The sequence below is a fragment of the Diadema setosum genome, chromosome 20 (genome assembly GCF_964275005.1).
Source record: "Diadema setosum chromosome 20, eeDiaSeto1, whole genome shotgun sequence".
NCBI lineage: Eukaryota > Metazoa > Echinodermata > Echinoidea > Diadematoida > Diadematidae > Diadema > Diadema setosum.
In genome coordinates, this window is record NC_092704.1 from 10446372 (window position 1) to 10518460 (window position 72089).

The 72089-nt window shown below is 38.1% G+C and overlaps 3 protein-coding genes across 3 annotated transcripts in view; 2 read left to right on the forward strand and 1 right to left on the reverse strand.

The window, feature by feature from the left end:
• Positions 1–10123: 10123 nt before the first annotated feature.
• On the reverse strand, positions 10124–35282 carry LOC140243914 (S-acyl fatty acid synthase thioesterase, medium chain-like). The gene is made up of 7 exons (XM_072323583.1): positions 35112–35282; positions 25814–26018; positions 22990–23128; positions 18257–18356; positions 14105–14277; positions 13364–13446; positions 10124–10393 (listed from the first exon to the last, which is right to left on the reverse strand). The coding sequence occupies exons 2-7, from the start codon at positions 25950–25952 to the stop codon at positions 10260–10262; spliced, it is 768 nt and encodes a 255-aa protein (XP_072179684.1). The 5' UTR covers positions 25953–26018; positions 35112–35282; the 3' UTR covers positions 10124–10259.
• A 27798-nt stretch (positions 35283–63080) lies between these two features.
• LOC140243804 (uncharacterized) lies at positions 63081–65151 on the forward strand. The gene has a single exon (XM_072323471.1). It carries the CDS (start codon positions 63081–63083, stop codon positions 65133–65135), a length of 2055 nt encoding a protein of 684 aa, XP_072179572.1. The 3' UTR covers positions 65136–65151.
• Positions 65152–71273: 6122 nt separating this feature from the next.
• The window catches only part of LOC140243384 (MOB-like protein phocein), a 10924-nt gene continuing 10108 nt past the window's right edge, over positions 71274–72089 (forward strand). Inside the window, exon 1 of the mRNA XM_072323062.1 lies at positions 71274–71331. Coding sequence (XP_072179163.1) covers positions 71275–71331 — 57 coding nt within the window. The 5' untranslated portion in view covers position 71274. The remainder of the gene's footprint in view (positions 71332–72089) is intronic.

Genomic DNA, 72089 nt, shown 5'->3' on the forward strand with positions numbered 1-72089 from the left:
CCTCTGAAATTCAGTTGTACAATGTACTCTGCCAGATAATGTAAAATCTGTAGTTTCCTTCATCCATGAGGCGCCGTGTGTTATCTGCCACCAGATGTCACAACACTGGACTGGGACCTTCATAGTTTTGGAATACTTTAATATCCCCCCCCCCCCCCCCCAAGAAAAGAGTGCACATGGGTATTTTCATGCCTACTTGTGTGGAATCAATTTTGTCAGCTTTTCCTGGGCTCCTATAACGAGAAAAAAATACCATTATGCTGTGTTTTCGATTTGATTTTAATTGCACATCGCTTGCAAATGTTTAAGAGGATGATTCCTTCAAATGCACTGAGAATGAAATATTGAAAATTGAAAATTAATTTCAGTCCAACAGAAAGACAGAGTGGTTTTGAATGTGTTACCTGACACTGACACTTGAGAGACTGTTGAAGTTAGCAGAATCATATTTTTTTTCTTTTTTAGTGAAGATCTTAATCCGAAAAAAAGAAAGAAAAAAAAGAGAAAAACACCTGAACAGCCTTAATCTCCCCATATTATTCATCCTACGAGTGTAGCTACCACCTGCCTCATCTATAACTTACTCTGTAATAGTACTTTTCACAAACAACAAACAGTAATTACTACTAAATATTCATTTTGCAGAGCGGAAGCGGCGCTCCAGGAATGTTTTTGTATTATGTACAATGTACAACCTGTATGTATGTGTGTCCGTTTGATAGCATATTTGGTTTGTACTTTTCCAAAGGGTGCTCCTTCTTTTGCACTGTGTGGTGTACACTGATGCTTCATGCGTGAATAAGGACTGATCATAATAGGAGGAAAAGGGGGGGGGGGGGAATGAGGGGAGGAGGGGCAGGGTTGGTTTCCATGGCATTGCCCATATACATGTATATGATGTTCAATCTGTTTGCTTTTTGGAAGGCTGTTTTGCAATTTGTTTTCAAGGACCCCTGCCCACTCTTGTGTGCGCTCCAGCGTGTAAGGCCTCACCTGCAATGTGTAAAGTCACTGCCAACATCTCCAGGCCGTTGGCATCCTGCCATATTTAGACAGTGGCTAGCATTGTGAGGCTATCATTTGTGAGGTCTTGGAATTGCTGCAGTATTTGTTCCTCCCAGAGTCTGGTGGTTTCAGCAGGTGGATCTTACTGTATGATTCCCAAAGTCTGTTTGTTTGCTTCATTTTGTTTTGTTTTGTTTGTTTTTGTGTGTTTGTTTTTGTTTTTTGTTTTTTTAAAGGGAAAAGGGGGGGGGGGTTCTGCCACATCTTGGTAAAGGTAACCTGTATGAGACAATCGGGGAAAATTCCTCCGTACGAGGGTTTCGTGTATGTCGTACAAAAATCTGCCATAAAACTTGAGTCTGTGTGTGTTTGTGCATGTGTGCATGTGTGCGTGTGCAAGCAATTAAAAAAAAAAATCATTTATTTATAAACTAGTACAGTAGTATCTTCCAGAGTCCCGTAGGCCAACAGGGCTATAATTTTGGCTGTAGCGTGTAGTACACAAGGCTCTTTCTTGAAGGTGTACATTGTAGTACTGCAGAATCAGGCTATACTACTGCAAACTCAAGCGCTAACCAGTGGTACGACGTGTACTACATTTCCATGGATTGTTTGCCATATGTTTCGGGTTCATATCTTTCATGATATGAGGATAAGTTACTGGAATAAGCAATCATGTGATAACATTGCTTTGATGGTATACTAAGGGTCATGTCACTGTGGTGCAAGCTGATTACTTAAATGACACTAACTCTTGGATAATTCTGAGTTGCTTGTGTTTTCAACTGATAATTACCACGCTGTCCTGTTTTCGTTAGACCATCTCTTTCAAGAAATTGCTTCATCAAGCCATAATCATCCATCTCCATGATTTTCCAACATTCAACTCCTCCTTCTTTTCCCTTCTATTTCATCTTTCTCCTCCTGGTGATGTCTGAACATCTTGCTTGATTGTCACTCTATTCTTCCTTACCACTCTATCTGTTCCCTTCTCTACCATCTCCACTCGTGCACCTTCAACTTCTAGCCCTCAACTTCCAGCCCATTACTGTCTCCACTCTTCACTTTTTGCCCTCCTTACAACCCCCATATGTCGCTTCCCTCTTCAGTTCTCCTCTTTCTAGGCTCTTCTTCTGCCAGGCAATGATCTGGTTAAGGATTACATACACATGGTGTCACCGCAAACCTTTCTCACTCATAATCATCTTCCTTTCTTGTTTTTTCTTTCATCATTATCAATATTGTGCCCATCATCAGTTTCATGGTGATTTCAACTTTATTAACTTTAAAGTGAAGGAGCTAATCATTAAAAAAAAAAGTGTTTTTGTTTTTTTTCAATGAAAATGATGAATGCTTTTTTTTTAATGAAAAATGACCAGACACCTTCAAAGTACAGTATGACATCGATAAGTCCTGTGCAGTCACTCTCTGCTATGCCAGCACTGAATGTTTAAATGACATTAATCATGTTACACCCACTACTCTTTAAACATGTCATTGATGTGCATTGCGAATACATTGCGAGTTTCAGTGTTGCATGAAGTGGCTTTTCCTTGCCTTGCCAATACGTACCCTCGACATGCCATTTGGGCAATGTCATTGGAATTGTACTGATGGACTTTTCTTACGTTCTTTTCTTGCTTCTATTTTTTTTTTTTGGGGGGGGGGGTTGGTGGGGGTGGATGGGGTTGGATGGGGGTGTGCTTGCAGAAATATTAATCTGATATGGGGCAGATCCAGGAATTCCATAAAAAGGGGCACCTTTACAAAATTATTATTTTTTCTTTTTTTTCTTTTGTTTTGACAAAAATAAAGGGGGGGGGGGGGCGGATTCGACCCCGCCTGGATCCGCCACTGGTGCTGGATCTGCTCGTACAATTATGAGACTAGTATTTCAACATCTTTTCCACTTTTACCCCTGACGGTGAGGCTCATTTTTGTTAAAATCTTCTGTGCCACCACCACCACTTGAGTGTTCTGTAGAAACCACTTATGAATAGGTACTACTTGGGCATAACGTTTTTGTTTTTGTCATGTTTGTTTTGTTTATTCGTGCGCACCAGCATTATCGTCACTGAAAGTGCATTTTGGCACGGTATCTCCCGGTTCATAGCATAGTTTGAACTCAGGCCATGGGGAAAACCCCCAGTTTTGTTGTTGGCAGCGAGAACCCAAAGTAGAAAGAAGCCGTGAAGGATGCCAGATTTATTTTCTCAATGAAAGTTGGGCAGCTATGAACAGGAAATTCTTACACATTATGGCTTTGTTGGCTACCTGTAACATTAAAAAAAAAAATCAGAAACAAAAACAAAAAAACTCTACAACTTCCCTTCAGCTTCTTCAAGAAATTTCATTATCTTAAATCTCCTTTACGGGTATGAGTGCTTGGTATGAGATGATGGTAAGAGGGTTTTTTTTTGTTTCTTGAATACCATGTTTTGCCCGTATGATTGCCAAACTTTGTTCCAATATGCAGGTTTATCTAACTCCGAACCCTTCTACACATTGGGCGTCTTTTTGATTACTGTGAAAGAAGTGTGAAAATTGCCCAAACTGCACGCGGGCTCAAGATTCGGACTGTCGGCCAACTTTCTTTTTCTGTATTTTAAAAAAAAAAAAGTCAAATAGGCTGATGTTTATGAAGAATCCAAACCTATATTTGGATTAACCAATAAAAAGAGAAAATAATATTAGGAAGGCAAGTGATGCTGTGGGTGAAGTGTTACGTTTTACCAGTGGACTTTGGGATCCCTAGTCCAACGACAGAAAATATCGCTATTCTAGAAAACACATGTCATGTAGTGACTGAAATGGAACTCCTTGGGCTGTCTGCGCAGATATTTGTGCACCATTACTGCTCAAATTCCAACAGAATGGCTTCAAACTGTTCCTGGGGTAGACTACTAGGTAAAAAAAAAGATGAATAAAAAGAGAAACAAAAGAGATCAAAATACAAGAGGTAAACATCATAGTGCATTCATGACACTGACTTGGTGTCCCTTGATAAAATCATTGTATGGTCCTTTCAACTCTAGCCTGGTGAAAGAGATAATAAGGCTGTCAAGTAAACATTAAACCAATTCTACCATACCTCAACAGTTTCTATGAGACACTATCCAAGGCCACTGATCAATTTTTGACCCTGTCAGTGAGGAGCGAGTTTGGATTATAGCTGCAGTAAACTTACAGGTGATGGTGGTAGCTGGATGGTTGTGTACAGTATTACCAGTGCAGACCAAGGAATTCAACCCTTTACCTCCGATGTAATGTGATTCTCATTGGGATACCACATGTTGCACCAGGTTCCTCCAGTGAGTAGGGGTTAATTGCTTCAAGTCAGAGCTAGTGATTGGTCATCGTTTGTGTCGTTGGTGTCTTTTTTTTTTTCATATCTGAAGTACACTGTCACTGGTGCCACCGAAATTATGCAGAGTACAACAAATTTTGTGCCATTTTATGACGTAACTTTGCGAGGGGGATGTTCATTGTACATGTGAAAACATGCTTGTCAAACGACTAACTGTAAACCTGTACATGTTTTGTATAGAGGAACGCCATTTTTTCCCCCCTTGCTAAACAAGAGGTGAGGTGGGCGTACTGCTTATAGTCAGATATGCCCTGTTATTGATACAGTCTAGGACATACTAGATAGATCTACGTGTACAACAATGATTTTTTGTTTTTGTTTTTGTTTTCAGAGTATGGGCCCTGTATAAAGATGATTCGGGGTTTATACAGATTATATGAAATGACACAATAAAGAATACACATTGTTACAAAAATATCTGTGCGTACGTTTACATGATTTTCTCTTTGATTTGAAAGAAAGACCTGACTCAGTGTATGTGCTTTCATGTGATGGCTGCATTTTGTCATCGCACTATTAGGTTGACATATGTGATGATTTCTACATGTTCACTCCCTCCCCCCCCCCCCAAAAAAAAAAATGATAAAAAAAAAAGAAGTGAGGAAGAAAATGAGAGAGAGAGAGAGAGAGTGTGTGTGTGTGTGTGTGTATGCGTGTGTGTATGTGTGTGTGTGTGTGTTTGTGTTTGTGTTTGTGTTTGTGATGGGGTGGGGGGGGGTGGGGGAGGAGATGGAGGGGGGGGGGGGCTTGGACAAAGAAAAAGAGGAAATATTGACAGAGGGGCACAAAATCTTACAGTGATAATATGCAAGGGAGAGGTCGGTTTTGATAGCAACATCTTATGCAAAATGAAAGTCCGCTTTTAACAAGGGAAATTGTTGAATCCCAATTAAAGCTTGATGGGGATTTGAAGATTTTATACTGCAAGAGAAATAATTTCTGGTCAAAAGAAAGAAAGAAAGAAAAAAAAAGAGAAGCAAAAAACGTTTTGAGCGGATATAAGGAGGAATGTTTTTGGTCCCGAACCAAACTGAACAAAATCAACGTAAGGAAATTCCTGCTTGACTAACCACTGTATGTACCTGTCTGCATTATGGCTGCGTGCTTGTGCCACAGTGACTGGTACCTTCTAGTAACGAGTGCCACATATTACAGGTACGTATGCTCCGTTTTATCAGAACTCTGATTGGGTATGTGGATGAGAATAATGCTGGCCTGTCAGTTGCTAATATGATATGTCACTGCTTGTAAAAGCATGAGCGACTTGGTACTGCCTTACTTGACACTGGTTGTTTGATTGAAAAGAATGGGGGGGGGGGTGCCTTCAATATGTACATAGGCCTCTTCTCGCTTTCTTGATTTTGTTTTGTTTTGTTTTTGTTTTTGTTTTTATTTTGTTTTTGTTTTTTCATTTGGGATTGACGAACCTTCGGAATAACGAACATCCCGGGGACATTACATGATACTTCTCCCATACTCTGTCACAGGAATTGATGGTCATGAAGAAAGAAAGAAAAAAAATAAAGATGTATGCTCCTGTTGGTGACGAGATACGAAGAACAGAGGCGACCTTATCACATCACTACAATGTATTACGACTATTCCGACTCAACGTAAAACCGTCAGTGAGAACAGAAACATGAATCTAACATGCCTAGCGTCCTAAGGACCTTTCGACTACTTTCGGGATTATTTCGAGATACTAAACTCGTTCTTATACAGGTAAATCAAGAAATAATCATTACTCATTTATTAACTATGTTTTAAGCACACAACATAGTTTCCTTCAATGTACAGTGTATAGTGATGGAAGGCTGACTAATTTCATGTCCATTAAGCTCAAAACATACTGTTTTGGACAATTGACACACACACACACACACACACACACACACACACACACACACACACACACACACACACACACACACACACACACACACACACACACACACAAAAGCCCCCAATCAAACAAAGCAAACACACAAAACAAAACAAAACAAACACAACAACAGAACCCCCAAAACCAACCTGTACAGGGATCTTCCATTAAATTGCGGTTACAATTCCATATACATGTACCTTCCTATGCCATGCGTACTATATTATATATAGCGATTCAAGGAAGCAGGAACGCTATCCATGACAACATAATATCTCCACAATACAACACCAAAGCGGTGTCCAATTAACTGTGGTATCAAAAGCCAAAAAAAAAAAGAAAGAAAAAAAGGGGGATATTATTTCATTCAAGAAGTGAAACCACGCACAGATGATCGATGGATGCGGTTTACGGTATCAATGATTTAATAGCCTTATTCAGCTGGTAAGAGAGAGTCACAGTTGCATTGAAATGATTTTTATTCCATTTCCGTGATAGGGCATCCTATTAATACACGAGACACAGCCAGTCAAAACATCTCATTCTTGCTTTAAAGGGATGATATATAGTATTGGTTGAAGTGAGGATTCGGTTTTTAACTTTTTGAAAACCACTTTATGAAATATTAAAGAGCATACAATTCTAAGAGGAATTCAAAATTTACTCGATGAAAACTGGTATTGTTAACAATGGCTGAGATATCCAAAATCACGGTTTAAAAAAAAACCCAAAGCGATCTTAAAAGGTGGGTCCCATCTTTTGTTTTGATCAAATAAACTTTGAATTCCTCATAGAATCATTTTGCTCTTTCATATTTTATTAGATGTTTCTCATTATCTGGAAAAAAAAAATCTTCAAAAGAAGTTTGAAACCTGAAGTCCCATCTCAACCGAAACTGTATCGTCCAATTAATGCGAAACTAATCATGATTTCCCCATTGATGGTAACACTACATTACAACCAACACAAAAATCTACGCCCATCAGCAAGATCATAGCTCTCCTATTACGACCATTAAATTATCCTATTTTCTTGGTGCTGAGCCAAAGCGTACAGAGTAAATCTGCTCCAAATCTATTTTGACTTTGATTAACGCAGAGGACTAAAATCGAACACGAACATAATCTTGGTAGAAATATCTTTATCTTGGGATTTATTTCAGTGAACGTTTAAAGGTACTATTTACCTTTGGGAGTGCAATTTTATAAATGTTCAAGATATCACATTTAATGCAATAGTGCAGGTCATGTGTATCACAAAACATCCTACCACGTAGAATTTTGCAATAAAGCCTAAAACATAAGGAGGCATCACCATTTTCTCAACTAACCGTAACTGTAGACGGTTTAGTCTAGAAACATTTTTATTATACTTATTGTTCACATTTTGTATGTTTAACAATACTTAACATTGATTATACTGATTAAACTTTTATACATTGGTTGTTTCCATCCCTAACTCACATTTTAGAACTATCTTGAAGCACTAAAGCTGGGCTCTTGTGTCATCTGCAAATGGTAAATTATGCCTTTAAGGGGAGACTTGAGGAGTATTGGTATTGCAGCTTCTCATGATTTGCATGTTTTGGGGGGACTTCACCATTCCGTAATTTTCTTCTGCTTCCGATTTTGAAGAAACTTTCACCGTCTTCTTTACTCGAGTATTACAGGATTTATCATAGTCAATTCAAGCATAGAGTTGAATTTCCACTCTGTATTTATCATTAGAAATCACGAAATCCCCAACTGTGACATAATTGAAATCAAGACTTAAAAAATCACTTTTGTTTAAGCTTATCAGGAGCTCTTGCAGTGCAGAAGAATAAATGAACATCGGTTCTGTGCTTCATAGATTATTGAAGAATAATATGAATATGTCTGGCACCCCTCCCCTCACGTCGTTGGAGAGCTAGAAGGCCATTACTCTACAGTGTATGAAAGATGCCTAGTGTTCTTGTCTGCAGCGTATCTCATAGATAAGCTCATGGTATATTTATTCAGTCAGCCATCTTCCATCATTAGGTTCGTGATAGACATTACGTATAGAGCCCATTCAATTCAATTCAATTCAATTCAATTCAATTCAATTCAATTCAATTCAATTCAATTCAATTCAATTCAATTCAATTCAATTCAATTCAATTCAGTTCAATTCAATTCAATTCAATTTGATTTTATTGTCTATTTCTGGAAATTTGTTTTACTTGCATGCAAACGATAGAACACACCGGTAAAATCGTAGAATGCAAGCGTACAAGACACACCAGATGTGCGATAAACATAGATACATATATGACAATACAATGGGTATACATGCAATATCAATATCATTGTGTGTTCGTGCGATGATCTTCAGGTACCGGGCCCATTTTACCACCAGGAAACTGTAAGAGCTACACGGTGAAACGATAACGGAGTTCACTGACATGATGCCCGGACAGGATGTGAATACGCGTGTATTACAAGAAATGTTTTCAGCTGCCATCGAATGAAATCATTCTGCCATATTTCTGACCACCTTCAATTTGCAATGAAATATGCGTTCAACTTCAGCATATAAATGTTTGCTTGTTTTAAATCAGAGAAACATGCAGTTGCTTTTTATAACACAGTTCAATTTCTATAGTACAACCGCAAGTTCAGCACAAATGCCAGTTTTATTTTCCGACGGCAAACATTTTTCTGTTTCGAGTACAACAATAGCTCATTGGGTATTCACAGTCGCAAGCGGCTCGCCCACACAAGCACTAAACGCCATTCATATTTTCTCATGGAAAGCATTTCCCCTTACAGTATAGTATGACTGTGGTGTTATCTTGAGAACCGAACTGGTCAAGCTATTCGACGTTGTGGTTTTGACAAGTCAAATATGCCACCCACGATAGGTGATTGTACTTACACACATCGCATATAATATGACTGTGTCCCAGCAGTCTCTCAAGAGTAATGTTGAGACGATATTTCTCTGACAATATGAATAAAATAATTTCATATATTTAAAAAAAAAGACTATTTTCTTGATTACTGTAGAAAGGCCGACAGCTTGTTACATTCAGGGTAAAAAAAAGTTTGATTTACTAATCTACTTAAGTTCATTCTCCCCTCCCCCCCCCCCCCCCGAATTCGTTGTACGAGCCATCCGAGTCATTATGTTCCCACTTAACACACCTCATTTTGGGGGACCCATTTACATCTTTATAAGTTGTCGGTATGTTGAGCAAGCCTGAATAAACTTTCTTGTCAATAACAACTTTTTTTTTTCTGTGAAGGTATGCGTATGATTATCTATGATAATAATAATAATAATAATAATTGTTATTATTATTATTATTATTATTATTATTATTATTATTATTATTATTATTATTATTATTATTATTATTATTATTATTATTATTATTATTATCTATGAAACCAAAATCTACATATTTGTTGACCTATTTGGCAGTGTCCTTTTTTCAAGTCAACCACTGATTACTTTTTTGCCAATCAATAAAATAATTATAATAATGCAACAAAGTTCTTATACACGATTTATAACTTATAAGCAACATATCAAAACATAATAGATTTAGCATCATAATCTTTAATAATATGATACATGATATTAAGATTAAAAAAACTAATTATTTAGCAGTCATACGAACTGAAAAACAAAAATTATTTAGATAAAATAATAGAGAAATCTATTTCAAAGCAGAGCTTATATTAATGTGGATCACTCCCATCTCCACGACCTGAAAGACCCATCCCCTTGTCTGCAGTGAACAGCAGACAAGGACTACGCAGTAATGGAAAGTACAGCCCCAGTCTGTTGACAGTCTGCAGACCGATGACTTTCGGATAGAGACGTGTTATGAAATTAAAACTGAAACAAAGGAAAATAGAATGTATCGATCTCCAACAAACAACGCGTGATCGATTTGACTGCAGTTCAACGATCAATGATTGCGCCATCGATAATTCCTTGCTTGGACATCAGCGACAACGTGACCCCGGAAGTTCTTCATTGCTTCTTGGGGAGGATGTCAGCTATTCGAGCACAAATGCGGCGAGTGTTTTCAGCCTGCATAAGGTAGAAGTGTCCTCCCGGTAGAAGCTCGGAGTGGAAGGACTTGCTCGTCGTAACTGCAGTCCACTCTGGAAAATTGTTACAGAAAATAAAACACAACTTTTATCAAATCTGTATATTTAAACAAAGAGAGGTGGTTACATTCCCCGCACCCCGTATTTCATTGCTTTCAATGGAAAGCAAAATAAGTTACATCGGTATGAACACATATTGCTGTAAATCGATACTTTTCTCATGCACGGAGATCCTTTTGAAACTGTGTGAGGATTACACCATTTAAATGAGAAGGGGCTATCATAGTGGGAGTATTAGAGCAATTAAAGGGATGGTATAGTTCCGCTTAAGATGGGCCTTCAGGTTTCCAATTTTTTTTAGTGAGATATCGAAAAACCTCTAATGAAATATGAAATATCTTGTAGTTCTTTGACGAATTCAAAGTTTATTTGATAAAAAATGGTTTTAAAATAGCTGAGATATCCAACAAAAAGTGATCCTAATAAAAGGTTGGACCCACATTTTATTAGGATCGTTTTGTTTTACTTTGTTTTTTGGATATTTCAGCTTTTTCAAACCGATTTTCATTAAATAACATTTGAATTCCTAGTAGAATTGTTTGCTCTTTAACACTTCATGTGGTAGTTTCTAAGTATCTTGCCAAAAGTTAAATGCTAAATCCTCATCTCAACCAACACCATATATATATATATATATATATATATATATATATATATATATATATATATATATACACACTTGGTGGTTCTATCCTTCTATGAAGAGTGCTCGATATCCTCAAAGGAAGAGCTTTAGACAGAAGTATTGGAACAAGTTCACTCGGTTGACATCAGGTTCATCGGTGTTTTATTGCTACTCGGAGTTTCATGCCACCTTCATTTAGGGGCAATCACCGAGAAGCTTCTTATCATGAACGCATGTAAGCAAACGCTACTAAACAAGAGACCAGAACTTGTGTCGAAGTGCCGCCATGAAAATAAATTCTACATCTGTAATTTCAAGTCTTAGATTGAAATCGTCGTGTCCTCCTGTTTACTGAAGGATTTCTGCAATAATCCATCCTTCAGTATTCTGCATCTAAGTGTGAACTATCTTCATCGCAATTTATTTGTTTAATAACTCTTAACAATTTTGTTTAATAATTCATCGCATATTTGTTTAATTTGATGCATGTATACACCTGGGCTTTCTTTACATCAATGCAAATTTCCAGATGCTATTACTCATACGTAATAATGAATGTGATTCAGCACGCACTGGCTTCTATTGTTACTTTGTTACCTTGTTATAGTGTCACGCGCTATAAAGCGCGTCAAGTCTATCCGATGCATTGAACAATTGTAATTATCATTATTGCGTAATAATGAATGTGATCCAGTACGCGCTGGTAACTACGGTCATAGCGCACAAGCTTATGGTGTCGATGCATATTGTCCAACGGTTTAATCATTGCCTGATATACGTAATAATGGATATGATTAAGCGCGCACTGGTCACTATGGCCCAGGCGCGTATAGTTTGTTTTGTTTTGTTTTTGTTTTGGTATCACGCGCTTAAAATGCGTTAATTCAATCCAAATGCATTTCTGGGATGTATTTAATCATTGCCTGATGATTGCCCCTAAATGAAGGTGGCATGAAACTCCGAGTAGCAATAAAACACCGATGAACCTGATGTCAACCGAGTGAACTTGTTCCAATACTTCTATATATATATATATATATATATATATATATATATATATATATATATATATACATACATATACCGTCCCTTTATCAAGTTAATATTTAGCGTTAGATTTTGGATTTTGATGAGTATACTGAAGTGCTCTTTCTGAGATAATGATAATTTAACAATTAAACAAATTTGTGTAGCGAAGCTACTGTAGAAATAGACTTTACTGCTCTGTGATGTAACATAGCTCCTAACATTGCTACTGATTAGACACACAAAAGATAAATAACAAATTATCAACGGCTTCTGAAAAATGGTAAGTCTTCAACAAAGATTTGAAGACAGTAAGTGATGGGGTCTTCCTCATTTTCTCAGTTGATTTATTCTAAAGTTTTGGAGCAGCACAACTGAAGGCACAACCCCCCAAAGTTACTTTTGTTTTTAAGTAAGGTTGCTTTAGAAACAACTTATCATTTCAAGAAAAGACTTGAATATCTGGGAGTGTGGTGATGTTTCCCGATGACATCATACATGATGCATTAGTTCAACCGTATTAAAGGTCCAGTTTACTTCGGGAGCAGTGATTTTAAAAAAATGTTCAAGATATCACATTTGATACTTATGTGTAGATCTGTTGTATCACAGAATACCCTACCATATAAGATTTTTGCAATAAAGCCTAAAATACAAGGAGATATCAGTATTTTTTCTCAAATAACCATAACTGTAGACGGTTTAGTTTCATTATTATAACTATTGTTCACATTTTGTGTATTTAACAATACTTAAAGGGACTGTACAGTACTGGTTGAAGTAGGGATTCATGTTTTGAACATTCCCAAGTGAGATAATGAAAAGCCTCTTATGAAATATGCAAGAGCATGTAATTTTAAGAAGGATTCAACGTTTATTTGATGAAAATTGGTTTTCAAATGGCTGAGATATAAAAAAAAGTGCTAATAATAAAAGGCGATATGCCCCAACTTTATTAGTATCTCTTTGTTTCACTTTGTTTTTGGATATCTCAGCCATTTCAAAACCGATTTTCATCGAATAAACTTTTGATACCCCTTAGAACTGCATGCTCTTTGACATCTCATAGAGTGGTTTCTGAATATCTCACAAAACGTTAAAAGCTAAATCCCCACCTCGACCACAACTGTACACACCCTTTAATATCGATAACACGGATTCAAATTTTTATAGTGGTTGTTTCTATCCCTAACTCACATTTCTGAACTATTTTTAAAGCACTAATGCTGGTTTTTTTGTTTCATCTGCAAATGGTAAATTATGTCTATAAGGTAATCATACAATCAGAGATAGAAGAATGCGACATAGCATACCATCTTGAGGCACTGCAAAGTCCTCAGTTCCATGAAAAAACGTTAGCGGGCATGACAGGTATGGTTTTGCTGGGGGCGGGTCACTGCACGACGGAGAAGAAGAGGAAGAGGAGGAGGAGAAGGAGGAGAAAGAGGAGGAGGAGGAAGAGGAGGAGGAGGAAGAGGAGGAGGAAGAGGAGGAGGAGGAAGAGGAGGAGGAGGAGGAGGGAGAGGAGGAAAGGGAGAAGAGGAAGACATCCAAATTTAATGATGGTTTGAAGGTTAATGTTTTCGCTGATTATTCTGCATTGTGTCTACAAAATGTTCCGTTTTTGTAATTTTGTGGGCGCTCTGAGCCTCATTAGAAGAGGTTATTATTCCTTAATTGCATTATTTCGATTTTATTGTAGGCTCTATTGTATTGTAATGTAGTGTATTGTAACATACGCACACACTGTTACCTCCCTCTTTTGCTCTCTCTCTCTCTCCCTCCCCCCTCTCTCTCCATTTATCTTCTTTTCTCTCGAACACAAGACATGACCTGCATGTTAAAAATAATAACAAAACAAAAAACAAACAAAACAAACAAACTTTGGATGAACACTGCAGAAACCTCACAACTTGAATTACAAAATTTAAAAGTGTTATATATTATACATAACCAAAAAAAAAAAGATAATTAGAAAAAGACCCAAAGATGGTGCTCTGTTGTTCAAGATGAGTATTTATACATCAAAATCAGTAATGGTCAAGTTGACTTACTCGTATTCTTCAACGATTTTGAACTCCGACCTTATGCAGGGCAAGAACAGCTTCATTAGTCCCTCGTTCGCCATGACTTCGGGCGGAGTGCCGCCCAGCTTCCGTAGGTTGTCCAAGAACTGCGACTCACTCATTTTAGCCCATCCCTTGCGGTGCTTTTGTCTAAGAGGCGACTTTTGGGAAAACAGGAAGAAAAAAGAAAGAAAGAAGAGCATGCAAAAAACAGCTTTAAATGCTTATGCTGTACTACCTCGCTTTGTTTCACGAAAAAGATTTGATATAGAATGTTTGCTTATTTTCCACTCTAAATGTACCTACAAAACAAATACATCATATACTTTTATAACAGCATTACGAGAATATTTAAGTCCACAGCAAAGTAGGCTTACCCATCTCAGAATCACTAGTCATACAGACACTTAGAACAAAGATTTGTCAAGAGAATTTGCTGATAAGAATAGGCAAGGGAGATAAACAAACAACCATTTTCCGCTATCAAAGTGTTATAATGGCATCCATATTCATACCAGATAAAACTTCTGAAAATGCTCAACTTTTTTTTTTTTCGCCCGCGTTCCCTTAATGCCTGTTGATATTAAAAATTTCCAATTTTTTAGTTCATTAATAAGTTCAGTAAAATTTAACCAATTATGAAAGTGTAATCACCTGAAGTTAAAAGAAAATACTTTACAAGACTCACTTTACAGTTTACATCATGGTCATCATAATGACAAAACGACACCAGACAATATAGTATACATGAGAATGCGTTATATCGCAAGAATGACGTCACAAACACACGAGTGAAACTATATCTTACGTAATTATTGTATATAATCAGCGGGGAAAATAATAAGTAAGTAACGAGGAATAAAGTAAGCGACGTTATAAGGAGAAACTTATATCTGATAGATACACCTGAAAAAAAAAAATCATAATTCAACAGGGTTAACACAGCATAACGGATCACTATAAACATTGCTACAAATCGTACCTTCTAGGTATGTAAACATGTCTTAGCACTCGAGTTTGTACATGACGTTGAAGCAATATTGTGTCTATGCTGAGAAACATAGGCCTATAATTATAGATATTCACTTCACACTGTAACTTGCATATGCATCAAAGACAAGTTATTTCTGTTTTATCAGCTTTGAAGCAAAACTGTGTTTTGTTAATCATGTACAGCTGTAGCAGGAACATCACGCATAAACAAAAGCGTATAAGCTGTATATACATCCGGAAAGTGAAAAGAAGAAGAAGAAGAAGAAGACGATGACGACGAAGAAAAGGAAGATACCGATTGTATGCAGCAGGTAAAAAAAGAAGTCTTTGCTTCATAGCATTCATGACCATTGTTTCATTATATATATATATATATATATATATATATATATATATATATATGTTTCAAAACACATGTATAGACATGGAAAGTGTGTATAGGTGATACCCACTTGAAAAGTTAAGAACAAAACAGGAAAACGGCGGACGCATTCTTGGATAGTGAAAAATGACCGAGGATTCATGAGGACTTTCAGTATGTTATTTTAGACATATTTCTGGACTTATCCTTTAAAAAAAAATCAGCTTGTTACCAAGCAGATTAAATGTACATGTACATCCAAGTTCAAGCCTACTTTAACTGAATGCTGTTGACCTGACGGCCCATCCTGATTTCTTGGAAAAAGGTAGCGAATTGCGTTGATTTGTTTACGCTTCAATGATGATAAGAGTTCAGTAACAAGGAAGCGCTTCCAACATTCTTGTTGTCTGGAAAGTACGCGAAAGGACAATGCTCTTGTACAGACGCTTTCGATGCGGAGAACGACTTCCTTTTTATTATCCACCGTGTGATATTAAAGGGATGATATAGTTTTGGTTGAAATGGGGCTTCAGGTTTCTATCTTTTCGATGAGATAATGAAAAACCTCTTAGAGCATACGATTCCAAAAGAAACTCAAAGTTTTGATGAAAATTGTTTCGAAATAGCTGAAATATTAAAAAAACAAAGAGGTCCTGATAAAAGGTGGGACCTTTTATCAGAACCACTTTGCTTTACTTTTTTTTATTATCTCAGCCATTTTAAAACGGAGATTAAAATAGCCATTTAAAACGGATATTCACTACTAAATTTTGAAAACCTTTTACAGTTGTATTCTCTCTGATATTTTCATAAGTGGTTTCTAATTATCTCAAATTTAAAATCTACATCCGCCATCTCAACCAAAACTATACATGTCTTTAAGCAATGTAGCGAAAGCACTTGATACTAGCAGTAATGTGAGCAACCCGTACATTAGTGACGGACAAAACCCGGATTCTATAGTAACAATAGGTGTGTGTGTGTTTATGAGTTTTCACCTGATGTGTTTTGTGTCTTGTGTTTATTGACATGTACTGTATAGGCTTTCAACGACATTGTATAGCTATCAACAGGGTTCGACACTAAATTTTTGTTTTCGTTGGTGGCCCGTTCGGACCACTAAAATCTTTGGAGTTGAAATATTTGTGGTCCGAGAAAGAAGCGCAGTGACCCTATTTCGAAGGAAACGTAAAAATTCATTCTGAATTTTTGGTGCCCGATCGAACCACCAAAAGATAACCTTTTCGGAATTTTGGTGAACGTAAAAATTAATTGTGAATTTTAGGTGCCCGATCGGACCACAAAAAGATAGCCTTTTCGGAACTTTGGTGATCCGACATCAATTTGATTGTTTGCTTGTTTGTTTGTTTGTTTGTTTGTTTTTTGTTTGTTTGTTTGTTTGTTTGTTTGTTTGTTTTTTTTTTTTTTTTTTTTGGGGGGGGGGGGGGGCCTCGGGCCACTGGGCCACGCGGCTAATGTCGAGTCCTAGATCATCTGTGCATGCGCATTAATTTTCTGTACTTTTGCCCCACTCGTCAGGTGAAATGATGGAGTCTGTATACATTCAGACATTGAAAGGTCAACTTTTATAGGTCATGTCTCGTGACCCCGATACTTAAAAGATCAATGTTTGCATCACAGACAAAAAAAAAGAAGGGGGTGGGGTGGGGAAGGAATCTATTTCGCCGCTTTTGTCACATTGTACGAGAGCTATACAGGGGAAGACCAGTCTCATTGAGGAAGTGAGTGCGGAGAAATCAGTAATCCAACAAGTTTCCGGACAGATTGACAATCCCATGTAGATGGATCTTTGAGTAGCATAGTAACATTGTTTTAGACGCGTGCATGCTTTTATGGAGTGGATAGCTTTGAAACCGCGTTATGGCAAGTCACGTGCACTGAGAAGATCAATATGCATTCCTTGTATCTATCTGTTTTTTGTTTTGTTTTGTTTTTGTTTTTGTTTTTTGCTAGTATATCAAAATGCATGAACGTTTATCATGATGCATATAAGGCTTCGTGAAGGGAAAAATGTGTGCGTCTGAATGAGAACATACTCCCCGGAAAGTGTGTCGATATCAAGAAGTACTATATATGTGTGTGTGTGTGTGTGTGTGTGTGTGTGTGTGTGTGTGTGTGTGTGTGTTTGTTTCAGTTCCCGGAAACCATGGTGACCATATGGTGGTGGTGGTGTTGAGTGCGGGGATGCGGGATGATTACTCTTAAAACCCGTTTAGGACGAGTCCCGAGTATACTCGGGCAGCTGTCTATGGGAAATGCGTGTTGTAGCAAAATCAAACCGTCCTCAACGATGGTCTTAGATATTAGAGCTAATAGTAATATGTCGGAGGTGAAAATACCAGCATTTGATGGCATCCTTGGACCGATTCGATATCTGTGTTTAATTTCCATTAAAATATATATATATATATATATATATATATATATATATATATATATATATATAGATATATATATCTGACACTCTTTAATATTAAGACTTATACTAAAGACATTCTTCCTGACATTTTTACCACTAATTATACATACTGATTTTATCACTGACATTTTTAGGTCTGGCATTCTTGTCTGTGACATCGTCGCCTCCGACATTTTTACCTGGCACTGGTATCTTGAAGTGTCGATCGCAAGAGAATTAACCATTTGTGTGCTTTGAGTACTGATCGGCGCAAAAACTCCCTTAGCATTGCACACAATAGTCCAAAGTCCCTGGCACGGAAGTGGTTAGGCGGACCCAAAACAGGAAAGGAGAACATAACACTCACGTGTGGACCTAACGCTCCCGACGCGAACAGGTGCTCAGGTTGCATGCTGTGATTTCGGACGAGACTCCGCGCCACCTCGTAGCAGAGAAGGGCGCCTAAACTAAAAAAAAAAAAAAAGAAGAAGAAACCAAACAAACAAATAAACAAACAAACAAATAAACAAACAAACAAAACACAAATAAAAAAAATCATGCAATAGTCAACGACTGATCATGAGAGTTATCATTCCAATGGTAGATGATAATTATTTCCTTTTAAAGATAATCCAACCCTGCATCAATTTTCACATCATAATTAAAGAAATGTATGGCTACTTCTCTTCTTGTACCATCACGATCGATAATCAATTGTCGATTAAAGAGAATTCGATAGTTCGTGGAAGTGATCTACGGAAATGTCGGAATCTCGCAGGAAAGGAGTTTACAATTACAAGGGGAAATCGAGAGAGTCTTTCTTCATTTCTATTCTTGGCACACATGCAGACAATCCCAAACCTATATAGCTTTTGCTGCATTGGACAGGCCTCGATGAAACGTGAGGCAAGATATTGCGAAAGGAATCCTTAGAAGGTAAAATACGCCTGACTTCCCCCGACACTCATCGACACCCTCTGGATGGGAATCTCTCGGGGACTTCTACTAATGTTAAGGTTGCCTCTAAACTTAGGTAATTATCTCGATTAAGGAGACTTTAACGATTTCCATGCACTTATTAAAGAACGACGTGTCCCCCCCCCCCCCATGAGTTTACAAACACCCACCGCTCTCCTCCGCCGGTCATCTAGATTCGCTCACTTTATTGTATTCCAACAAAGAGCAACATTTCAAGACATAAACAGAATAATTGTCCTGTCAACAGTGGACTGCCTCATCCACCCACTTCCCCCGGCCAATAATCTGTTATGTCATGAGATCTCCGAAGAAGCAACAATGTGGTCACATTGTTTTGACTGTTACTATAGCCACCGCTATGTGGTGAACATTATACCCATGGACATGATGGATTGCAATCTGAGTCTTCCGTGCTAGCACTTATATGCAAGAGCCACCCCCCTGCTTCTTTTGGCGATAAAGCAGTGCAGAAGCACTAAAATTATCATGTGTTTAAACTCGGTTATGATTTCAGACGAAACCGATTCCATATCGATCAATACATCAATACTGCCAGGTACACACATTTTGTGCATCTGGGATCAAGAAGGGAAAGTAGTATAAACACCACCTTGTTAAAGGGTCTATGCGCATCGGGCTGAACTCGAACTCATGATCTTCAGCTAGAAAAGCTCCGGGCCTTATCCGCTATGCCACAGTGATCCTTCCGAGACTATGATCTTGTAAAGGTCAAGTCACCCAAATAAGGTGAAAGTTTGAGGAAAATCGGACAATCCGTGCAAAAGTTATGATTTGTTCGTTTTTTATCTTAAAGTTTCTATGCAGCCATTGCTGGATGAGAAGACGACGAAGAGTTTGTGATGTCACGTATATTCCACGATATAAAGAAAATATAAATCGAATTCAATATATTTTCATATTTCTAGCAAAATGAAAGAGCACTTGACTTACTTCTTTCAGAAAGCAGTGGGAACATAATCACCCTTAAAATATACCAGCTACAAGTCGACATGTGGTTGATGGGATGTTTGCTTTTCTTAAAAAAAAAGAAGAAATTCTGTGGAATTGTCTTCGTAATAAATTCTTTTCGTATTGAGTAATAGTTGTACATCCGTAACATCACAACTGCAATAGTCTTCTCATCTGGTGATGGCATGCACAGAAACTTAGAAAAATTCATATTAACTTCAAAACGGATTGTCTGTTTTTTCTTGAACTTTCACTGGGTAATTGTGTGTTCTACTAATATGGCTGCAGTCACTCAATCGACACAAATAGTTGGGTGAAGTCGTTTGTGTCTTTTTTGAGGGTGTGTATAACGCATCGGGCAGAATTCGAACTCGGGATCTTGTGCTAGAAAAGCCCCAGAGCTTTATCCACTAATCTTTCCTATACTTCGTATCAGAATTTATGATCCTGACTTCTATAGTTCTATACCACGGTACTTCTCATCACAGCCTGTTCAGCAACTGAATGAGGTTTGTGGTGTGGTGTTTCTAACAGATGATGCAATTTGGGGTGCACGTCACGGGTCCGATACCCACCGATCATATACGAGTCATACAGCACACGACTAGTTATATAAAGCCCACGAGTAACACAGCCTACGAGTTATAAAGTCCACGAGTTATACATCCTACGAGTCATACAGCCCATGAATTCAACACTAGGCAAATAAGGCCAATGAGTCCGGCACTAGGCAAACAAGGCCCGAGAGTTCGACACTATAATGATAATAATAATTGATATGATTTATATAGCGCCAAATCCACTCTGTAGAGTGCTCTAGGCGCGGAAGGAAGAGAAAGTGAAGGAGGTAAAGAACATACAAAATTCAAAAATAATAATTATTCAAAAGGAGACATTAAACAGGTAAGTTTTTAGACTGCTTTTAAAGGAGTCTGATGAAGAACAATTTCTTTTTATGGCTGGAGGTAAGTTATTCCATAAGGTGGGAGCAGCATGGGCAAAGGTACGTGTGCCCCGTATTGTAGAGAATCTTGGAAGTATAAGAGAACCGGAGTTGGATGAGCGTAGAGATCTAGCAGGGATGTAATTATGGAGTAAGTCAATGTTATACTGAGGAGCAGTGCCCTGAATACAATGGAAAGTCAGAAGTAAAATCTTAAAAATAATGCGATCTTCGACTTGAAGTGATCTCAAAATAGGGTTGATGTGAGTGTGCTTCTTGGGCAGTGTAATGATGCGTGCTGTCGCATTTTGAAGCCTCTGTAGCATGGAGAGCTGAGTTTGTGGTAAGTTAAATAAGACGGAGTTTCCAAAATCAAACCTAGAGGATGTCAAAGCATGGACTATTTTTTCGGTAGAAGATCGGTTCAAATATTTTCTAATGAAGCCGATATTTCGAAGTTGGTATCTTACAGATCTACAAATGCTAGAAACTTGATGAGACATAGTCATATTACAATCTACCTTTACACCAAGCATTGCCCAGGTTGCGACAGGTTTGGGACATGCCGGAAAAGGAGATGGAATTTATGTCAATTTTACCTACAATTGTGTCTTCGAACCAAACATTAAAAACTCATATTTAACCGTATTCAATAAGGAAACAATGCCAACGAGACTGACACATTAAAGGGAACGTAAACCCAAACAGCAATGTGGATTGAGTGAAAGCAGTAACATCAGTAGAACACACCAGTGAAAGTTTGAGGAAAATCGGACAATCGATGCAAAAGTTATGAATTTTTAAATTTTGGTGTTGGAACAGCTGGATGAGGAGACTACTAGAGGTTATGACGTATGAGAGGACAACAATTCAAAGAAAATATAAAGAAAATTCAACAAAAATTCACTTTTTTTAGCATTATGAAAGAGCACTTGACTAACCGCTTTCAGAAAGCAATGGGGATAATTGCTTCCCTTAACATATGTCAGTATCAAGTTGATGGGATTTGTAATTTTCATGAAAAATGAATTCTTGTGGAATTTTCTTTATATTTTCTTTATATTGTTGTCCACTCATACGTCATAACCTCTAGTATTCTCCTCAGCCAGCGGTTCCAACACCAAAACTTTAAAAATGCATAACTTTTGCATCGATTGTCCGAGTTTCCTCAAACTTCCACTGATATGTTCTACCAATGTTGCTGCTTTCACTCAATCCACATTGCTCTTTGGGTTTCGACCTCGTGCGCGTTTTTGCTTACCTTCTGATTGTATCACATTGATTTTGTAGTAATTGTGTATCTGGGAGAATTTGTGACATTGAAAAGAAGATTTGATTTGACTATATTGAACTGAATATCACTCCTTGCGTTATTCTGCGGAAAGGCTGGACCCACGTAATGCTTATCTATCGTCCTTATCGCCCCTTTCCATCAACACGACGTAAAAAGGGAATTTCTCCCTGCGTGCTGGATCATATATATATACATACATACATACATAATGTATGTAGTTTTTTGTTTTGTTTTGGGTTTTTTGAGTGTGTTTTTTTTTTTTTTTTTTTTTTTTTTTTTTTTTTGGCTAAGCAACAGATTCAAACCACACAGGAAATAGCATTATGAGGCCGTCTAACTATGAAAAATAGGACAGAGAGGACAAGGGCGAGAGATTTTTTACTCAGGATAATACTCACTGTTTAACATGATTTCCTTATATTGATATTAGAGATAGGTTGACATGGACAGTTTCCGGTCGGAGATTATCTCTCGTGCAATATAAACATGACTCTCAGCTATATATTTCCTGAGATTTACTGACCTTTTGCAAGCGAATTTTGATGGCCTTATTAAGAATAGATTGCACAGACGGAAGGTTCGTGCGAATTTGAACGTTTCATGCGACACCTGAATTCATTTTTTCACTTAGGGCCCATTTATTCATTCATCTATTTAACTGATTGATTGATTGATTGATTGATTGATTGATTGATTGATTGATTGATTGATCGATTGGGTTCATTCATTCATTCATTCATTCATTCATTCATTCATTCATTCATTCATTCATTCATTCATTAAAAATCACTTTAATTTGCCATGAAAAAAAAATCAGACCTCTCACAATAGTGTCTGTTTCATTTTTGTGGCAGGTATCCATTTTGGCAAAACTACTTTCCTGTTCTTCGAAACATAAATACGCCTATGTATTTACCTGTGTCCAAAAAACATGAATGGTCGCTCTCGGAGCTTAGGCAAGAGAATGGTGACAATATCTTGGACCATGGACGACAAATCCCTGTAGAGCGGTTCCCTGAGTCGTGATTCGCGACCAGGCAGGCGTATACCGTGCACTGAAATTTGAATACAAAAGGAAAGGCATAATGTCTCACGCATTGCTCTGTATCAAAACAGACAATAATCATCCTTTCAAATCCCCATCCTTACATATCCAACATATAAAGAGTTTGGTCGCAAAACGACTTAACTCCATTTCTGTCAACTTGAGATATTTGCGATTAAACCAATACTATAAAAAAGAAAAAGAAAATATGGGATATTCATGAACATAACTTGACAAATATTTTTGTTATATGCAACAAGTGAGGTATCACTGGGAAGATTTTATCTTGGTATTTGCAATTGAACCTACTAAAACATTAATAATAAATCATGGGATATTCATTAACATAACTTGAAGATATCCTTGTTATGCAACTTTAGTGAGGTATCATTGGAAAGGTTTTATTTTGCTCTGACGACGGACTTATTTCAAAATGTTCGCCAATGGCGCTTAACCTGTTTTGGCATCAAACTCTTCATGATTATTAGTTCATATAGCAAGGTCTGTGTAACGGGGAGGGGTAAGGTCCAATCCACATTTTAGGTTTATAAAAAAAGGAAAAGTATAATATTCAATTCTAATTTAACTGGTCTGTAGCATCCCTTTTGGGATTTGAATGATTAATTGATTAAACAACAACAGCAACAACAAACACACTGACGACCATACCATAAGACTTTGTGTGTGTGTCTGTGTGTGTGTGTGTGTGTGTGTGTGTGTGTGTGTGTGTGGGTGTGGGTGTGTGTGTGCGTGTGTGTGTGTGTGTGTGTGTGTGTGTGTGTGTGTGTGTGTGTGTGTGTGTTGTTACTGCCCATGCTCGGGGAGACAATTATTGATACAATATGCAAACCTAGAACAATACATCATTGGTTATAATTATCACGGGCGGCCATGATGATCGTATGACTTCAACACTTGAAAAAAAAAACCCACAACAACTCGAAATAACCTCAATTCCAAAAAGCGGGGGAGGAAGAGAGATTAAAAGAGAGGGAAAAAGAGAGGAAGAGATAGAGAGAGAGATTGAGATGGAGAGAAAGAGAGGGTGATTAAGGAGAGACACGGAGATTATCTTACATTTTGCTGGCATCACCCAGGCAACGACATTAATGCATACCGACTTGGGGTAAAATGTCTTGATAATGGAAAAGTGCCGGATAACATGCCATAAACAGTTTACATCCCGTCTTTGAGTCCCGGAAGAAGATGTGATAAGGATATGAAGACACATTATAGAGGCAAGAACGCAGGTGCAACACTTTCTCGTTAAAGAGGTGTTAAATCCACCCAAGTCAGTGCGCTGATGTTTTTTTTATCGGTCAAGTTACAAGACTTTCAGTGCCTGAGAGATGCAGTACTTCACGACTATACGCATCGAAAGGTTGCGATATTATATATAATATTTCGTCATTCGTACACGTGTAATAGATATGATTTTCCACTTTCGGACGAGAAGCCGGAAGGCAAATTAATCTATTGTGACACCACATGATGCTCTCAGCTCGACGAAATAACATTAGTTGTGCGTCCGTGTGAATTCATGTGACCCGATTAAAAACGGTCAAAATATTTTTGAAGGGAAGTGTGCCTCGACGACAGCGCCGAGATAGAATGGAAACCAAATGGAAACCCAAACCCAAAGAGCAATGTGAATTGTGTGAAAGCAGCAGCATTAGTAGAACACATCAGTGAAAGTTTGAGGAAAATCGGACAATCGATGCAAAAATTATGAATTTTAAAATTTTTGGTGTTGTAATGACTGGATAAGGAAATTTCTTCAGTTTATGACATCATGACTGTGCGGACAACAATATAAAGAAAATATAACGAAAATTCAACATATTTTCACTTTTCTACCTTAATGAAAGAGCACTTGACTTACCTCTTTCAGAAAGCAGGGGGAATGATATTACCCATGATACATATAACAGGTTGATGGAATGTGTAATTTTCATGAAAAATGAATTTCCGTTGAATTATTTTTATTTTCTTTATATTGTTGTCCACACATGACGTCATAAACTCTAGTAGTCTCCTTATCTAGTCATTACAACACCAAATTTTAAAAATTCATAACTTTTGCATTTTTTTTTCTCAAACTTTCACTGATGTATTCCACTAATGTTGCTGCTTTAACTCAATCCACACTGCTCTTTGGGCTTTGGTTTCCTTTAAAGGAACAAATGAATTGAGCATTTGGAGCACTATATTTTTTTTTTTGTTAGCCTTCAAATATGGAGTCCGATGGAGACATCGAAATAGGTTCCATGATCACGTGATCAGGGCCCCTTTTCATTAAAGGTGTTATAGTAAAAAGTTGTGATAGTTGTTACAAGTTACTGAAATCATTGCATCTGATTGGCTAAGAGCATATTGGTCATAAAAGTTTTTGTCACAGTTTATTTGATGAAAATTGGTCTTGAGATATACAAAATAAAAGCGATCCTAACAAAATGCGACAGACCACGACTTTAATTAGGATCTCTTTTGTTTTAACATGTTTTTGAATATCTCAGTCATTTCAAAAGCGATTTTCATCAAATAAAATTTAATTTCCCCTTAGAATTGATGCTCTTTAACATTTCATGAAGTGGTTTCTAAATATCTTGCGAAACGTTAAACGCTGAATCCTCATCTCAACCAAAACTACTAGAATCCATCCCTTTAAGCCATACTTTGTCAAGTCTTTCTTTACCTTCGATGTGATTAGGTAGGTACTGGCACCAACCGGCGTAGAATCCGGACCCTCCCCCGGCCCACGGGAAGCAGAAGACGTTGTACTGGGCGGAGTCTCGCTTTTGTCGGCAATTCGTCAATTTCTCCAACATCGCCATGGTAACCAGTTGCTATGATAGCCTCGGCTGATACAAACACAGAGTCGACGCTCTCACCTTGGGCTCCTTTTATTTTCATGAAGAGAAGACGATTACGACAATGTACACGGATCAATATTATTGTAATATATGTTTTCCGGTTGTTGTCCTGATGTTGATACTGCTTTGGGGTGATAAATAGACTTAAAGGGCAGGTCCGTTTGGAGTTCCAGTTGACTTTGATATAGACGTGGGTCATGCAAGGCAATGATATTCATAACAAACGTCGGAATATAAAAAAAATATGCCATTTTATAGCTTTACAGGTTTCGAGTGACATCCATCACAAAAACGACTATGTGTAGATAAATTGATAGGCATACTCTCTCGGTAGTTTGTACACAGATAATGAAAACAAGATATTTGATTAAAAAAATGATTGTATCTCCCCCTTTAATACAACATTATACATGTATTCACATACACTGCTCATCATGTTTGTCTCTTCCCCTCCCACTCGAGACAAAATGAAGGGTAAACACGAAGTGCAGAGTTACACGTTGCAACATCATCCTATGCAGACGGAGGCATACACACGGTGCCCTCTCCCATGGCCAAAATCAATTTACTTAGTGCAGAATATAAACAAAAAACTCCGGCAGAGCAAATCGTTAGGGGAAATTCCCCTCCCGAAAATTAAATACTTGTCCCCTTGTTATACGTGAATACGTGTAAGGAGGGAAAGAATCGAATATAGACTTCGCGCTTAGTGCATTGACAACTCTAACAAACGCCGTTTCCTGTATTGTATTCAGTATGGTTTTCATCTTGACTGAAAAAAAAAAATAAATGTAAGCTCATCTTGTTCCTCGGTGAAGAAGGAGGAGGCAAGGCGGGGATGAAGGCTGTGAAATTATTCCTCCTTAAGTCTTATGAGGTATAACAGAAAGAAACTAAGTTTGGTTTATTTGTTTATTTTTTATTTTTTGGAAGTATGTAGGTTTTATTTTGTAAGCACGATGCTATCGATTCTTCTTAGGCATGTTAAAGGGACTGTACAGTACTGGTTTAGGTAGGGATTCATGTTTTGAACATTCCTAAGTGAGATAATGAAAAGCCTCTTATGAAATATGAAAGAGCATGTAATTTTAAGAAGGATTCAACGTTTATTTGATGAAAATTGGTTTTCAAATGGCTGAGATATCCAAAAAAGTGCTAATAATAAAAGGCGACATGCCCCAACTTTATTAGTATCTCTTTGTTTCACCTTGTTTTTGGATATCTCAGCCACTTTAAAACCGATTTTCATCGAATAAACTTTCGATACCCCTTAGAATTGCATGCTCTTTGACATCTCATGGAGTGGTTTCTGAATATCTCGCAAGACGTTAAAAGCTAAATCCTCACCTCAACCAGAACTGTACACACCCTTTAAGTAGGTCGCGTCTTTCGCGGCATTCCACATCACATCCCACGCTTATTTTATTGCGAATTTGTATACTTTTATTCGTGCCTTCACAGAACAGATGATACGTTCCGCTATCAGCAATTACATATGTCACTTTCTAGGTCGCTTTCAACGCTCTATACACTTCTACAATGTCTAATTGTCTCTGTGGGTTTGATATTTAATGTGTCGATTGATTTAGGCTTTTTGTTTTTAGTTGTAGTGTTAAGCTATTCACCTATTTTTTCCCTGTGAGGTGCCCACATAGTACAAGCACAGCCTTTTGAGTGGGTACCTCCACTTTTTCGCACAATGTATAAATATGTTTGTATGAAAAATGCCTCACTTTGTAATGACTACTGACAAATGCATGTTATTCTTTGCTATCTATGTATCATTCATTAAAATGTCGAATTTATTCTTTTTGTACATTCTGTTGAAAAAAGTGAAAATAAAACCTCTGAATTGAATTGAACGTGAGGCGCAACATCTATCGGAAACAAACACGCCGCACTAGTGCACTATTTGTGGTAGTGGTGATAGTAGCAGTTTTAGCTGCATTACTTTTAACAACGTGTTATTATCACTATTATTACCGTTATAAATGATTATCATTATCATTAGTAGTAGTAGTAGTATCAGTAGTAGCAGTAGTAGTAGTAGTAGTAGTAGTAGTAGTAGTAGTAGTAGTAGTGGTAGTGTAGCAGTAGTAGTAATAGTAGGATAGTAGTAGTAGTAGTAGTAGTAGTCGTAGTAGTAGTAGTAGTAGTAGTACAGTGTAGCAGTAGCAGTACCAAGTAGGATAGTAGTAGTAGTAGTAGGAGGAGGAGCTTAGTTGAGTAGTAGTATCGTATAGTAGTAATAGTGATTGCAGTAATAGTTGCAGGAATAATAGTACAACTTGTAGTTGTGTATGTGTATGTCTGTGTGATGAGCGTGCGCAAAGAACATCCAAATAGAGCGTCCGAATATAAAGCTCCAAGCAAACGAACAAACGCATCTCCAAACAGAGACAAGACGGGAGTTGGGTGTCGTCTATTGGACCATGGACATACATGTACTATTTTACACTAAATGGACTATGAACGGAAGACACTCTTTGATTCATTGCTACCGCCGTTACCCGATTTCGTGCATCTTAATGAGTACATTCGGATGTTTGGACAATGACGATTATGTAATCGTGCATCGTCACAGACAAAAGAACCGTTTCCCTCATTTCGGTCTTATCTGGCTGAGGTGCCTTTCCAGACTCAGCTGCCTCTGAATAAACACCAATGATGGTCAACACAACACACCTCAAACATGACAAAGATTTGTGTCACAAAATTGATAATTACTTAAGTTGACACTTGTGGACATGCATGTGGATAGCGCTGCTTATAGCGATAAAGTATGCATGTTATTTCCCGTTACTGTCCGTGTACACTCTGAAACAATGTTCAAAAAATGGAGGAAATTATATTACAAATGCAAATCGGTTTCAACCTCCCAAAATATTTGTTTTCTCTTTTAAATTAGCCCCTATACGTGCGCTTCTCAAATGAAATTGCATGAGCGACAATTCCCCAACATTCACTTCAACTGCTCATCTTCTGCGCATGTTCTTTTTTTTTTAGATTGATTATTTCAAAGCGTCGTCTTGTTTTCATCCACTACAATCCGTGCTGGCCGTCGGCGGTGATAATGAGATGAAAGCAGGAAAGCATGCTTGAAATTCTATGTGACTTTTTTTTTTGATAGAAACGGGTGCATGAATTGATTAACGAGCGATGAATGTCCACGCGTAGTATAGCGCCATGGTCTGAGGGATTTGAAGACCAAAATGTTGACAATTAATCAAGCATCGATATGATGTAAATAGGGTTTATGATGATGATGATGATGATTATGATACCACAGATAATGATTCTCATTAAAAGGAGGATGGATGATGATATCAAAGCCGGTTCGGGGTTCCACTTTGGGCATGAGCAGAAAAGGGTCATTTTGTTCTTCTAACAGGACTTTTAAATTCACTGAGATAAGATGTGATGTAATGATTATTCAAGTAATCCTCATAAATGGTGCTTGTCAGAATATCTACCTGACAGCAAAAGTGGTATTTGACAATATCAATAGAAAGAGATTGTAAATACATTCAGTGCAAAAAGAATGAAATGGATGCTTTTCCAGACGGACCATTCTGCACAAGTTCAAACTTTTTTCGAACATGGTTACTGAATCCATAATTTGTTACGTCGGGCAAGATTGTACATCATGTCGCTTTGAAAGCGAGTTGAAAGTGCCTAACCAACTGAGAAAAGAAAAGGCCATTAATTTGTACCAAAGTGCGCGTAAGCTAATCCCGAACTGGTTTTATTATGATAAGTATGTCTCATCATACGTAAGTTCCCGATCTCGGGAAGTGCTTTCCGGAAACATTACGTAACTACAGGGAGCATTAGTCCTTGCCCACGTGCCGCGCGTGCGTTAAAATGTGTCAGGGGAAGGATAGTTAAATTTCTACGTGATATCAACTATGATATACGTAATCGACTAGAGTGGGACTTTTTTTTTCACCTGGTGTTAAACTGCAGGTTGTGCTGTTCGATGAAATAGGAAGTTATAGTAGGGGAAAAGATCTAAAAGGGGGGGGGGGGGATCGTGATGCATATACTCGCGCACTGTTTACTTACCGTGAGCAGCGAGGGATAAAAGAAATTGCCAAGCGGGTACTTTCAAGCTGATGTAGTACTTCATTTTCCAAAACAGAAAAACATAAACAAACAAACAAAGTGGAATGAACTTGCCGTGTAAAGTGTATACCTACCGCTCGATGAAAATATCTAAAGGATTGAAATCCTTGTCAATCTTGGAAATTCTATGCTTGAAAATGGTGTGCTGTTCCAAAATTTATGTGTTCTGTAAATGCTATACCACAGACCTAAAACAAGGAAACAGTAGTACATTGTATTTTATAATGAAATTTGGTGGAGGAAAAAAAAAACCAACAACGTTGGAGCAAAGAATGTCGGCTGCTATATGGAACTGAAATGGCCATGTAAAAGTATGTACTGTATGTTGAGATTGCGCAGTTTCTTGACCGTAAAGTGTAAAGTGAGTTAACCGATGCTGGGCTAGGGAAAAGCGTGGACCTATACTCATCACTCGCTTATTACAGGACAAGTTCACATTCATAGACATGTGGATTGAGTGAATGCAGCAACCAGCAGAACGTATCAACGAGAGTTTGAGGAAAATCAGACAATCCGTTCAAAAGTTTTGGATCTTTGAAGTTTCTGCCCTAGTCACTGTTGGATGAGAAGACTACTGTAGAACAATGTAGAACAATAATAATTATTGTTGCAACTGATTGTCAAATTGCCCTACATCAATCAGTTGTAATGAAAACATCTCGTCGGAAGAATTTCATGAATTTGAATAATTCAACATATTTTCAGTTTTCTTGCATAATAAAAAGACTACTTGACTTACCTCTTTCATAAGGAAGGGGGAATGATATTACCCTTAACACGTCAGTGACAATTCGAGGAATCGTGCTCCTTTTTCAAAATATAATTTTTTAAAAATATTTATATATATTCTTTGTATTTTCCATATATCGTTCTACGCATGTGACATCCTACACAGTAGTAGTGTTCTCATCCAGCAGTGACTGCGCAGATATTTTAAAAATTCATAACTTTTGAACGGATTGTCTGATTTCCCCCAAACATTCACTAATGTGTTCTACTGATATTGCTGCACTCACTCAATCCACATATCTACGAAGTGGACTTGTCCTGTAATTCATACACCTGTTTCTATCAAACGCATCACAATAACATATCAAACATGCTTTCCTGCTTTGATCTCATCATCATCGTCGGCAGCAAGTCTGGATAAAATCAAGGCGACGATTTGAGAAATCTAAATATTACATGCGCAGAAGATAACTCTTATACATCAAGAGAAAAATGCATGTGAAGTTGGAGCGTATAAAATAGTGGGAAACCATTGCTCAACTAGCAAATTTATTTGCGAAATGTACGCACTTTAAAAGAGAAAGCAAACATTTTGGCTGGTTTATTGGGATTTGTAATCTGCTTTTTCTTATTTTTCGCACATTGTTTCAGAATAAACATGGACAATAAATGGTAGACAACATGTATGTCATTAAGCAACGTAACGTGCATTTCCACAATAAATGTTCACTTCAGTAATTACCAATAATTTTGTGACATAAACTTTGCCATGCTTTGGGGTTTGCTGCTCCCCATCACTGGTGTTCATTCAAAGGCAGGTGAGTCTGAAAAGGCACGTCAGCCAAATAACACCAAAATGAGGGAGACGGTTCTTTTTTTTTCCAGTGGCGATGCACGATTACACAATCGTCATTGTCCACACATCTGAATGTAGGCCCTACATATTAAGTTGCACATAATCAAGTGCTGTGGCGGCGGTGAATATAGGATCAAAGAAAGGTATCCGTTCATAGTCCATGTGTGTAGTAGGTCCATGGGAAAAACAAACTGGTCCCTGCACCTCTTTCTCCAACAAAGAGGGGCGTGGTCGGAAGGGTAAACCGATTCTTCCATGCTTATAACCCAAGCTATGACGAGGGATGAATTTAGAAGAAATCATCGAAAAGTAATAAAAGTTAATCATAAAATGGACAGGAAGAGAAAGAATCACTTCACCGTCAACCCTAGAACATTTCTGTTGAGAAATGTATAGGAACTCTAAGAAATGTCTTATAAGTTGCATAAAATCATACGGAAGTAGGCCTACATCAATTCTATAACACACGGTATGTTTTATTTATTTTTTGTTTATTTATTTATCTATCTATTCTGTCTATCTATATAACTATTTACATATCTATTCATTCATTCATTCATTCATTCATTCATTCATTCATTCATCTGTTTATATATTCATATATTTATTCCGCTTTCTTCAAAGGCAGGGTAGTCCCAGTCAGAGCCACAAAGTCCTGCTTTACGAGGGAGCCCTGCGTCAATTTGATACATTACTGTACAAAGTATGCACACTCAAACAATAAATAAAACGAACATATATAGATATATATGATATACTTACAGAACAATCGACTTGTGATAACCTAAAAAAAAGAATATACAGAAGTAGAACAAACTTTGTGATACCATGGTGTCTAACTAGACTGTATAGCTACAGTACAATGGGTGTATGTAAATGGTAATTATCATAATGGAGTAGTGTCGTCGTATACGTCAACGTCTGCCATGAAGAGACTGTTTGGATAAAATTATGGGTAACGCGTTAAAAAAAAAATCCACTGGCAGCATATGAGAAGTATTTCTCATATTCAGTTCTTTAAGGGTATGTGTAATTGACAAGAAAGGACATACCGTGTTGTATAGGTAGTCAGAGCATTTAGTCATGAGGTTACTAATGTATGATGAGGCTTAATTGTGTAACAATTTGTACACCATATCACAGTAAGGGAATACGTAGTATTATATCATTTGAAAGCATGGGTTAGAGCTAGTACTGACAAAATAATAACCTCAATTTGATACCAAGCAAGCATACTTGTCTTGGCATTGTTATAATCTGATTAGATTTGTCTACGTTATAGAGACCCCATCACAGCACAACAGTAAAACTATTATGTGGAAGAATGAGAGAGTACTGTTTCATGATTTTACGCGTCAATCAAGATTTGATTCATCGTAATACGCTATGAAACACAGAATAGAACTATATATATATATATATATATATATATATATATATATACTCCTAGATGGGTCATTTGGGAGACATTTCCATTTGTTTTATATGCAAATTTTAAAATACATGTTCAATGGCAATTTACGCAATGGAGACAAGAAAATTGTCTCCTTAATGACCAGTTGTCTCCCTAATGAAGACACTTCCCCCCAATATGTCTCCCTAAGGTGCCAACTAGGGATATATATATATATATATATATATATATATATATATTAACACTCCGAGAGCGCAGACCCATACAAACCTCAAATACGGGCAGCTTGAACTCTCAAGTTCATTGACCCTAATCCCTGATTTGCCAAAATACACACACACACACACACACACACACAAATCTTTCGAAAATTCGTTGATCACTACCAAATTCTAATAATCTGTTCCTTGTGCTATTGTCAACTTTTCGAAGTTTTTTTTTTTTTTTTCGAAGTCGAAGTTTGATCCGTATCCGTTCACAACTTTTGAGTTATTTTGCACACAGGACAGACAAACAAACGCTGACGAAAACATAACCTCCTTCCTCAGCGGAAGTAAAAAAGCAGGTCATGGGTTATGACATCGCAGGCCCTTTTTAAACATAACGTTAAAATCTGTAGCAATCCTATTAAATCATCAGACAGTTGCCCATCAATACATTGTATTTGGCTCATTATTTACTTTCTTATTCATGTTATTTGGCAACCTTCTGCCTATTATGATATCATTACCACTATCAGATAATTCAATATAACAATAAACCCTATTCAACCTTTCATCAAAATTAATGGCTGTATTTTTACAAAATTCATATTCTCTCCAAAATGCAATCATACACGTTCTGTAGCGATCATCAATCCATGGCTATCCCTTCTGCTTTTTAAGTGCTGTAACAAAGGTATAGGGGGCAAGTTCATTGCACATCGATATTCTTAAAGACACTTCATGGAATTTAAACTATGCCTAGGTAAACATCTGCATCACGTGGTCTCAGTCTATTCAAGTGTTTTCACGTTTGCTTTATATCCCACTTTAGGACGAACACGATTCAGTTTAATAGATACCCCCAAAAAGCAACAAACAAACAAACAAAAAAACAAACAAACAGACAGACAAGCAAACTGAAATGTCAAAGGGGACATGCAGGTGGCCACAATAAACTATTTCAAGCATCCATGGAGTTTCTTTTGTTTACAGAAAGTTGCATCTTTTTGTTGAAGCCTTACAATGCCTTCTTTCTGAATGTCAATACACATGTAGCTTGTATACTCCTGTCAGGAAAGGTTAAAAGCCGTGCGTTAAAAAAAGATAGGAAATCAAACAGATACATTGTACAGTAAAACACAAGAACAGGAACATTAAATGAAAGAAGAATATTATTTAGAGGGATGAAGGTTCAGGTGTGAGTTTCTTCAATTTGCCTCCCTCTACAAACTAAATTTGTTTAAGATCGCAACTGCTGATCTGCAAATTAACAAACATATCGGAGAAAAGGAACCAGTGGGACTCGAGCAGTTGATGACAGGTTCGAGTCCCACTGGTTCCCCCTTTTCCCACATGTTTGTTAATTTACAGATCAGCAGTTGCGATCTTAACAAATTTAATTTGTAGAGGGAGGCAAATTGAAGAAACTCACATCTGAACAGGTCAACAGGAACATTGTTGATAGGTCTACTGCATGTACGATGTTGATGAAGATCCTAAAATCTCGTGTGAAGGGAACCGCGGCACGACTCAAAGTTCACATGATAACTCTGGCAATAATGTACGCGCGATCTCACATCACACTAGGATTATCCTCACTGAACAGTGCATTATAGAGGAAAATAACACCGCACGGAGGGTGATCACGAACGTTTTGAATAGCGGAGACGCCATTTTTGTATTCTATTTCTGTTTGTTATTATTGCATTCAAAGTTGCGGATTGCACAGAGTATGGAATGAATATGAATTGCTATGAGCGTCGAACCTTTGGAATGCACGTACGCTTGCGTACCTGTTACTTCAGTAGCCAAAGAAAGTATGCCTGCAATATGTGTGCCGCTGATGACCCCATACTCCCTCCACAGAGCCCCCTTTATTCCTACACGGAGTGCAGATTCCAACCGACTCACCTCGTTGACTGTACCCGCCGCGCCGAGTTGAAGTTCAGATCCTGCCTTCTGCTTACGACAGAGATGAGTCCGCAGTAACTTTTTGTGCGGTATGATAATAATGGTCGCAGCTCCGTTCTGCAAAATCAATGAATCATTTTCATTCGGGGCAGAACGAACGGACTAAGCCACTAAACACAATGGAAATGAATACACTTGCAGGTGCATGTACAAAATACTGACGACTGGAAGTACAGCAGGGAGCTCGGAACAGACAATACAGCGATATTTGCCGTGGGAAGATCTTCTTTTCTCTTTTGTTCGTTGACCTTAAATCTGATCGTGCAAACGAACGATAAACGCCTCTCCCCCCAAAATAGGGGAATTACCGGCTCAATGGTAGGCCTATAGACTCGAATCACACCGGTGGGCGAGAGGGGATGCAGGGAAACGGTTCAACGTGTCTATCCTGTGGTAACGATGAAATTAAGTCAAATGCCGATGTTCAATGTCAGATCAAACTAACTACAATTTGAGTTATGACCTGTGCCAACGCGACTGCCAAAGAAACACTGATTTGTTTGTTTGTTTGACGATTTAATCAACCTGAACAATCAATGGAGTATAGCGTGTACGTTGGATTTGTTACCTCAATTTTCAACCGGATAGACGACAATACCACCTAAGAATTAATATGATTACCTCAAAGACGACGGCAAACAAAGTTTTCAAATTCAGCTCATCCCGGGAGGTAAAGCAAGGAGAAAATCAATAACAACAACAACAACAACAACAACAACAACAACAACAACAACAACAACAACAACAGCAACAACAATTCAATTCAATTCATTTATTTCATTCTCATTTTCCCCACAAAACATAACACAAGGTAAATCAGAAAATCCTTCATAAGCATATAATATACAGTACAGAGTGCGAAGGATAAACGATATACACAAACTAATAGAAAGAAATTATGTATACATACGGGAAAATACAAAGTTTTGTTTTGAGGAGAAAAAAAAAAGGGAACTGAGAGATCCACTAAAAAGCAGTGCTTGTAGATTGTAGACCATTCACGAATTTCTTCCAAAAATATACTTACTACAATTACAAATACATTACACAAAAATTATTTAGACAAAATGGAACAAACAACAGAGACACAACAACATGACATGACTAAACTGAGGGAGATACGATTGAAAGGAATGGGACAAAAATTAAAGGAAGAAAGGGAAAGGTAGAAAGAAAGAGAGAGAGAGAAATGAAAGAGAGAGAGAGAGAGAGGAGGAGAGAGAGGGAGAGAGCGAGAGAGAAAAGAGAAAAAATGCCTACACGCTGAACAAGAGAAACGGAAGAGAGAATTGAGGAGGTGCTTCGAACAGTGCTGCTGGTGACTGCACACATCTGTGTAAAAATTATGCAAATAAGATGCCGTATTTCACTGCGTATTGATGACTTCAGTAACTGATGATGACCTTCATGTTTGCTGTAACCTGCATAAGTAATGAAAATAAATATCTCCGCCAGAATTTAACAAGAAAGATTTCAAATTACGCCTAAAAATGTATAACGATGGAGAATTTTTTATTTCAGGACTTAATGAATTCCAAAATTTAGGGCCGGTGTATGTATATAAATGTGTTCTGAGCTAATAAGGTTCTCAAAAGGGGTAAATGAAACTCATTTGACCGCCTAGTAGGATAATCATGAAAAGATTGTTTGCGTGGAAATATTGGGAAGAGCATTTGTGTTGTAATTGAACATGAACTGACCCAGTTGAAAAAGAAACAAATCTTTGATTTTTAAAATCTTATATTTAATGAACAATGAATCTGCATGAGAACGCGGCGAAACCCCACAAATAATACGAAGTACTTTCTTTTGTAATAATGATAATTTATCTAATAAAGTTTGATGGGCGCTACCCCATGCTAAAATTCCGTAATTAAGGTAATATTAAAGAAAAATACAACGTTAACACAGACGACGATGGAATACGGTGAAACTTAAGTCTGTTAATAATACCAATATTTCGTGAAATTATTTTACTTATGTTGATGATATGAGGCCTCCACGAAAGTTTATCATCCACTGTTATACCAAAGAATGTTATGTGGGATACACGTTCTAATTGAGTATCATCAAAAATAAAAGTGCTTAATGTTTCTGTGGATTAATTAAAAAGCATACTTATTTTTCTGAAGATTGAGTGATAACTTACTAGCTCTTATCCACAGAGTCACTTTTTTTTTTTTCAATTCAGAGTTGACGGTGTCAATTAAAGTAACTGGGTCTTGATGGGAAAAGAAAACATTTGAGTCATCAGCAAAAAGTATAAATGATAGTATGTCATATGATCTGCAAAATCATTGATATAAACAACATAAAAAGTAAAGTACCTAACATACTACCCTGAGGGACGCCACATTTAATAGATTTGAAACTTGAGTTATTCTCGTTCAGAGATACATATTGTTTTCGGTTTTGCAGGTAACTCCTGAACCACTCCAAGGCCTTCCCCCTTATGCCATAAAAACAACAACAAAACAACGTCAAATTGACTTCTACGTAGGTCTACTGTCGTTGAATGCTTCTCTCTTTTGCGAGACAAGCTTTACTGTAAAATAGAAACATGTATCGAATATGGTGTAGGACACATTACTGTTAGTACTAGAGTACGTGGCAGGATATCTGTGGTCACGGTTAACAATAATGGTTCATAGCTATAAACAGAGGTGGATCCAGGAATTCCGTAAAGGGGAGGCGCCTTTGCACAATTAAAAGGGGGCGCACGCACCCCCTGCCCCATTTTTTCTTTTTATTTCTTTTGTTTAAAACAAAAATAAAGAGGGAGCGCCCGGTGCGCCCCCTCCCCCCCCCCCCCCCCTCTGGATCCGTCACTGATAAAGGGATGATATAGTTTTAGTTCAGATTGGGCTTTGGGTTTTTAATAGTCTTTGATGATTTATTTATTTTTTTATTTTTAGATAATGAGAAACCTCCAATGAAATTTGAGAAAGCATAATTCTGAGAGGAATTTTAAGTTTATTTGATGAAAATGGTTTTGAAACGGCTGAGATATCCAAAACCAAGCAATCCTATACAAGTTGGAACCCATCTGTTACTATAGGATCGCTTTGTTTTACTTTGGATTTGGATATCTCAAGAGCCACTTCAAAACCTATTTTCATCAAATAAATTTTTAATTCCTCTTAGAATTGTATGCTCTTTAACATTTCATAAAGTGGTTTATAAATATCTCACAAAAAGTTAAGAGCTGAATCCAAACACTATATCATTCCTTTAATCCTTTAATGTTTAAAAGATTCGTATGGTGACGTTAACCGCCCTTTAAAGCAAATATCAGCCCCTACATAGAGTTAGCCTTGCTAAAAGGAATTAGAATAAGATCAAGAATGAAAGATTCCAACACCCATAAAAGTTTATAGTTGAATTTCAAAATTTTAAAACTTTTATGTGTTTTTACCAAAAAGTGGTATCAGGTGCATTCATAGTAATGCAAATTTTATTCGGAGACAATGCATGGCATTGCCTGGCAACTCTTCCAATACTTTTCATACCTATAGATTATGTGAAATCTCTGTTAGAAAGATAAAAAAATTGCTATGATATAAACTATACCCCTTTAAAGATTACCATCATCAAATTAATATTGTTGTGTCAGACTCGTAAAAATGGAGATGCAGTCATCAGAAAATTGTGCTTTATTCAACAAACTTCCCATGGATGACTGCTCTTGAGCCGGGGTAAAACTAAACTCTCTCTCGGGTGAGAAACATTCAATCTTCCAACTTACATTTTTACTTTACATGGCATAATCACACATTATTCCAACCATCGGCCTGCCAGGCCCGGAAATATAAGTCAAGCAAGATGATAAATTATTAAGGGAATGGTACAGTATTGGTGGAGATGAAAATTGAGCTTTTAATTTTTTAGCGAGATACAGAGAAAAAACTTATGAAATAGTACAGAACATACCATTTTAAGAGGAATTCAAAGTTTATTTGATGAAAATCGGGTTTGGAATGACTGATACATCCAAAAACAAAGTCAAACAAAGCGATCGTAATAAAACGTGGGTCCCACACTTTATCAGAATCGCTCTGTTTTGGATATCTCAGCCATTTCAAAACCAATTTTTATCAAATAAATGTTGAATTCCTCATGGAATTACATGCTCTTTCATATTTCATGAGGTTTTTCATTATCTCACCAAAAAATGTTGGGAACCTGAAATTAGGTCTCAACCAAAACTATACGAGCCCTTTAAGTTTGTGACATTATTTTATGAAGACTAAATCAAAACAACCTAACTCCACACTCCTATTGGCACGATTGGTCAACTCAGAAGTTACACTTAACCTATAGCGATGAGGGTCTGGGGGTAGTGTTCTGCCCAACTTTATGACATGAACTTTCATGAAGCCATGGACCTAACAATATCATAATAACCAAAATAAACACCTTTTCTGTACAGACTCGAAGCGCTTCAACAATTTAAACAAAATACAAGAAAACAAAAGAGAGAATGACCAAAACAAACAATGTAAATATGAGGAATGATAGTGAAGATGTGTCAGCGAGCAAACAGGAGTATTGTCAGTTGATGACAGCGTCGCTTCTTTTGATTGTATAAAGTCAAATGTCGGATGTCAACTCTTCAAAGTGACCGTCTGATGAAACCTTTATATTTTTCAATTCTATATGACATGCTTTGATATACAAGGATCTTCATGAACCTGCCACTGTTCGTTTATTTTCTTTTATTTTCTGCTTTTGTTCATTTCCGTTCTCTTTCATTTTGACTCTTTGAATTATTCTTTGCGTGTGTGTGTGTGTGTCTGTGTGCGTGTGTGCGTGTGTGCGTGTGCGTGTGTGTGTGTGTGTGTGCGTGTGTGTGTGTGTGCGTGTGTGCGTGTGCGTGTGTGTGTGTGATACCGTTCAGATTCAAACTGTAACATATCAAAAAAAAAAACAACAACATAGCGTGGAGTTTCGTTTCAGTCTGGCGAGCTTTTCCAGTGAGTCATAGCTAAAAATAGACTGCTAGTACTATGTACAACATTTGTACAGATGCATGCACGTCATACCTTGTCTACGAGGTACTGAGAAAAGAAAAAATTCTCACAAACAAAATGAAAGTGAAAAAGGCTGCAAAGGTGAATCTTTCCCCCTCATTTAATGTAGTTCAGTCAATCATTACAATGTCAATGAGGACATTTCAAACAGAAAAAAAGTAGATACGACTATTTGCCCCCTTCAATTAGTGAATTAAAAAAAATCGATGTGTGTTTTGGAAGTTAGTATTCATATTTCATTTGAATGTAAAGTATAAAGTATTACAAAGAGGCATAATATGACATCATAGTACATTTTTGATAGAGTTGGGGTTTTTTTTTCCTTCTCATACCTATATTTTTTTACATCAAATTAAGAATGCTTTGAAAATGACAATTTTGTGATTTGTTTTATCAGTATAAAGTTATAAAAAGTCCATGTTATTTCCTAACTATATCTCACAATTATGCGAGAATAGTTCAAGATTTGCGACCTCTCTTTGACTATTTCAGGAAATAATATACCTTGTTGTATTTAAATACAAAATCAAGTAATCTATATTCACCAATTACACAATCATATTTGAATAAATATCACTTGAATCAAAACGCATCTGTAGATTACTTCCGCAATATATACTTGTGTCATCAACGAGAAGTATCATATCACAGATGGTGAGTAAACAAATGAAACCATTCATAAAATCAAAACAAAGAAAATATGATTTGTGAGAGTGAGAGTGAGTGTGTGTGATAGAGAGGGAGGGGCGGAGGGAGGGAGGGGCGGGGGTAGCGGGAGGGAGGAGGAGGGGCGGGGAAGGGAAGAGGGAGTGGGAGCGGAAGGGAAGAACACTGGGGAATCCCCGGAAGTCTTGTTTTGTCTGGGTACTCTCCCGCTCAAGCACAAATAATTGAAACCACTCTGGTCGCCGCTGAGCAGTCCCGTTCGATACTGCTGTTCGATACGAGTCGCAGCAGGACTTGACACTTGATACTGACTCATTATCATAATTTGGCGTCCACGTCGCTCCAAATGATCGCACACTGGGTGGAGCAGTGGGGAGAATGCGGGGAATTCCTGTTGCAACTTTTCTGGCAGCCAGCTCAGGTCGCGCATAACTACTCTTAAGGAGCTCCATGCTCTTGCATATCGCAGGGGACGCTTTGACTTGGCATCGGAGGTTTGATACTAATAAAACGTCACAGGGTTTATTTAGAGAGCAATGTAGAACTAGAAAGCATGAAAGTGGTAAGATGACGGTATAGTGGGTGTATAAATGCTTCATTTGCTTTCTCATACAATCGGGATTTTTTTTTTCGCTTATTTTCACCATTTCATGTTGCAATATTCTGCACGTCATCCCTTTCATCTCCACCATGTATTCTTTCTCTCACACACACACACGCACACACACACACGCTCGCACACACACAAACACACAGATTTTTTTGTTATCTTTCTCTTTTTTTTTTACCGCTCTATCAATGTATTATTCTTTCACATTTTTAAATCTTTCTTTTAATTCATCTGTTGGTAAATCTATGAATATAGCGTATATAGGGCCTATCTAACAGATATCTCTTACCATTTGCCCGTATAATAGGCCTATAAACATCAGGATGTTGATAACAACTTGTGGTTACGTAATAACAATAATAATGATCTATAGCGATAATAATGATGATGAAGTTGATTGTCTATGCATACGCTGAATAAAGCTTTTTGTCATAATTCCAAGAAAACATATAGTACATACTAAGATTAACATTTTTGTTATTTGTACATTGTTTTCCCTTTTTTCGAGTAATCTGTGTTTCACATGTTTTACACAAAGCTTTGCTTCTCAGTAGATCATTCTTTTCCCATCGTTTTATCTATTCTTTGTTACCATTGAAAAGTGTGCATTGCTTTTCTGTTATATACGATTATCCGTATATTATGTAATTACATTTCACGACTTGTCCCCTTTTTATTGCTCAGCAAAATGTATATCTTATACTATGTATTACTTTTTTTTTGGATTGAACTAAAGTTTAAACGAATTGAAAACAAAATATCAAATCCACTGTCAGCACAAACGAATGTGATACAACAGTTATCAACAACACACATCAATCTTACGTAAAATTTGTACAATCATATCTTTAGCATTCTCGTACATAATTTGTCTAAAAAAAAGTACATTGTATTTTCATACAATAATATTTATGCTTCTGGCTTCGTTCCAGGTCACAGGCCTTGAGTTTTACTGTGCTCCAGTAATTTGCCATCATATTTCCGCATACTGACGTAATCGTTTTGAGATTCTAAACCTTCAAAATGCAAAACCTGCAAAATTGACTGCTATGATCATTGGGAAATGAATGTATTTCTGTACGAATGAAATCACTGAAGTGAGTAACACCAAAAGCTGTAACTGTTCGGGGACAGGCTCCATCATGTCTAGATTCAGTTTAGCTAAACGTGAAGAGAAGAATGGAAAGTAACGGGACATGGGAAGCGATGTCATGTTCATTAGGAAAACCCCTATCATAATGAATCATTGGGGCTCACCTGGGGTTTGTTTACAATTGCGTGTGTGTGGTCATTAGTATTTCTGTCTGTCCTTCTTCCTGTCTTTCTTTCTTTTTTCTTTTATATGAGTAAGGTCTACCAGACAGTGTATCGAATCTGGCGTGTACAGAGAGAATGATTCAAAGTTCCTTTAAATATCATGTACTCATGTGAGCGTTATGTATGTTACTTTGTATTACTAATTTTCTTTATGAGGAAATAAAATCATTTGAATTGAATTGAATGGAATGGAAAATAACAGACAAAAGTAGAAAATTCCTGCAGGTATTAATTATTTATGCATGCAGACCTCGATTTTTTTTTTCTAAATACTTATGCCTTTGCGTGTCTGTGTGTGTGTGTGAGGGGGGGGGGGGGGGAGGAGTTCTACGTGTAAAGGTTCTTGCATATGGGATTAAGTAACTTTAGCTCATAAGTACTGTATACAAATAGATGAAATCAATGAAAGGTCAGGTGTTTGTCAGTGTACATAAAAAAATAACTAATCTAACTTCTGTTGTCTTGTTCAAGAGATGACGTAATCAAATCAAAAGAGCATCACAACATGAGCTCTGTATGTTTGTTTGTATGTGCATATGTGTGTGTGTGTGTGTGTTCGTGTGTGTGTGTACAGTCCTGTCTGATGTCATATCGATATAGTATTACAATATAATGTGCGATGAAACGATATACTTTACTATAGGACATAAGTGTGAAGACACAAACAGGAGATCCCATCATGAGTTGGAGAAGCACCTCACGTAGGCCTATGGGAGATTGAATATGGATCTTAAGGTGATCTGTTCTTTCTGAAAGACGGATCTAGGATATCTGTATCCTTTTAAATTCGGTGAAAGGTGACCAGTGAAAGGACAATCAGCGGAAGGCTTTAAAGGCATACTTTACAATCTGCATATGGTAACCTAGTCTATAGCTAACCAAAAACCTATCACTAGTGTTTCCTTCGTTTTAAAATGTGAATTAATGATAGAAACAACCACTGTAAAAATTTGAATCCGTATTATCGATGTTAAGTATTTTTACATATACAGAATGTGAACAATACTTATAATAAAAATTTTTCCAGACTAAAACTGTCTACAGTTATGGTTTATTAAGAAAAATGCTGATATCTCATTATATTTTAGGCTTTATTGCGAAAATTTTATATGGTAGGATGTTTTGTGATAGGTATCCTACAACAGACCTACACATATGCGTCAAATGTGACATCTTGAAATTTTTTAAATCACTACTCCCAAAGGTAAACTGGACCTTTAACAACTGGCACAGTGCCACGGGAGTGAGAAAGAATGGGGAAAAAATGAACAACAAATAAAAGAGCACCAGCATGCGTGCACGTGCATGCGATACGTTTTTCCTCCTGAGTCTTATATCTCGGACCAATTTTCTCACGAAAAGGAAACTGCGAAAAAAAAAAAGGAAACATGTCATTCAAAATCCATTATTCGCCAATAAACAGACATATATCAACATTCAGACATGTTGGCACAATCTTAGGCTCATTCATAAATGTTGCAGTCACGTGGTTGTAATCTTGAATTATTATCACAAACCTTGAAGGGGCAGGATATCAAGAAGCAGTTTTGTCTCGATTCATGAGAAATCACCCAACACACAATAAAATTAAAGAACGGCATGTTTTATAGAGTCTTTTTTCTACACCACTCCTCGGGAAACAAACTACAAAATTTCTAAAATTTGATGTAAACGTAGACGTGACGAAATTGACGAAACGAATATAACATCCCCATCATTGTGATCGCCAAAAGAAGAAGAAGAAGAAGAAGAAGAAGTAGTAGTGAGCAGTGAGTGATTACTGACAGTAACCTGTAATTGCATGCCGTCGGGTTCTAGTTTTGCAATGGGGTACTTTGTCACAAACAAACAAACCAGCAAACAATTAAACAAACAAAACACACCACAAGAAATGACTGTTTCCGTCATAAATCATTATCCTTGCAAACAAGCTTATAAAACGAATTCTAAAACATTATTAAAATCTTCCTCACGCATGCATTTATTTTGTGGAACAGCTTTGTTGTAAAATAATGATGAACAGGAAATGCTGACTCTGAACATCATCACGAACGCCTAAAGGGAATACCCCAGACTAGAGTCTTTACTATCATTAGAAATTATATACAATTATTGTATTTTACAGTAGACGCTTTGATCTATTTTGACCATTGGACAGGCCCTGAACTTTTCATTTTCACTATTTTTTGTTGTTGCTGTTGTTGCTGTTATGGTTCGGTCTGGCTAGAAAAGATGACACAGTTAGCTCATGATTACTAATGTATGTTGTTGCTGCTGTTTTTGCTATAGAAAGTGATTTTGAATATCGGCATGCTTCTAAGACTTGGCACTTTAGATGAGTGGAATTTATGGTAAACCGTATATGAACTTAATAATTGTCACCAATCTTATTTGCTATGTGCTTTTCAGCACTGACGTGTTTCCGAAATTATACACTGCTGCAGTTAGATCCGAGAGATGTTTGACATGAATTATAAGAACGGTTCAAGCTCTATTATACTGTGCAGCCTGCCATGTGTAGGGAAAACCGTGCTGTATCAGTATTTGGAAATGCTGTCATGTTTGGACACTCAGTGCATGTGCATGAAAATAGGGACTGGATTTATGTTTAGAACCAAGTCTCGAGTTGGCTCAATAAAAAGCTATGATATGAAACTATTGACGGCTGTATAGGTTAATAACCGGTGGTACTTCAGGATCAGTTTTCAACCTGACTTCGTGAGGACGACGTAGTGTAGTCATGCTGTGAAAGAACTGTTGAATGTAGCACCACAGCAACAATAATCGATCGGTTGTGTGTTCGTTTGTATTTCAACGATTGAATGGTGAGACTCAACATGAATGAATTATTATGCCATTTCTCACACGTTGCGTTTAGATTGTAATGCCCTGGACCTATTGATTGACAATGCCATGCACAGTAACGTGCGTCAGACAACAATTATCCACCTGCAAGAAGCTTGCAAGAGAAATTGGCTAAGTCAGATCTTTTTGGGTTGGGAATGGTGTATTTCTCGCATCGTGAAATCTATATGCCACCGTTGAAAAGGATGTTTACGGAGGGAGTTTGACACGAGAGTATTCAACCACGCTTCGCTCGCAAGAGCTGCGCTATACAATCACTGTGCAGTGCCATACCCTCACGCAACGGTCTGGAGTGCAGTTTCAACTCTCTCTCTCTCTCTTCACGCACATACACTGTCTGGCGTACACACAACGATTAGCATCTCAATACGAAACTGAGGAGGCGAAATACAGGTGTCTGCGTGATAGCGCGAACACGCATTGAGTGCATTTACACTGGGTTATGATTGTGTGTGGTACTGTTTTAGCGCGTTAACAGAGTGGATATAATATCGAGAGGATGTAACAACGACGAATTTGGTGAGTACATGTATATATTCTACTTGATGCTATTGATAAGACTCAGAGGTATCAAGCTATCACGATGCCAAGCTTTATTTCCTCTGATATTAACCAAATTTGTAGAGCCAAGGTTGCTGATATTTTATGGATATTAACTTGAAGTTGTCCTTTCGAGCATCAAGTCAACGGTAAGGTGGAACGGGTACGTTTTTCGTCGCAATTCTGCATTCGTGATCGTTGCAACTGATAGTATCATATCTTCTGATAGATTTGATTTAAATTGTTTTCAGACGTCTCATAAGATAATTATGTAATTTTGGTCGTTGCACCTTGTGGTATTAACTCGACTCAATCCATAAGCTGTGGGCTCTACCAAGAATGAATGAAACACTCTCCACATACGGGAGAAAGTTATTAAGGCGCCACTCAGGCAGAGGGGGAAACGAACTACAGTGAAGGATCCAGAGGGGGGCTCACGCGTGCGACCCCCCTTATTTTGTAAAGACGCCTCTCCTTTACGGAATTCCTGGATCCGCCCCTGAACTCAGGGGAAACAAAATGAAAAAGTGGAGACGTCTAGTATAGTTCTACTGCTCGAGAGAGCGATGTTTTCTCAGGCAGGGACAGTATTTCAAAGATTCTTGGACCCCAAGCAAGGAGTTTACAATGGACTAGACTCCTCTGGTACCTCCTTGCCTAAAGGCCTGTGGTGACTTTACACTAGTACCATGGAGCTAGCTCCATGCTAGTACCTTCCTCTCTGTCCTGTACACGTACTGTACTAGCGTAGTGCAGTAAATTATCGTCGTGAAGCAGGGAGGTTTCGTCTCACCAAGGAGTTTGTCTCACCCCCCATGTCGTGAAGGGACAACGGTACAGTCTGAAACCAGTGCATTGGGTAGCACGACCAACCGACCCAAGCTCTCCTCCCTGAGTCACTCTCTCCTTCTTGGCTCCGGCCCCCATGCAGGAGACGGCGGCGTAGATGCAAATTTAGGCCTTTATGTTGTATCGGGAGTGACTGAACTTTGCTATTTCATTAAAAGTAATGGGGATTGAATTGTGACAAAGTGAATGGTGACTCGACTTGAAACAAGCAACAATCATCAGTGTATCAGATCAAAAATTCACAGGACAATGCTAGCTGACACGCACCCACGCGCTCACGTTACGTCGCCAGACACACCAGATAATGATTGAGAGCTTATCTATCAGGATACTCAGGGGCCCTGGAAATAGCTTAAATTACTGCAGAGGCAATGACAACGTATCCAGTCATTGAGATGGTAAACGATTGTACTAAATTGTATAATACACAAAAGCGAAATAATAATATATCACGTGGCTTAGCATGTCTATATTCTACAATGCACAACGTCATATACTCCGTAATATGCTTGCATAATGAGACATAATAATTCCATTATATTGGATGGGATGAAAGAACAATTGATTATCACAGTACTAGCAAAAATGATAGTCTTGAACTTCGAATGAATCATGGCATATTTATGTATAAATTTATATGTGTGTGTGTGTGTATGTGTGTGTGTGTATGTGTGTGTATGCTATGTGTGTATTAGGCTCTACACTGACATTAATTTCGATTGCCCTTTCGGGCAACCAAAATCATCAAATTCCACTTTTTGATTGCCCGAAAATGACACATGACATTTGGTGGCCCGAAAGAATAACTATTTAGAAACGCATAAGGTTATAGAGCATTTAATAAAAACAATGTAATATAAACCATGATAACTATGTGAAAATTAGCAGGCATGGTAAAGGGCTTCAATTACCACATACTGCTACGAAGTTAATTCATTATTAGATTAAGGCATAAACATGATATCTTTCTTCATAACACATGTTCATGAAATATATGATGTATTACAAAAATATAAGCCTATATAAAACAACAACTACAACTGATTGACCGTACTTAGGGTATACCTAGTTTTATTAATACTAGATAGATAAAATTTGGCGGAGTATTTTGACCGGGAGAAGAAAAATAGTATGGCCTTGTTTTGGAATAAAACAAACTGAGTTTGGCCATGTAGATTAAATCTGGCAACCCTGATCGCGGCAGCTAACTGAAATGCGTACAGTAAGTTATCAAACACTGAGCCGCGAGTTTTTCTCCTCGAAAAACAATCTATGCCTATAATGTACACATCACGCACAAGCTATGGATGGCCCCGTCAAAACATTAAATTTCTTACAATATGGTGTCCAGATATCTATTTACGGTGGCCCGGGTAACACGACAGTTGCTCCGGTCTTGCTACCTCCAAGGAATTATAGGGCTAGAGTTAGGGTTGTGATAGGGCTTTAGGGTTAGTTCGATTCAGTGTATTAGGATTAGGGTTAGGGTTTATGTGTGGTGGGTATAGAATTTACGTTTGGCTCTAAATAGCGTGCATATATACTTAATTCATGGGAGCAACTGTCGCAGGAGCAAATTGCCATGAAACCGACCCCGGGCCACTCGACCACTACTAATGTCGAACTGTACATTTGATTATAATAGGCATATAAACATATAGATATGGTTATTATATTATATTATATTATACTATACTATACTTTATCATGTTATATTATATCAAATTATATTATATAATGTAATAAATTATAGGGTCCTTTATCTTATACACATGAGTTTTATCGCAAAACGATTAAACTCCATTCTTGTCAATATGAAATATTTGCAATTAAACCTTCTAAGGTACAAAGAAAATGATCAGATAGTATGCAATATTTTTCACTATAACTTCAAGAATATTTCTTGTAATGTGTAACAGGCCATTCTGCTGTTTCCGATGGAGGACTTATACTTAAAAAATGTTTGAAATGGCTCCTAACCCGTTTTTTTTTCGATCAAACTCTTCATGTATAAGCATGAAAACAGTTCACATATCAGACGAGTGACATGTAGGAACACAAAACTGTGTTTTGCGGTAAAGATACATGACAATACATATGGGCTATAGGCTAAAGTTAAGGTGATATTGTTGTGTGGTGATATGTTAAGGTGATACTTGTGTAGTATTTTTCATTCTGTATAATTTATAGGAAAAGTCACTTATCCAACTTCTTTTCCCCTTCCTTCTCTCTACCTCGCTCTTTCGCGATTCATGATTGCTGCATGTCCACCTTGCAAGATGTATTTGTGACGATGCATGCCTTCTTTACACGCCACATGCATTTAAACTATGGTCCATGCTTAAACAGAAAGGTAACAGTGCGCTGGAAAAGACGTTCCAACGGAAGACTTATAGTCCCGTGACCTTTGCGGCTATTTTAGTCTTCGATTACGTATGAATATTGACTGAATGAAGCTGTACTTGTTGTGGGGTTTGCTAGACGTGTGTGTGTGTGTGTGTGTGTGTGTGTGTGTACTTACTCATTGTCTGGTTTCCCCTCTGATTGCAATGAGCTATAGTTCCCACCATCGATTCACTTCTTAGTCTATAGAAATTAGAATGTGCTCTTTGAAATAAGTTCTTAAAGGCATTATTAACCATGCGTACGGATGAAACAAAAGCCCATGCTTTAGTGCTTCAAAATATTACTAAAATGGCAGTTAGATATAGAATCAACCAATATAAAAATGTTAATCAGGACTTATAACCACTACACGTATTGTTAAATATACAGAATGTGAACAATAGTTGTAACAAAATGTTTTTAGAATTCATCGTCTACAGTTATGGTTGATAGTGATATCTTCATATTATGTTATATACTGTAAAATTTATTATGGTAGGATGGTTTGTGATACAACTGACCTACTTATAAATGCATGAAATGTGATAATTCGAACAATATATATATTTTTTAAAGATCACTGTTTCCAATGGTAAACAATACCTTTAACCACTTACAAGGGATTCGTTATGAATACTGACAAGCATCATGTTCTTGCAGCCAAACCACTTCGGTTGGATATCAAATACTATTGTGCTTATAATAGTAATCCATTCAAGAGTCTTATAAGTGGCTAATGGTATAATGGGACGGTTTCAGTATTGACTGCGTCTTTTAATTTCCTCGTACAATCCAACAAGTTCAAAATACGGGAAATTGATGTGTCTTACCCTGATCATGCTGTAACCTGCAAATCTTACGTGCATCTGTCTTTAGTTTTACATCTTGTTTTTTTTTTCTTCTTTTTTTCTTTTTAAGACAAGAGGCGCTGTTTCTGTGGCTCTATATGTTTAACTATAATTATTTTTGTTCTTTTCAGTCCCGAAAAATATCGCATTGTGTGAATATTCAATGTTTTATCATTCATGAGACGGTTCGAATATTACATTCGGTGCAAGTTCAAGGCTTCGCGTCGTTGAATAGAAAGATTAAACTTGAACGCTAATGTAATATTCGGAACCATCGCACTCATAAACGTTGAATATTTGTATACTATTCTTTGTTGCTATCAGTTTGATTGATATTGTCGGAGCCATCATGTTCGTTGCTAGGATGGTGACGTTTCTGCTGTAATCATTGTGAGGGAAGACTGTGATGATAACTATTTACATGTATTGCATGATTGTGCATTTGACAGTTACTTCCGCGCTTTAAATAGATCTGAGATATGTTTACAAAATGGTCAACTTCCGCATACATGGCCCCGGCTTGACGTAATGTACAGCGACCTGAATGTATAAGTGCAAGGCGTCACGTGATTATAATTATGTCCGAGAAGCTACATCGTGGGAGATTATAACTGCGGCAAAAGTGACGTGTGAGGCTAAGCCGCTGAAACACCTTGGGGTTTTGCATTGAGTTTCATTTATAACTATAATTATCCTACACCCTCTGTAAAAGGAAAAGTCCAGACGGTATTCATAATTTCACATCATGTAGTAGACCTACAAAAATCGACAGCTCCATGTTTAGATTTGTGGAATTTATTTTTGTCCTTGAGCAGAAAAAACTATTTATTTATTTATTCATTTATTTATTTATTAGTCCCCTCAGTTTCTCAACTGCTTTCCAGGGGAGCCCTGTGTATATACACATGATAAAACACTGTATTACAATAAACTTCATAAAAATCACATACAAGTATAGCACATATACACAAAACAATACACGCTTAAAAAAATACTGGATCATGGAGACTGACATAAAATGTATACTAAATTCAGTATAGACAAAGTGTATTATCAAAAAAAAAACCCCACAAAAAACTGTGTAATTACTGTTATGACACACCAGAAACAAGAACCGAGTTTAAAATGCCACAAAAGGGGTTAGTGGAACCAAAAAGAAAAGTACAGCATTGTAATTGAAAACAACATAAACAGTTAAAAAAAATGTTGAAACAATCAATAAATAACCATTGTATCATGATAAGTATATGTTTAAAACTCAACTGACGGCATAATTTTCTAAATCTTTCAAAAGAGGGGCAAGTTTATAAGAATACTGGTAAAGTGTTGAATATTGCACTTCCGTGGTAAGAAAAGGACGTTCGCATACATTCTGTCCGTGGTGCAGGCACAAAGAGGGGGCTGTTGACTGCGTATCTGGTATGGTAGTATACTGGTCTAATGGTAATGAGTAGTTTTAGATAAGCCGGCACTCTGTCATTTAAAATCTTTGTAAACTATTATACATTTCTGGTATTATAATCTGAAAAACTCAAAGCAAATGACACTGAACATGGTTGATGAAACAAGAGGTTCACATATTTCAGAAATGTAGCTATTATAATTCCATGACAGCACTGCTTGCTTAACAAGTTCACCTGTGTAGAATTTATACATGCTTTCTTCTTTAGTTCTGCTTCCTTGAGCCCCCCACTCAGCCATGCATTCTTATGGTGAAGCTGCCATGTCAACACCCTTGTTCATTTTCATTTGTTATATGTTTTGAAAACATTCTTATTCTTCATCCCAATCACTATACTTGTAAATTCTGAAACTCTGTACCCAGTACATGTATAGCCAATTTATGGAAGTTGTTCAAATTTTCAAATGTCTGATAATCATCTGGAGTTCTCCTCATAAACAATACCTCCAAACTCCAATGCATGAGCCTCCACGCATATTCACGTACACATGCCGATTTACTGCCACTAATTGGTCTATTCCCACTTGGTCTAATGATCACAAGTTGGGCTAATACAATCCGCGCTAAACCTATTTTGGTTTACTTCTCACTTGGTCTTCTTGCCACATGGTCTAACCAGTTGGTCTTATCCAAGGAGGGTCTTATGGCCACTTTGGTTATTCGTCACTTGGTCTAATTCCCATTCGTCTAATTGCCAGTTGGTCTAATATAAGTTGATCTATTACCAATTCGTCTTAAAATTCCCATTTGGTCAAGTAACCACTTAGGCTAATTCTCATTCGGTCTAATTTACTCTTCGTCTATTTCATCATTTCGTCACCATTTCATCTTTTCACCCTACCCTTATACGTGTACTATAGGACCTACCTCTCATGTTTCTTCACCTTCGACATAAACAGACATCGCATGACATGTCCAGCTCTTCTTCTTTTCCTTGATTGGCCTGTCTACCGGACTGGTGATCTACAAAACCCGTCCAAGCATACAAAAAACCACATTATCTTAACCGGTGACTATCGCAGACATTGTTTTCTTGCTTGCCTGTACTGCACCTAAAATGTGTGGTGAAGATAATTCATACATGTCATGAATGATATTATCATTATAATTTAGATAGCATGTAAGTCCATGCAAAGCAGACTGACCATCAAAACTGACCACAAGTTAATCGCCAGCCGATCTACCCGGATCAACTTGTGTACTGCCCCAAGCCCTGTACAACACATTCACCTCATTTGATAATTTACCTCTGATCTTGAATGTGACACTTTCAAATACCATTTGGATGGAATGTCTGTCGCACTGTTCGCTTAATTTTATACTCTACTCGACTTGGTTATGGAGTGGCCATCAACGTCATAACAGGTTCTAAGACCTAAACTTTCACAGCATCTCAAGCCCAGTTAGGAGGCAAACCATGTTGGTGTGGGACTGCGGGTGTCCCTCGAAGTGAGGTCCTTCGCTGGATTGGACTGAAGACTCATCTTAGATTCCCCTGTCAGACGAGAAAAGCTTCTCTTCTTCATCATCACCCATCTTTTCCCTCTTCTTCTGCTGCCTCATTCGGCGGGGAGTAAAACTGTGTAGGCCTTAAGTCTCATGTTCACACTCTGCTATATCGCGCAAAACTGCCTCGTTTTACGGATCAGCACCATGCAGAGAGGCCCACAGAGGCACTCGCGTGTGTTTATAATTATACATGACACCATTGACAGGTGAACTCTTAGTGTATGTTTTTTCTTTCTTCTTTTTCTTTAAAGGAAGATATTACACAAAGCGCCGTTTTGCAGTAGGCCTACAGATATGTGGATAGAATACCAGCATTAGCAATAGTTTAGTAGTAGTACACCTGTAGTAGTAGTAATATTATTATAAGTAGTAATAGTAGTAGTAGTAGTAATAGCAGAATAGAAGTAGCAGTAGTAGAAACAATTAGTATAGTAGTAGGCTATAACAATAGCATAATGTAGTAGTAGTGTAGTAGTAGTAGTAGTAGTAGTAGTAGTAGTAGTATAAATAGTAGTAGTAATAGTAAAAAGATATAAGTAAATAAAAAGATAAAGGGAGATATAACGTTCGTGAGTATGTAAAATATCATAGTGTTTTATTTTGGAGGATGTCCACATACTAGCCCAAGATCTCGTCGCTATTTGCAAGCTAGCATTTCAGACAGAGTGCTGATTCGATTTCCTTTAAGACGATAAAAAATATTATATTATGAGTGACTCTTTTCGGTGTTCGTTTTTCCTCCTTTACATCGAAGACCGTTATTGATTGAGCCTGAATGTATAATCTGCTGAGATGACTTAATTTCGAAGCATCCGGTTAAATAAAATACTGATTATTTTGCAACACAACTATATAATAGAGTACCATCAAACTTCTGTGACTACCAAAGTTGGTATCATACTGAAAACCCGAATAAAAACAACAAGAGTGAGTTCCTTAATTGAGTCCGTATATAGCAAAATGAAATAATTATTCAGTAACCATTTCTACATTTCAGATTGCTCTCTTCACGCTTGGCACATCTTTGTGCAAATCAAGAATCATACTTCAGCGATAGTTTCATTTTTTTTTTTCCAAATTGATATTGATACTGTATTCATATTGTGACAGTAATGATAAAAAACAAAAATCAAGTACTGATTTAACCAGAAAAGTGCTAACATGGTCTGTCAGTGGACCCTGCACCACTTTGATTCTAGCATGGTCACGTACTGTATTCATGCATGCCGCTATTGGTATAAAGAGTATACCCGCGGGGTTTGCCAAAGGATCGAATATACAGGGCAGAACTCGAACCGAGGTCCTGCTGTTTTAAAGCCAGATCCTATTATAACCCACCATACTTACACGGTGATCCCGTTGCCATATTTTGATCACGTGCAAAACGCAATGAGATTATTGTTTGCCAGTCCTAGGTTACCGTTTGACAAGATAACTGGATAGCGCACAAGCAATATTGCTTCCGTGGGATCCAGTTGTGAGTACAATGTAGGCCTACTTGGGGTGGACCGCTTCATTGGGTTTTGCACCATGCTCTTTACACTTGATGAATGAAGTGGGATCTGTACATACCATGTCAAAAAGTACGCTTATTTGCTATTTTTGACCGTGGTGATATGGCGTACATTACATAACGCCACCCAGATTGAAAACTTGGCACTTTTACTGCAAAATCACAACTATCCTTGTACCCACTGTTTTCTTCAATATTAAAGGGATGGTACAGTATTGGTGGAGATGAGAATTGGGCTTTTAACTTTTTGCGAGATACCAAGAAAACACGTATGATATAGTACAGAGCATACCATTTTAAGAGGTATTCAAAGTTTATTTGAGGAAAATCAGGTTTGGAATGACTGAAACATCCAAAAACAAAATAAAACAAAGCGATCGTAATAAGTCGCTCTTTTTTTGGATATCTCAGCCATTTCAAAACCAATTTTCATCAAATAAATGTTGAATTCCTCATAGAATTACATGCTCTTTCATATTTCATAAGAGGTTTCTTATTTCACCAAAAAATGTTAGAAACCGCGGGATATTAGGTCTCAACCAAAACTTTACAATCCCTTTAAAGGGTTGAAAGACCCGATAGCTTGCATTATGGGGATTCATTAGTTATCTGAACTCAGTTGCTAGCTGCTCACCGGGATACATTCGAAAACCGCGAATAGCACCGGTCAGCAACTGTGCATTGGTAACGACCATTCGAGATTCTTCGGCTGTGTGTATACTTACATGAGAGATCAACTGGTGCTAAAACTAAAGAAAATTCGTTAAACTCATGTCAGTATAATTATTTGTTTGTTTGTTTGTTTTTTTCTTTATGGCGTGGGGTTATATTTTGAATTTCAAGATGGTGGCCTTCAACAATTTGGAAAAAATAAAGTTGAACTGGAATGTTGGACACCTCAAGCATGTGTACTCTTGAAAATTTGAAGCTTCTACAATAAGTGCAAGCTACGATATTATAAGTAAAATACATTTAGCTTTGACGGCCATGTTGAATTTGAAGATGGCGGCCTATCAAAGCGATCTGAAGCTTTTAGAATGCTCCCATTGTGAGATATGGGTTTAAATGCAGTTTGATATGGCGGCCATTTTGAATTCAAAATGGCGGCTGAAGACGTAGTTGAAAAAAAGAACGGAACCAAAGTTCGTTTGTTTGTTTGTTTGTTTAAATTGAGCACCCCCAAAATTGACAAAGTTAGCCCCCCCCCCAAAAAAAAAACAAAAAACAAAACAACAAACAAAAAAATTTGGATTGAAAATCTCACGGTATTACCTAGTAGCCTCTACTATTATTCCAGAATATAGACGAGCCATGTCTGGTTTCCCACTGCACAGTATCCCAACGCCATCGGGTCTTAAAGTAATGCCAAAAGAAGTGCGAAACGATCAAAACTAACGAGCTGATACCTCTATCACGTTATGCTATTCAGAACAGCTTGAATAATCAATGATGGTCTTTCTTTTCGCGCTGAATTCCCTTTGGTTTAGATCCTTTGTCGTACCGAGACCAAGAGTCTGCTCAATCATGGATATACAGAAAAGCCCAATATTATTCAAAGCCATAATTATAAGCATCATGCTAAATGCGATAATTAAGGCCTATGTGTTATGATAATTCGTACGATGACTTCTCTTCAGAGGGAGCGCCCGCCTATTAAAGGGAATTAATGTACTTCAAAATACACGTTCGTCTCGATACCGTGAATGCAGTAATTTGGCCAGAAAATGATAGAGAATTCCACTATTAAAATGTATTAGTTTGCTAAAAATGAGAAGTAACATTTAGTCGACTTGTTATCGACACAATGTTAAGGGAAACGCAATTGCTACTTGCTTTCTGATTGAGGCAAGTCATGTGCTTTTTCATAAGTACCAGAAGAAACTTAAAGTTATACTGAATTCTCTTTGTATTTTCTTTATGGGCCTACCGGTGCCCTATACCAGGACATCACGAATCCCCTAGTCTCTATTCCAGCATTGACAGTACATGAGAAAAGTTAGGACTACGTTATTCATTATTTTTAAACGGATTGTGTGATTTTTCACTGATTTGTATAAGACCCATAATAATATATCTGCTTTCACTAGAATACTAGAATTTGGGGGTAAATTTCCCTTTATGAAACTTCAAAGTAGGGAGATGTATACACCTTACCACCAGCTACAGGCAGCATCACGTCGGAAGTGTTTTGAACGCTGAACACAGAAATTCCGCACAACGAGTTTTCAAATAGCGCTTGGCAATGTAGAGTGTTGTCAGATCTTCTGGAAGTTGAGAAAATGATGTTATAGCAAGTAGCTTGTTTGTTTTATGTTATAAGTTGTTTGTGTTTATGTTATAAGTGCTGTTTTATGTTTGTTTTATGTTATAAGTGCTGTCTGGGGCAAATTATTTGTAGAGGGCCCCATTTCTCTCTCTCTCTCTTCTTTCGATCTTTAAAATAACAACAACAAGTAGCTTCAGAGTTAAAAGATGATGTTTGTGCAGTTTTATCCTCGTGTATATAATGACCGTACATTGACTGCACATATATGAAATGCAGACATGTGACGGGATATTATATTTGCACAAGAACACATACCAGAATGTGCTGCGAGTGAATAGATCGCAGACTTTCTACTACTTATATTTGAAGTGCTTTGTCATGCGAAACACACGCAATAGGAACCCCGTCTGGGCCCGCCAAGTGGGGGAGGCAATAGACTGTGTGAGAGTGTTTGTTCTCTTTGATAAATCTATACAGAACTCTGAGTTATTGTACACTGGGAAGCAGATGAGATTCAAAGTCATCAGTGCGTGAAGATATGAACATACTGCGGTCATGTGCACCTCTTCCTCAGTGTAGAAAGGCAGTCATTCGTATGCTGTTAATGTACACAAAGGAAGCCATTCGTCACTATACACAAATATGGTCTGAGGCAGAAAAGAGGGGTTGGTTACACTTAAAAGAATAGAGTACAGGAGAGGGACTCAAAGGGCGGGCTGCATTAGATTATTGGACCAGAAGAAATCATTACGTGTGATGAGTCTGTGCTTTATGTTGTGATTTGTTTTCGTGATTATTGGGATGGTATTTATAACTATTTGAGTGACTTAGCCACAATAATGCGCATAAAAGAAAGAAAGAAAGAAAAAAAAAAACTAAACAAAATGTAACAGCAACAGAGCGCATTTCAACGCGCTTGTTTTCATTATGACCTTGAAAACCTCCATACGAGCAAAATGAAACACCCTGGATTGTGAGCATTTATAAACATTCATGTGTGTTTAAATTCTCGAAAGCTCTATCATTCCTTATTCAGTGTATAGTATAGCAGTGTGTGGCTGTTGTAGTGAAATGCGTGGAGTATTATATACCAATTCGGTTTGGGTACTGTGTTTATGGTACTTTGAACTTATCTAACTGGGGAGCTTCAAGTAGGCCTAACAAAAGATAACAAAGTCATTGCATAACCCATTGAGAGTGCTTCTGATCTTCTTTGGAGGTCCCCCAGTGTATGGCAGCCATAAGTCGGATTATCTATACGAGAATTGACTCTTTAAATGAGTGCAATCATGGTCCAGTTATCATGGGATGTTAGGAGTCTCCTGAAGAAAGGAGAACAGTGTGTGGGACCTACACAAGATTGATCTACGGGAATGTGCTGTGCGTGCAGGAGCATGGTAACACGTGATGGAAGCTGTGGCTCCATGGTAATAGATGGTAATAACTTCCGACAAAGTGGTTACTGTACGTGTTTGTCGGCGTTTCTTGTACGCTCTTCTGTTTATAGCAGTCGATACACAGACGGATTTGATGAACTTTTCATGATATATGCCCTTCACTGTGAAAGGAATGCGTGATCGATTTAATTCATTTTGGTATTCCGGATCATCATCCAGAACTATAGTATTGGTATGCGTGCATAGTTCCTTGATCCTTGATGCAGTGATCCCTATATAGTAGAAGCTCTTATACGAAGCTATACTGGGATGAAATCGAGCTGTGTGTCATGAGGGGGTACCATTCAGTGTATGTACAACAGTCACACTATCATTGAAAAGAATGTGAGCATGAGTGCTCAGCGCGAGTAAAAACAGAGTGGATCCTCCTACATGGTAGCAGATCAAACAGGAGGCTGCATTGTTCTGAGAATGGGTAGAGCAGCTCCTTGGAATAATGGGTCAGCAGTGGTTACTACCGGTCCCGGCAGGCGATTCCATAATCTTATGTCTCTTGGGTAAAATGAATACTTATGAGAGTCAAGGGTGGACCCAGGAACTGTGTACTTGAGTTGATGATCATGCCGTCATATGTCGTTATATGGCGTAATGGGCCTATCTCACTGGAGGTGACGACGCAGCGCCGCGACTGCCGCGACTGCCGCGATTGATCAGTCGCGGAGATGTCTCTGCAACCAGGGCGACTCGGGTCGCCACCGGGTCGCCATCGGGTCGCCACCAAGTCGCCACCTACTCTCCAAGCCAATGAAATGCCCACTTAATGAACCTGTGGCCCCGGGGAGGATTTTTGTTCTCCGATTGTTTCTTGCAAAGCTTACAAATTATATAGAAGCAAAAAAAAAAAAAAAAAAAAAAAAAAACAACAACAACAGCAACAACAAAAAACAACATTTATTCAAGGAGAGTATAGCCCTGAAGTGTAAAGCCCGCCGCACACTACACGATTTTGCCCCGATTCACCGGTCTTAAGACCTTAAGACTAGAAGTGTGACGTCACAGTCTTGCCATTTTCTAGTCGTACGACTGGGTCTTAGCGCCAGTCGTAGAGATTTGACATGTTGAATTTCTTTCAGCCATTCACAATGCGGTAAAATGCAAGCGCACGCAGTGCGCACTGAGCGCACTTTACAGTCGTAAGCCTACTCGTAAGGTTCGGTCGCATAGTGTGCGGTGTCGTACGACTGGTCTTAAGACCCAGCTCGGCTTAAGACTTTAAGACTAGTCTGATCGTGTAGTGTGCGGTGGCCTTAAGATGAGGCAAGGGAGACCAGTGCCAATTGGTTTACTGCACAGTAGAATCAGCATCTCAGTGCTGGAATCAATTCAAGGGGGCTCTCCAAGCTGCAAATATACTTCACATGTTTCGCACAAAACTACCAAGTGTAAACCCGGTGGAATCAATATCTGCAGAGGATATCTCGACAGAGGAAAAGTGCTAGACTTTTACAAGCAAAATTCACTAGTAGTGAGACAGAGTGAAGTAGGTGCAAATTTCCCTAATCTCACTGTAGATTAATGAACAGAGGTCTGGAAAATTGAAATTTTTACACCTGTAGAGGGGGAAAGGTTCAGCAAGAAGGCCTTTTCACACTTCAAGAGCAGGAGAAAGTAGACAGTCGGTATTCTGTACTCTGCTCCAAGAAGCATCGTTATCCTATGGCAAGGCCCAGATCTTGCATGACCAGTTCTGCCGTGCCTTCACTATTGAAGATCTTCTGCCAAGTACGAGTCTGACTGTACTTACCAAGACTTCCTGGTACTCGGATACTCGGATCCACGGAAGTGAAGAAAGCACTATGGACCTGACGAGATTCCGAACATCATTCTCAAGGAAGCCGAAAATGAGATAGCTCCAACACTGACCGTTATCTTCCAGAAATCCGTCAATGAAGGAGATGTCCCGACTGGAGGTCAGCCAATGTGCTTCCTATTTACAATGAAGGGGTTAGCCATTAGAATTTACCTGAAAGCTATCGACCAGTATCACTACCTACCAACATCTGATCGTTGCTTCTTTGTTGAAAATCATCACGGAAACATCTTACCTCTGAGAGTCAACTCGATCATTCTTACATTAGAAGACTTGCCTGCGGATCCACTCGACATGAGTCGAAGGCAAGCTATTCTGATTCTGGATGTCAGTAAAGCGTTTCAAAAAGTACCTCAACGGAGAATTCACTTTCAAATCCCAGATGTGGTATTCAGTGTCCACTGTTGAGATGGATTGACATTTGGCTGACCTCACGATTGCAGAGAGTCATTGATGACAAGTGCATGACCTTTTACAATACTCAAGTTCAGTTCGGAGCACCGCAAGGGTCTGTACTCGGCCCACTTCTTTAGCTCGTTCAGATCAATACCATAAATACAGACATCACAACCAGTTTGAGGCTATCTGTATGTGTGTGCATGCTTTATCGAGTAATCAAGAAACCCGATGGCCCAAAATATCTCACAACAGATCTAAGCAAGCTGACTTCATGGGCAGATAAACAGCAACTGATATTCAACGCTTTCTAATGCTATCTTCTCTAGGACAATACGCAACATTTTGAACAGCACATACTCACTAGACAGAACGGGCATTTGATTCGACAAATCCACCCCCCCCCCCCAATTTACCTTTGGCATACACTTTGTAATCAATATATTCCAGCCTCTCACATTACACATAGCAATTTGACAAGGCCCCACACTTGCGGCTTGGCTAAAACACTTTAACCCTAATTATAGATAGGAGGAGCAAGGAGGTACTAGGCTCTCCTACATGTTGAAAAAAAAAAGAACAGTCTGGGGTTCCACTTTACGCTTGAGCAGACAAAGGTCATTTGTACCAACAGAGTATGTTGGTTTTAAAATTTGCTGAGATAAGTACCTATGGCGTTTTGCTTATTCAAGTGATTTTCATAAGTGGAATTTGCCAGCACGACCGCCTTCAGCAAAAGTGGCATTTGGCAATATCAATAGAAAAAAGATTGTTGATACATTCTTTAACCTACTAGTACTACACTTGGACATTCATCGTTCATTGATATGCGCCTGTTTCTGTCAAAAGTGTAATAGCAACATTTTAAACATGCTTTTCTGCTCAGATGTAATCAAACTCGACAGCATGCCTGTATAAAAACAAGACGACGCTTTGAGAAATCCAAAACCTACATGTGCAGAAGATAACCCAAGAATCAAGAAAAATGCATGTGCAGTCGTAGCGAATATTGACAAATGATCGCTCAAGCAATTCGTTTGTGAAATGCACGTGCTTTACAAGAGAAAGAAAATATTTTAGCAGGTCGATTGTAATTTGTAGTCTAATTTCCCCCATGTTTTGCGCATTGTTTCAGAGTAAACATGGACACGACACTTAATTACAGTAGGCCTAAAGCTAGAGATGTGTGTGTCTTACCTTTAAGCAACGGTACGTGGGTGTCCTCTTTAGTAATTACCAATTTTGAGGTACAGAATTCGTCGTGTCATGTTTTGAGATTTGCTGCTCCCCATCACTGGTTATTCAAAGCAGTCGAGTCTGAAAAGGCACCTAAGCCAAGTAAGACCATAATGAAGGAACGGATCTTTTGTCAGTGACGATGCCCGATTACACAATCACCATTGTCCAGACAGCTGGATCCATGTGCGCAATAATAATATGCACCTAATCAGATGGCGGTGGTGATGAGATCAAAGAAAGACCTCCGTCGGTTGATAGTCCATGTGTGTGGGTCCATGTTACATTCAATGGAAAATACTAGTAATGAAATCAATGCTTTCCTAAGTGTTAATTGATGGACCATTCTGCTTACCTGGTTTACGCAAGTTGAACATCCTTACTTATTTGAATATGACTGATGAATTCCATCAATTATTACGTCGGCCGAGCATATGCATTTTGTCGCTTTCAAAACGAGTGAAGTGCCTAACTAACTGAGAAAACAGAAATGTCATTTGTACCCATGTGCACATGAGCTAACTCCAAATTGGCTTATTTCGAAATTGAATTACAGTTACATAATTGGCCATCATTTACGATCAGCAACGGTAAACATTCGAGAGAGTGGCTTTAGTAACGGCGCGGATTGTTCTTTATCCGGAGCTATGATTACTTTTACTCCCACCAATACTACGACTCACGCCACCCTTTGTACTAGTACACCTGCAGTCAAGACCTTTATTACTTCCCCACATCTTCTTTTTAGATACTGCTATACGTTTTATCTACTTCCAATGTTCTTACACCCAACGGCTGTTACCAAGCACTCTTAATTGTTAAAACAATGATCGTAATCAAGTATTATGAGTATACTCATGTCACTATAAAGTACATTATATTAATAATGGCATTCTTTCCCACATTTTCTTTCAGATTCTCCCGTGATACGCTGTGCATGGAATGCATCCTGTCTGCCAGGTTATTATGAGCCCCATCTCCTTGTTTTTCTTGCAATGGATTATGGAGTGACGATCTACAGCCAACCAGAGCATGTATTTTCTTCGTCACCAAATACCCGACACATCCGATTGCCGTCAGAGACGCGTCATGGCGGCTGGCGGGATCGAAGACGGCGCGGAGAGAGACGTAGGCCTATCCGATGTGTTCTTCCCCGAGGAGGCAGATAACATCACCCTCCAGATAAAGGATTTCGGTTGCCACCTGAAGTGGAGAGAACTAAAGGGGCTTGACAGGCTGGTACTTTCCAAGTTTAAGGAAGTACTCGCCGGTGAAACTTGGGACTACAATGACAGGCCCACATATTTCACTGCCGTCCGCAACTTACAGGGTTTCATTGAGTACGAGCTCGGAAACGAAGTACAGGCTGAAGAGTACTTTTTAGAAGTGCTTGGATATGACCATGAGAACATATGTGCCCTTGGTAACATGGTTCACCTGCTCCAAGAACAGAACAGCACGAAGGAAGCACACACATACACGGAGAGATTACGTGCAATTTTCGCGAGGTCGGGACAGCGTGATGGCCATTACGAAACCTACCCACATCGCGCTCTTGCGTACGCGGACAAGGCTCACGCAATTCGATACTTCGAGCAGGATAAGAGATGCTTTCGCTACATGACATATGTGGAGCGTGCGGCCACCATAGGCCGCTACTGTTTGAACAGTCCTCAGCGAGCTGAGTGGTTCTTTGATCATGCTTTGGCACTGTATCGACGGGACGTGCAGATGGTCTATCTCAGGAAAATATCGGACACCGTGTCGGATGTACTTCAAACGAAGATTCAGTCTGGATACATGAAAGCAATCAAGCTGTTCTATGATGTCATTCAAATTAGTTCCAGCCCTGCTTACCTGTCTCTGTCCTGGGTATTCATTGGGATGTTGCTCAATCATGACCCCGATAATCGAAGTCTAGAGCGAATATTTCCAGATTCACCGGAACTGACCGCTATGAATGCCGACGATTGCTACATTAAAGGGTTGTCGATTGATGATCAGCATGAAATCACAACTCGAAGAGTAGGAGCTGAATATGTGAAACTGAGGAGGTATAGGGAAGCGAAGACGCTCCTAGACAGATCCATCTCTAGACTGAAGTCTTGGTTTGCTCATCGATATCGCGGAGTTCTCTATCTGTCCTTGTACGAGGACAATGCGCAGACAGACGAAGAAATTCACTCGCAGTTCGATGTCACCCCGAGGACGGAACTGCTCAAAATGGCCAAGGAAGAGTTTGAAAAAGCTCAAAGAGAAAGGATCGTTCACGCCGATTACTCTGACCTCGGTCAAGTCCACTATCTACTCAAGAATATCCGGCAGGCCAAGGCCAAATTCAAGAAGGCACTTGACAGTGAGCAAGACGACTATTTCGACTTGCTCGAGACCTACCGACGGTGGATTCGATGCGTGAGTGAGGAAAGTCCGGAGGACGTTGCCATACTGCAGAGGAAGGCAGAAGAGCACCGTTTGAGGTTGGTGGCGACACCTCTGGACACTCATGGAGACAGCTTCAGCGACGACTTTGACCATTACAACAGAGAGGCCATTCCAGGCTACGTGCGCCTCCTGAAGGAAGACGACTTTTGGTTAGCTTCGACGACCGGATGTTCTCAACATATAAATTCAAGACTGCCGCGAATTGAGCCAATCCCTAGGGGTCAGTACAAGTACGACTTCTTTCTATCTTTCCACGAAAGAGATCAGATCTGGAGTCTGGCGCTTTTAAACAAGCTCGAGGCTGAGTGTAACTTGCGCGGTTGTATCGAGCAGCGGGACTTCGACGTAGGCGAAGACACTATGGTCACCATTAAAAGGTGCCTCCGGGAGAGTTACCGCTTCATTGTGGTTCTATCACCGCATTACGTCAACGGCAGAGACGCCCGTAGCATTATGCGCGAGGCAACACGGGTGGCGTTCCGCAGGGATGGTCGTTATATCCTGCCCATTGAGTTGTCTTTGTGCGAGCACGAGAAACTGGATATGGACGAGATAAACCGAATCGAGTGTAGATATGGACAGATACCTGAGATTCACTGGCAGAATCTTGTTGACTCAGTACGACAGCCTGACCATGGCCAATGAGACTCTCTGTTTGATTAATATTACGTTCACTTTGTTTTTTTCCTCTCTCTCTCTGTGAAAGCAACTGTTTATTTCATGGTCAAAGAATTAGAAGTAGAAAGGCATAATGGAACACGATCAGTGGAAAATTGTGAGGTGATTCATCAGCTCACTCATTTACGTATTCATGTCAATTGTTCAAGAACTGTTGCCCAATTATTAGTGGATCTTTTAAATTTCGTAACTTCCTTACTTTTAATCCGATTTTGATCAAATGTTCACTGTTTCGCTTGTCATATATTTGACTCTTTCTTGTCAGACTAACTTTCAATTGTTCTGGATTTCCCTTTCCAATTACATTCGTGTCGATAAAGTGAAGATCAGTTGTTGAGGATGACACTCCAGCATGATTCCTCTGTTATAGCGAAATTCCAAATTACAAACAATACCTATGTGCATATCTTTTCAATATACCTCCGATATCACGATGACTGTAGTCAAGTATTTTGTCAAATGTTCTACATCTCGACGCTAAAAAGGAAAAACTGTTCTTTTTACACACTTTCGTACATCAGTTCCTTTATGAACGTTGACGAAGACTTGAACATTACATGCTCATTACCCGCTCGTTTGTGGTGAGTACTCATGCAAAGAAATGAGATAAAATGTTATTTGCAGTTATCTGTATTATGGTATTGGTACATGGTCCTCCCGTATAGTATGTGGAAAAAATGTTCAAGCTAACGTATGGATGTACGAGTATACGTACGCTTGTACAGTATCTTTGTTTTTCATGCATATTTCTCACAACTCTCGTCAAACTTGTTTTGTGATTTCTTTTCTTATTTTCAAATCAAGTGTAACTACTCGTTTCTAAAGATTAACATCAAGGGCTCATGAAAGGAGCTACACTTGACCTTCCTCGCATTTTATGTAAATGTATTTTCATTGTCTGTTACCAGACGAAATTGATGACTGTGTCTGCCAATCTCGCTTATCATACTCTCTAAATTCTTTACTATGCTTTAGATTGAGATGAGGGGCCAGTTCATTCAAAATTAGATTGAAAATCCCAATCTAATAGATTAAGAAGTCAATCTTTTTCTCAGTTTGATTCTGGAGGTCCCTCAGCACAATCTTATACATTGATATCCAGTCTAAGGAATTCGGAGAGTACTTATTATACACATTGTACGTCATTAATGAGAGATCCATCCAACTAATATTTCATTTGTAGTGAGTGAATGAGATATTTACGAATTTGAATTCAATTCGGGAGCGACGTTTTATCAGAAATGGGTCAAATCTGTTTTGACCATGTATAATAATGCATCGTTTTGATCGAGCTGTTTCCTCGACACCGAACTTGGCACAAAGATAAGAATTATAACCTTCCATTCATACTGAGATCTTTCACCTTAATTCTAAAAGCTGTTTTTTAACCTACTCATTCACGAAATTATGCATGTATATATATATGTATGTCGTCAGACAAAATTGTATTTAAATTACAATGTATTGTGTATTGTTTCCCACTGAAGGAAACAAATCCCGGACACAAATCGCGTGATAAACCTGGAGAGTTAACCCAACCCAACTCCAAGGTTACACAGTAATGTACGATGGAAAATGAATTTGTGGTACACATGCTCCTCAGAGTGTTAACATGACATTTCACAACAAGTGCATGGCTATTACATTGCTGTACATATTTGCACACCCTCTTTTTCTTTATCTATCGTATACTTCTTCTAAGAGTCTCAACGCTTATTGCCACATAATTCACTTGCAAACTTCAATGCATATGTGGCAAGCTGGTTTCCTCCTCCTCTTCCTCCTCCTCCTCTTCTTCTTCTTCTTCTTTCTTCTTTTTGTTTTTCTTCTACTTCATCTTCATCTTCTTCTTCTTCTTCTTCTTCTTCTTCTTCTTCTTCTTCTTAGCCCTCTTCTTCATGTTCTTTACTCCTGGAGATTCATAGCATCTAGGCTGCTGCCGAAGCCAGAAGTCCAGTAAAATCAGCTGAGCAATGTTGTGTGTTGAAGTTCAAATGTCATAATCAATACTTGTATTTGTTTTAATTCGAATATTGCATAAACTGCAATTTTTCAGTCAGCACAGTGTAAAGTATGATCTAGAAAAATGATACATGTCAATTTCACAAAATAAACATGTGATTTTCCAAACGGGGACATACAATGTGTCCGAAACGCGATGAAGCGTGTTTCATGTAAACACTACCCGCACTGCGAAGCGTGCGATAGTATCCTTCTCTTCGAGTGAAGAATTATTGTTTAACTTTCTGTTACTTTTGAGTAGAGGCTGATTTTATCATAGCAATAGGGGCACTGTGGCTTAGTGGATAAGACTCTTGACTTTTGTTCGGAGGTCTCGAGTTCGAATCCCTACCCGTGCCTTTACGTCATAGACGAGATGTATAATATTTATGAGTACCGGGAAACGCTAAGGTAAAAAAAGGGCAGGGCCCTCTGTCAGAGCAGTAAATAAAGAAAGACAGTATTATTTATTATTGATACACAGTCAAAGCATACACTGGATGATTTCAAGTTCAATGCTATTGTTGGCGGTGGTGTCATTGTGCTTGGTTCAAGTCAAACATGAAAAGATGCCCCAATGAATATTTATATCCGACAAAACGATGTAAGTGCCACATTTTTTTTTTCAACATCTCCAAAATACAGCGATCGTAAATTCGCTCCTGTACGTTGTCCAGCATGCCTAGGCATAGATTTTATACAGTATTACCGTGTCTACAGTACATGTATTTCAATGGGAATAGTGAAGCTTGGTTCTACAGACGACATTCAACACCGGGCCCAACACTATATAGGCAATGCTATAGGCATCGGGACCACATCATATTGTTGCAGTCAACCTGCTAACAACGACTGATTTCGTGTTGATTTTGATTATTGTTGGTGGTCATGTTGAGGTAGCACCAACGTCGGTACTTTATAGCACTTAACTTGAAATCACACACTCTATAATATAATTATGTCTGTATAAGTGCCCTTCGTGTTGATAAAGAGTGAACACATAAGATGTTGTGCCCGTTTCAACATAGCCAGGAGTTTATGCTTGTATAAATGAGTGAAATGGTGGAAGGAATAAAGAAATAATGGACCAAAATATATCCTGTCATCGCTTTATAGATATAAATAACTATGATGGATTTCATAATAATGACATTATTATGGTAATTTATGTACAGCGTGTGTACATGGTTACTTTGCGCGCCTTTAGCATCAATAGAGAAGGGTGAAGAGAGAGAGAGAGAGAGAATAAGACAGACATGCAGAGAGAAAGAGGGAGGGAGATAGGCGAAAGAGCTGGAAAGAGGAGGGTAAGAGAAGAATAGGAAATAATTGAAGTTCAACGGTCTTCATTGGCCATAGATATGAACGTTAGAGAATGAGAGGTCTTGAAAAGCTTTAACCCTTTTTGTGCTAGTGCAAACCCAGTAGTAATTTGCCTAAGTACGTATTCTATTGGCGCGCGGGAAATCCCCACCATCCAATGAAATGATATAGCTTGGCTTTATTATGCAGTGTGAATAACGACAAACTCGCAGTCGATGTGTATAATGCCAAAGTATACAGACCGAATACTCATCTTTTACATCAAAGCGTTCAGAAACCATGTTTAGATCCCCCATTACGGAAACTCTTCTCTTGTCAATGGAAACTCAGTATCATTTCGGACCGTCACACGTGGCAGTGTATACAGTGCATTATACACTAATTATCAGAAACTGAAACAATACCCATATGAGGATCATGCCTACTATAAAGGCCTGCAAACTGCATTAAATATTCGCACATGTTTAAACCAGACAGAACTTTGAACCGTATTGCCCTTGTCTGGGTTTTTACTTCTTTAATGTCATGAATGTTTTCCCCTATTCAATTTCTTTCTGTGCTTCCCTCCGTTTGTGACTATTTAGTAATAAAACCTTCACACGCGCTGTCTTATTTACAAAGTATATCCTGTATACAAGATCTATACATGCAAAGTATATACAGTAGTTAGAGCAAGGTAGTGGACTTGGCTGTATAATGTGAGAGGACGTGGCTATACACTAGGTGTGTTTGCGTTTACACTGGGGTTCTTCAGGTCAATAATGTCAGTCAGATAAACGTAGGCCGGAATACCAACAGTCATATCATGCGCCATGTACTCTATTCATATGTCCCCTGTCGAAACACCTTGGAAACAACAACAACAACAACAACAACAACAACAACAACAACAACAACAACAACAACAACAACAACAACAACAACAACAACAACAACAACAACAACAACAACAACAACAACAACAACAACAACAGAAACAATGTTCAGTTCAGTTTGGTTTTATTTCTGCATTTTTTTCAATGAGATTATATACAAAGTGTCAACACGTGTATCTGACAAGATAATAGGAAAAAACAGTTTTACACTCATGGTGTGATAATCATAACTATATATTTAAAGTTTAAACATAACGACAATGCAGGAATCGATGATACGCATTGTTTCCAGGCAACGAGGCGGAAAACAATGCAGGAGCCTGCCATCTTAAGCAAGCGCTTGATGGTGATGACAACCTCAGTAAGTGAATAATGAACATGATGATACATCAACATACAAAATGGCAATTACCTATTGAAGTGTCTTACCAGTGCTATATCTTTTTGGCTGCCACAAGGGGAAGCTATAGTGGGCGAAAAGTGTGCAGAGCAGTGCATTACGTGTAATGAAGTGTACTTTTATTATTACTAGAATTCAATTTGACTTATTGTAGGCCTTTTATCAATGTGAGAGATCGTATGATGAATACTTATACCTCATGTCATATGGATTACGTGGTTATGAGCGTTGAATGTGTTACTATGTTGATGTAAAGTGTGTATGCATGTTGTGTGTTTTGTGTGTGTGTGTGTGTGTGTGTGTGTATGTGTGTGTGTGTGAATGAAGCCGATTATGTAGGTCCTACATATTGCATAATACATAATTTTTTACATACATAATTGCATAATTTTTTTTTTTCTGGAGGCGCACACAGTTATCAATTATTGTACCATTGCATCAAATGTATTTTTCTTTTCTTTTCTTTCTTCTTCTTTTGTTACTGTTAACGCTGATTTTGTTAATGCTATTGTGTTTTCTAGTCTATTTGTATGAGTAGCAAAGTGCGCTTAGAAACGTCAGTATGAAGCGCCACTTAAATGCAATTATTATTATTATTACTATCATTATTATTATACCCAATTGACGGGAGATGATCCTCTACAGAAGGTTGACATGACAATGTTTGTAAAGAACCAGAATTCTGTAGGCCCTATATTTTTATGCAATATTTGTACATTGAGAGGTGGAAAAGAGGGAGAGAGAGAGAGGGAGAGAGAGGGAGGGTGGCATTTATGAAAAAACTACCAATAATAATGATTATTGTCAATGTAATAACATAGTGGAACCTAATTAATGTGGACGCAAAAACAATAACAAGCAAAATATTGAAAGAAAACTCCTCCCTTTTTTTTTTTTTTTTTTTTTTTTTTACTTAACTATCATTCAAAGTGAGTCAACTGAATGAGGAGAGCGGAAGAGAATTCACTTATATTTGGCAAAGAAAGATATTTTTGGAACTTGAATGCTTCATAATATTGGCGGAGCAGTGACCGCATTGGCAATGCAAATTATGACGTAATACCATGTCGCTACCTCATATTTAGCATAGTATTAATTAATAACTATTGCCCTTTCCTTTGTTTTACTTGCATTTCATATCGAAAATATTAGAGATTCCGAGAAAAAAAAAAAACTCACACACCACCCAACAAACAACAACAAATACTTCAATGTTATGCGTACAAGACATTGACAGAATAATTTTCCGCACTAATAAACTTATATTACACTACTAATTTGGACACAAACAAATATTATTATTAGTAATAGTAGTAGTATTTTTATTTTTTATTTATTATCTATTTTTCCCGGCGGTGCAACACAAACGTAACCGACAGGACTCTGTTTATAACGCCACCACCGTGCACAGACCTGGCACAGACCAGAGCGGGTTGCTCGCTCTGGCACAGACAGACAGACGCCATCTATTGGTCACAACTTATAACAATTTACTGTCACAACAATCATGGCGGAAAGTGAGATTGGAATTCTGCGGCGTATCCGCTCGGGAACCCGATCCGAGGTAAGGATTGCTCTCTAACATTTGCAGTACTTTTACTTAAAGCCTGTGTTTAATTGAAATGTAATTTTGGACAAGTATAGTTCGTAGACATGGAAAATCCGTTCATATTTTGTCCCGAAAGATCGATGTAGGGTTGATTGGACCCCATAATAGTCCCGTGTATCGAAATTCAGGTGTGTGAAGTCTCTGCTACGTAAATCAGTTGGGGCGTGTCTTCAATGTTTCTTTCCTAAATTTACTTCTTCTTCCATGATAGCGACCACAATCAAATTGCTGATTATCCTGTCACTTTTGGAATGGTCTATGTTGCACTGTACTCTTAAAATTCATTGGGAGGGATATAGGGTAGAAAACAATTGAGTTTACTACCACTAACGACATAGTCTACAGCAGGCGGGCCATTGTTTGATCCTTGAGGTTCTGAATTCTGTGACTGTGTTTAAATTAAAAATCATGTGCCTTCGCTCACTTCAGTACTACTATTTTCTTCGGGGCTGCGCCCCTGAGAAAATAGTATTAGGCCTAGTACTGAAGTCACCTCATCATGCACATACACTGTAATAACTGTAGATCTACAATTAACTATACACAGCCCAGTCGCCGCTGTACATACGTAGCGCGACAGGGCTGTACCAACGAAGCTCCAAACACGAAGAGGGTCCAACGATAGCATGCGATCGGATTGAATTTTGATACTTTAGATCATTTTTTTGTCACTTCAAACTCATCTGACGAACAAAATGATAATGAGACTTCAT

Coding starts and splice junctions, on each gene's coding strand:
- LOC140243804 (XM_072323471.1), top strand. CDS start 63,081: ATGTATTTTCTTCGTCACCAAATACCCGACACATCCGATTGCCGTCAG.
- LOC140243914 (XM_072323583.1), bottom strand. CDS start 25,952: ATGGCGATGTTGGAGAAATTGACGAATTGCCGACAAAAGCGAGACTCC. Junction 23,129..25,813: donor CCTACCTAATCACATCGAAG/GTAAAGAAAGAC, acceptor TTCAAATTTCAG/TGCACGGTATACGCCTGCCT. Junction 10,394..13,363: donor CTTTGCAGTGCCTCAAGATG/GTATGCTATGTC, acceptor ACAATTTTCCAG/AGTGGACTGCAGTTACGACG.